Below are 72,089 nucleotides of genomic sequence, written 5' to 3'. Positions count from 1 at the left end.
CAGGACCACCCATGTGACACCCAGAGGCCACTCTGATCCCCTGCCACCACTGCCACAGAAGTCGAGGACCTGGAGTGACCCATAGGTAGGGATTAGGGGCTTGAACACTGGTCCTCATGCATTGCAATGTGTGCACTTAACCAAGTACACAGTTATCATAAACTCTCTCTTGGGCCACTCTAGGAACTTGTCCTTCCTATAATGTGGTAATGGTAATGCTCTTCACTCTCTGAAGAGCAGCTGGTCCTGAAATTAGTGCAGCCTAGAATCTTCCCAGCTATGACCATGAATGAAGGCTCAGACTGATAGGGACTCAGAGGTTACACAGGCTCCTGTACTAAATATAAAAATATATATTTATACATACATATATATGGAGTCAGGTTGATGGGGTTAACGGTAATTTAATTCATAGATTTTCTTCAAGTTTGCGAGTTAGTCTTTGCCCAAATTCAGCTTTCTAGTTTTCTTCTCAACTCTGACACCATCTTTCTAGACAATATTTTCATTCACCTTTATGGTAGCTATAAAACTGAAGCAAAAGTTATTAAAGGCAATGGCCCCTAGGAACATACTTAAAGTAGACTTCAATACTTCTTTCCTCCCTAAAGTCCATATTCCCATCGTCTTTATTCCTAATATTTAGTTCCTGTTTATTAAATATTTTGTCCTGGTTTATATCTTACTGCATTTCAGCCACCAAGTTGCAGATGGCACCATGACTCCATTCTGACTTTCCTGGGCAGACGACCTCACCAATATTCCCTGCAACCCCACCTCCCCAGAGCCCTATCCCATTAGGGAAAGATAGAAACAGGCTGAGAGACTTGAGTTATAGATCAACCTGCCAATACCTGTGTTCAGCAGAAAAGCAACACCAGAGGCAGAACTCCCACCTTATGCACCCCCAAAATAATCTTGCTCCATACTCCCAGCAGGAGAGAAATGATAGGGGGAAGATGATCAGACAGTTTTAAACTCTAACTCCATCAGAACTGGGAGACAGAGAAGAGGAAGAAAAGGAGGACATTATGAAGTAGTAGTTGGTATAGGTGTGACTTAGAAAGAAAGTGAAAACAGGACCAAAGGGGAAAAGTGGGCCAATATATACAAATATAGACAGATAACTATAGAAATAATAGCCAAGTCATATCTGCAACCTTGGGAGAACTACTGTAGTTTCCAATGGAAGGAATGGGGATATACAATTCTGGTGGTAAGAACAGTGAGGAATTCTACTCCTGTTAGCTTGTAATTTTATAAATCAATATTAAGTCACTAATAAAATAAGAGATGTGAATCTCTCATATGCCTGGAATCAGAGAGAATCTTGTATTGGTAAATAGTAAAGGAGATATCTGATGGAATCATTTTTACAGCAATATATTTTTTAATTTCCACCAGGGTTATCAGTGTGGGTTGGTAACTGCATCAACAAATTCACCACTCCTGGTCCCCATATCCACTCCCTTTTTGTTCTCTGTATTTGATAGAGCAGAGAAAAATTGAGAAGGGAGGGGGATATAGAGAAGGGGAGAGACAGAGAGAATCACACCTGCAGTTCTTTCTCCCTACATCAATATATTTATAGAGCCTCTTCCATTCATTTAAAAAAAGTTATCACCCCCATTTATGAATAAAAGGATGCACACAAAGCAATAATAAGTAGATCAGAGCCTCATTGTATTATTTAAGGGGACACAGGAAAGTAACCTCAGTATCTTCACCACTGTCTATTCAATTTAGGGACCCTTGTACGAATTACTTTCTGTATGCTTATTATAGCAAATAATTTGATATTAAATGGAATAAAAATGTGGAATTTCTCAGCAGAGTATGTTGTGTATTGCCAACTAAATTAAAGCCCAGAGAGAAATGTTGATGTTTATCTGTTCCTAGCTACCCAAACAAAACTAGCATTTATAATGCTGACATGTTTACAAGTTGTTCTATTTTCATATACTATGCTTTACAAAGATAATCCACACCTTCTGAACAATAACATCACTTGATAACATACAAAGTAAACTCTTAGTATGGCATTAGCTTCCATCAGTGGAATAATCATCATTTGAATGCTCAGTGTCATTGATAAGCAAATGTCTATGCTTCTAATGAAATTAAAAGAAGCCAAGAACATGTCTGTAGAGCATAAGAGTGTCACAATATGTTATGATAATGTGTATTTTCATTGTCTCAATTTTGGACTCCATTCAAGAATTTCCCTGGATATTTTTTCTTATTTCTTCTTCATTGTAACATGGCTTTAAATTTCAGATTTTACAGGGAAAACAGTTTACAGACTACAGCACCCTAGTTCAAATTTTCCTTTTAGAAAGGTAAATAAAGGAAGTACCATACATTGTATGCAATTCCCTTTGGGAAAAAAAAAGTCTCCACAGAGGACCCTTGGAACCCAGAGGCATAAACATTGTGACACACACAGAATCATGACATGATGTGACAGAAGAGGAAAGTTATCCAAGCTTAGAGATCTGAGGTTGTTTGATCCAAAAGACTATAGAAATCTTGTTGACAAATTCTATGTCCTTGTGGATGATAAAACTTAAATGTAAAGCAGAAATGCATGATTTTTTGTCTTTTTTTAATGATCATTTTATTGGGGGGGGTTTAATGTTTTACAATACTATTGTTGACACATACATGGGCATAATTTCTTGTCTTCCCATAATAGGTGTCTACAGAACACTCTCATTCTCACTTTCAGTCCTTTTCTACTATCATGCACTAAGACTCCAGCCTCCTTCCTACCCTTCCTTTTCTCTTTCCCCAAAGTCCTTTGCTTAGCTGCAATATACCATACTCAGTCCAAGTTTTTTTTCCAGTCCAAGTTGTACATGTTTTTTTTACCCTTCTTCTCCTTGTTTGTTAAGTTGTACCTATAAGTGAAATTATCCAGAATTTGTTCTCTTTTTGACTTATCTCACTTAACATGATTTCTTCAAGTTCCATCCAAGATGAGACATGTTCTGTACTCTCCTAAGTAGGACAGCTCAGCTAGATTGTTAGTGTGTTTTTTTAGGTCTGCATCATTAAGCATGATAAAATAGACTTTTTCAATGTTGGGGAAAGTAAGACACACAGAAGTTACTTGCTCAAAATAGCATAGCTTGAATGGTGAACTGGGGGATTTGAATTCAGGCAGCAGAACCCTTAGTTTTAGACAGTATAGTCTCACTGTAGAGCCACATAGCAGAAATAAACAGTTTTTTATAATCTTTTGGTGTGGCAGATTAGTTTAGCCCTAGAAAATAAGGCCTTGGAGGAATCATCAGAGTGTTTATTATTATGTTTATGGAATCACCATATTTTGGGAATTTAGGGCTGAGAGAATTGTATCAGGAAGGGTTAAGCATTCTTAGCTTCCTGGGACATCTTTCAGAATACAGAGGAAACATAGCTCCTTATAATTATGTAAACAGAGGAGAATAAAAAAAAAGAAGTTCTGGGAGATTTAAAAATATGTATCTTCAAAGTCAAAATTTGATCTGAGGAGAATTAGACCCTAGTATTTTCAGGTTTGTATCACCAAGACCACAGGTAGCACAGGGTGGGAGGTTACACAGCCACAGGGCAGTTAAGGCTGAGTAGAGCCACTCTAGCCCCTGTACTGTGGTGCCAGCTCACCTGAATTAAAGGTACAGAATGAATAGATGCCACAGGGACCCTGCTGGAGGGAATCAGGGATGTGTGTATATGTGTGTGTGTGTGTGTGTGTGTGTATGTGTGTGTGTATGAGGGAGAGAGAGAGAGAGAGAAAGAGAGAGAGACTTACGTGGAATAGTAGAGTTAATTGAAATATAATATGAACTACATTTGATAGACTGGTTATCTCTTCGGAAAGTCAAATATTTAGACTTAGTGGAAAGTCTTGGGTTCAATAGGAAGAAGTATACTAGATGTGGATTCAATGCTATGATTTTGAGGTACACTCCTAGAGATATATGTCCTATGAGTTAGGCCTTAACTTTATATATGGCTTTAAACTCTAAGCATATTCCTTTAAAACACTTGACAAGAATCTGTCACCTTCACTTGCAGCCTCAACTCAGAAAACTGATAAAATTGGGTCTATCTCTTTATTGAAAAGGACGGATTTTGTGTGTGATTTTTCAGTCTTTATACTTCTGTGTTTATTTATTTATTTATATTTATTTATTTATTTATTAGATAGAGACAGAATGAAATTGAGAAGGGAAGGGAAGATAGAGAGGGAGAGATAGACATCTGCAGTACTTCATCATTCATGAAGCTTTCCCCATGCAGGTGGGGACCAAGGCCTCAAACCGGGTCCTTGTGCACTGTAATGTGTGCACTTAACGAGGTGCGCCACCACCTGGTCCCATACTTCTGTGTTTGACAACATGTATGGTAATTAGATTTTATTTTTATTATTATTATTTTTGGTCACCACTGAAGTTTAAATACTCTAGGATGAGTCTTTTCTCTAGAAAGACAGAAATGGAGTTAGAGAGACAGGAAGACACCACAGCAGTAAAACACAGCTCAGTGTGTTTTACTATGATAAAGCAAACACTATCCATAGAGCTATCTTGCCAGCCCTTCATTTAACTTAATATTTCAATTTTTTTTCTGGATGAAATCAAAATTTATTTCAATTCCCTGAGTAAAATGGCTTGTTCTCCCTAATGTGATAGGACTCATCCAATACACTGAAAATCTAGAAAAAACAGAAAGGCTGAAGATTGGAAAATTTACTCTTTCTGCCTTACTATCTCCTTCTCCTCCTTCCCCTTTTCTTTCCTTCTCCTTCTTCTCCTTCATTTTTAAAAAATGTAAAATGAACAGAATTAAATTAGTTAAATCCAGTGCTTTTGTAAATTCTTTTTGATGAGCCTATACCCAATACGACAGTTACCTAACAGTCAGAATCAGGACAAGTGAGCAGAGAACCTTCAAGTTCTAAGTCATTTTCCTTCCTAAGTAGTGACTTAAGAAATTTTCCTAATATCAGCACTGTAGTTTAAACTATAGAGAAACTAGAGTTTGTGGGACAGGCTAATTGACGTTCTCATGGTTTAAATATTGAAATAAAGGATCATATCTTTGTTGCATTGATCAGTACTCCTGCCAAACATATTTGGTGACTAACTCCAGGAACTACTTAAACATAAATGATTTCCTCTTGAAAACAATTATATTTGATTATAAAGGTTAAATACTATTGCATAAAACTCCACATATGCCCACAGAGTCACTGCTGTGACCACATATTCCCAGATTGTGTCAAACACCAAAAGATGATGCACAGGGAACCACAGGAATGGTTTCATTTGCCTTCCTCCCAAACCTATCCCATCCAGTTGTTATTATTCACAAAGGTGAAAATAATGAAGATAGTTACTCTAATTTGTTCTTTTTTTATTAGTTGCACACAGACATCAAGGCTACCATTATGAAGTGTTCCAATGGTTAATTTGGGTGTTTAATATGATGTGACAAATGCATTAACCTTGAGGAAAAAAGTAATGACTAAAGCAAATTGTGTAATTTCCATCTTCATCATTATAATGCTGTTTTGAGGGGAAATAACTGCCTAAACATTTCACTCCAGGAGCAATGAAGGAATAACATGAAGATTATGAATGCTGTGCTTAATTTGGAAGTCAAAATGCCTCTTCTGAACATACAGCTTTCCATTCCTAGACTGTGGTCCTCAGGAAATAGCAGAGGCCACCACCTAGGACAAACAGTAATGTGGGAGTCAGGGTGAAGATAGCATACAGTGAACAGAGATATTACTCTAGGTCCACATTCAAGTACAAACTACACAAAGAAAGATCTGAAAACTTTCAGGGAAAACTGCATGCCTTGATCAAGACAGGAAGCAAAGGAATCATTCTTTTTCTATACCTTTTGGTCTCAGCTGACTTCATGTTCAGAAGATGAAATAATCCAGTGTAGGTTCTGAAACACATATGTAAATCTCTGAATCCTTCTCTCATCCAATGGTGGCATCTCCATATGTTTTTTGTGGATCTGGAGGTCAAGGTGGGTAGAGGTGGCAGTTGGGAGACCTTGAAGAAGGAAATGGAGCAGGCATGCTTCTTAGTGCCCCCATGATCAGGAAACACATTGTGATTGGTGGAGATTCCAGGGACAGCCAGGGAAAGGACCTTATTAGGGTGACTCTAGATGGCCATTTATTCACTGTGAGCCCATCAGAAAGGCTAAATGAGAAGCACCTCAGATATCTCTGATGGTTCACTGAGCTTCGGTTGTGCTGCAGTAATAGGGAGCTGTGACACTACAGGTTGAAGTCTGCAAAATATTGCTTGTTTATTTCCAGAAAGAGGTTAAGACTAAACCTTCTCTCAAGTTCTGTCCATAGTATTCCCTCTGCACTCTATGATGCATATCTCAGCATCATGCTTAGCGATGAACTGGTTTAGACACAGAAATAGCTTAGTACTTTGTTAGGTCTAGTAAAGCCTTGCACATGTGAATATTTCAAAAATTTTCTCTTAAATGAAAGGTCAAATAAGCTAGTTAGTAAACATGGAAGACCCTTCTAATAATGCAATGTTTCATTGTTATTTATCTATTTTTTTTCCTTCTTTATCACTGACATGGCTTCACTGCTCTGGGCTGATTTTTTCAGATAGAGAGAGACAGAAATAAAGAGACAGGAAAAGAGCAAAACAGTATAACATCAAAGCTTTCCCCAGTATGTGTGTGGTGGTAGTGGTGGTCTCAGGCTTGGTTTGCATACATGACAAAGCAGGTGTCCACCCAGCTGAGCTATCTCACCAGCCCATTATAGTTTCTTTTTCTAGTCAATCTATAGCATAATGTTGTTTTTTTTATTATTTGAGTTTAATGAGTTTGAAACAGAAATACGGGAAAGGGTGACAACTTTGAACTAAAGTCTCTGTATCACAAGTATTGAATTTTCAGAGCTTTTTTATTCTAGTGAGATACTGAATGTACACCTATATAAAGAAGATCAAACCTGTCTTTTTATCTGAGTTAAAAAGCAAACAACAATGGGGAAAATGTGCCTATATGTTTAAACTTTCAGTAATGAGAAACACTATGCTTCTTAATAAAATCTGAGAATTAATATGTTCATAACCTTAATAAGTCAAAATTGCTTGCAAAAGTTGGTTTTGATGTAGGCATTTCAAAACTACCCTACTTATCAGAAGTAAACATTTATTTTTTATGAAGAGCACTATATTAAGTCAGAATGAATGCATTGATAACTCCTAGAGTAAAGGTAAGTTTTGAATATATTATCAGTACAAAAGCAAAAAATCATAACTTATATTTCCTTTCTCTCTCTCCCCTTTTTCTTCCCCCCTCCAGGGTTATCACTGGGGCTTCGTGCCTGCACTATGAATCCATTGCTCCTGGTGATCATTTTCTCCATTTTGCTGTAATAAAAGGCCTAGTAAAGGCCTTTTTGCTGTTGTTGTTGTTGGGTAGCACAGAAAGAAACTGAGAGAAGAGGACAAGATAGATGAGGGGGAGAGAAAGACACCTGCAGACCTACTTCACTGTTTGTGAAGCGACCCCCTTGTAGGTGGGGAACCAGGAACTTGAAGCAGGTCCTTGCACTTTAGGCTATGTGAGCTTAAAAGTGTGCTGACATACCTCCTATTACACATCCCTCAGTCACTCCAAAGTTAGCCTTGTCAGACAAAGTAAGGACTACAAAACCTGAATAAGGGCAAGAGAATGACATACTTTAATGAAGACTCTTTAGTCACTAGCAGGCCACCCCATCAGCTGGGGCCCTATTCAGGGAGTCCAAGATTCCCAAACAGACATGATGGTCCTAGACCTCTAATAGATCACTCTCACCACTGTCACTGGTCATCTCCATCAGGAAAAACTTAATGGACCCTTTTGTGGGCCCCTGTAGGACCTTACTCTCAATGTGGATCAACAATGGTAGGAATGTTCCACTCTCCAAAGGGAGGTTGGATAACATGCTCTACCTATCAGTCAGGGATGATGGGTCCTGAAATTAGTGCAGCCTGGAATGTTCCTAGCCATGACTACATAATGCGAGCTCAGACCTAGAGGAATGCAGAGGTTACATAGTCTCCTATGCTGAATATGGGCCCCAGATCAAATCGATGGGGTTTATAGTTAACAATATTTATATACTTTCCCCATATTTGGTAGCTACTCTCTTCCCTAATTTGGGTTTCTAGACCATTTTCCAACTATGACACCATCTTCCCAGACAATAACCTGGGTCCACCTGTATATTAAATGCCAGGCTCAGGCAAAAACTAATAATGTCATAGGACTCTTGGAATATAACTAAAATAGACATACTAGCTTTTTCTAAAATGGAGACTTCCAAGTCTTCATCTGTAATAGTCTAGCCTTTAGGTTCATGACTAGTCAACAATTTGTTCTGCTTTATATCTTAATTATTTTTCAGCCACCAGGTTCCAGATGCTGACCATTACCAGACTAATGTGTCCTGGAGCCCCACCTCCTCAGACCCCTGCCTCACTAGGGAAAGAGAGAGAGAGAGAGGCTGGGAGTATGGATCTACCTGCCAATGCCCATGCTCAGCAGGGAAGCAATTACAGAATATAGACCTTCCACTTTCTGCACCTCATAATGATACTGGGTTCATACTTCCAGAGGGATAAAGAAATCTATCAAATGAAGATATTGGATATGCAGTTCTGGTGGTGGGAATTGTGAGGACCTGTACCTCTCTTAACCTATGGTCTTGTCAATATTTCTACCTTATAAATAAAAATTAAAAAAAAATAATGGCAAGCCATCACCCAACCCCCCATAAGCTGTATTTTAAGGGATTGGATTTAACGGGAAAAATTCATTTCAAACTTTCACAATGAGAAGTATAAAAGAAGCTTATTTCATAAGCACTATAATCTAAGTTATTGTCAAGGAACCAGTATAGAATAATATCATTTACTTGATAAAAGATGAAATAGCTCTACTGTGTGAAATCAGCTGTCTTGATTCTTTGAGTGACTGAGATGTAAATGGGATAATTCCTTTGATTTTTCTGCTACAATTCATTAGTATGTCATTATTATTATTATTGTTATTACTATTTTTACCTGGGTCCCCAGTCACTCTGTGCTAAATCTCTAGTACTCTCCAGAACTCTTTTTTAAGAAGCCCAGACTGGGGGCTGGGTAGTGGTGCATCTGACTGAGCACACATATTACCATGATCAAGAACCCTGGCTCAAGTCCCTGGTCCCCACCTACAGGTGGGATGCTTCCAGATCTGTGAAGCAGTACTGCAAGTGTTTCTTTTGTCTCTTTCCTATCTTCCCCTTCCCTCTCAGTTTCTCTCTCTCTTATCAAAGAAAGGAAAATGAAAAAAAAAAAGGTTACAGGTAACAGTAGATTCTTCCTGCAGACTCTGAACCTCAGTTATAATCTTGGTGACAATAAAAGTTTTTTGAAAGAGGAAACCCCTTTCTTAATTGTTTGTGGCTAAAGTGGGGGCTCCTAGGTCCAGAAGGGCTTAAGAGAAGACATTCAAGATGGAAGCTGTCATGTTATTACAAACAGGACATCGATGAGTTCAACTGATGAACATTGACAAATGTCAATGGAGAGTTTGTAAAAAAAGTGGACACCAACCAACAAATGCAGGGCAAGTAGATGGAGCTAATTCTTATCAGAGTTGTGAAAAGATAAGTGAAAAGTCATATTAAATTTTTGACTTAAGAGTAAAGAAAAACAGGGAAAAAATTCATTAAACACAATGAATGCATAGAGAATTGACATTAAAGATGTTTTTAAACCTTGCAAATCAAGAGATAGGACTAACTCACAGAAGTATTTATGGACCTCATATAAAATATGCACCATTAGATAGTTCAGGAAATACACAGTGTAGTAGAGCTTATTATATTGATAAAACTAGCAAGATTGATAGAGTCAAGTTTTTTTTTCTTTTAAACTAGAGAGAAAAAGTCTTATAGTTTGAGAAAGTAATACAACCACATGAGGTAGTGGGAGAAACTTGGTAACACTTAACAAAATTGAAAGATCACATAGAATATGACCAGAAATTTCTCCTCTGGATTTATATATCTTCACTGAAAATATCTTTACATATACATATGAGGAAGTGCATGATGAGTAAAATGTATAAAATTTTTGAGACATTCTATCTATTCTTCTTTGAGAGTTTAAATAAATCAAGACACAATCACACAAATAAAATAACTGGAGTAGATATACCACATTTCAACAAAAACCTGACTGGGCGACAGGAGGCTCATTCTATTTTCTTTCTGGAACCTTTTTTTTTTTCAAGGAGAAAATCTATATATTGTTGTGGATACTAACAAACATGTTGAATAATAGAACATGCATGAAAAAGAAACAGAGATCAACTTGAAGACTGTGATTCACTTTGACAGATTAAGGTGGGAAGGGTACAGTAGCAGGAGATCACAGTCGTATCTGGATCTGTAGTTTGATTTATTTAATAAAGAAATGAGAGATTAGCAGTGGAATCTGTAAACATTTGTGAAATATGGTTGGTATAGGCGTCCGATTTTGTTTTGCTAGCTATATTGCTCAGTGTATTTGACGTCTTTGTTATTGCATTACATATAATTAAACTGGTAGCATTAATACAAACCGTAGCCTCAGATGTTTATAATTCCCATGTGATTTCTTTTTTTTGTTTTTTTATTTTTTAATTTTTTTATTTAAGAAAGGAGACATTAATAAAAGCATAGAATAAGAGGGGTACAGTTCCACAATTCCCATAACCCGATCTCCATATCCCATCCCCTCCCCTGATAGCTTTCCCATTCTCTGTCTCTCTGGGAGTATGGATCCAGGGTCGCTGTGGGTTGCAGAGGGTGGAAGGTCTGGCTCTGTAATTGCTTCCCCGCTGAACATGGGCATTGACTGGTCGATCCATACTCCCAGCCTGTCTCTCTCTTTCCCTAGTTGGGTGGGGCTCTGGGGAAGTGGAGCTCCAGTACACATTGATGGGGTCGTCTGTCCAGGGAAGTCTGGTCACCATCTTGTTGGCATCTGGATCCTGGTGGCTGAAAAGAGAGTTAACATACAAAGCCAAACAAACTGTTGAACAATCATGGACCTAAAGACTGGAATAGTGCTCAAAAGCCTAGACCAGGGAGAACAGAAGCAACCGGTAGGACAGCTATATACAAGATGCTGGGTATTATACCCCAAACCCTAACAAAGGGACTTTCCAAAGTTAACCCAATCACCAAATAATGTGATAACAGTAACTATCCATTGTCTTCTTGAACCCTAAGACAACAGGAACCTCACATTTCCACTATAGAGTCTATATTTCCCCCAGTCCTGGAACCTTAGGGTGGGGCCCACTTTCCTACATGCTGTTCTCAATTCAAATCAAATAATATTGCATCCGCGGATTGCAACCTAATCAACGCAACGAGTGCCACCACAACATGCTTCACTTCAGACTGTGTCCAGAGACTTCAGGTGTCGAATGACAACCCTTTACTGCTGTTTTATAGGTAATGAGGCATTTACTGGGTCAGAGAGGTAGTGCAACAGTAGAGGATAGAATTTGTAGTTGGGATCCCAGAATTGATTCTCAGCAGCACATATGCCATAGTGATGATTTGATTCTCTTTTAACTTCTCTCTCTTTAATGAGCAAATGCATTTGGGGGGGGGGAGAAAGAGAAATATAACAAGTGGCAGTTTCCTTTATGCATACTATTATTTACATAATAGTTCTGCATTCACCAGTTTGTATTTCTTCCCATCTGCTGCCACCTGCCACGGGAAGTCACTGACTGTCTTTCAAAATCATGGATAAATTAAAAGGTGAGGAAGTGATCACAGGAAAGGGTTTCTAGTCCTGAAGCTCGCAGGTATCTGTCACACAGGTGACTTTGGCAATTCCATCAAAAGAGAAGGGAACACCATCAGTTTTAATTGGCAGTGAGTCCCCAGACTGCCCATCTAGCCTAGCTGCCAGAATCTCCCCACATCAGCACAGACTCTGCTCAGGACTCAGGAGGTTTGTTTCTATCCCTGGCTGTCTATCATCTTTGCAGTGGTGCATCTGCACAGATGGTGGTCTTGACCCTAGACAAGAGAAGCAATTCTTCTTAAACTTGGCTCCTTTACATAATTTTTGACACTGTGCCATGTGCATCTGAATTTCTCCTTTGGGACCTTTACAACTCCACCCTGGATGGCTTTTCCATATGCTTTTTATTTTGTTTGTTTTGTTTTAATGAAATTATTCTCCCTTTGCTTTGGGGAAGACAAACAAGAAAATTTTCAGTTGTTTCTTTGTATTTTCTCTCATCTACACCCACTGCCAACTATTGAAAATCACTATTAACATAAGAGATGTCTGTAAATGGTTTTAGAGTGTTGAAGACCACCAGATGAATCAAAATTGATTTGTATGGTAACCTGCATTTACTTATCTTGGAAACTTGTATTTGATTATATTTTAAAATGAGTCAATATTTAAAAATAAAAATAGCAGGAGTTCAACAGTTTTAATGTGGAATAGCTATCTTTTTCAATAGCAAAAATCCAGAGAAACTGATTTTGCAATTTTAAGTGTCCTTAGAAATGGCCCCTCAAATAAGGTCTTTGAAGCCTCTCCCTTTGAGGAAAACTCAAAACTCCAAACTTTCTGTAACCTTATCTACAATCTATGTGCATATGAGAACTAATTATTATTAATTATTGTTATTTGCCTCCAGTCACTGGGGCTTAGTGCCAGAACTAAGATTCTCTATTTTTCCCTGACAGAACAGAGAGAAATTGAGAAAAATTCAAGGATTCCCTGACTAGGATCTCAGATGGTGAGGTGGTATGATATTGACTAAAGGGGCCATTATTAAGTGAGCCTGTCCCATACTCTTATCCAACTCTTGTAGTCCATTCTTTCTCTGATGATCTTACAGTTTCTCCAAGTTGTTTAACCATTGAATGTCATTTATTCAGCCCAACCAGAGTTAGTTTTTTTTTTTTTTTTGTCTCTGTCTTCTTTGGGACTTTCTGTTAGATTGCTAAGCTAATTTGGTCTAAGTCTAATCAATTAGAGAATTTATTGTGCTTTCTTTAGGCACTAAAACTAGGATTCCAGGTTTATTAGGTCTAAGTCTAATCATCAAAGACTATTGAATACTATTACTTTGAGTTTTGCTTATGGCTACATATATACCCAGTACCTTATATGCTACCCTATACCTAGTATCTGTAACTTTGTTAGATGGTGTGCTGTCTAAAGTGGATGTAGATAGTCCCATGTGTTAGGAAAGATCTCACCAAGTTTGAAGCATTTTGAAGAGTTTGAAGAGGTTGACATTTCAGGCTCCATATTTCTGGTTGCAGTCCACCATAAATATTCAGTAGTGGGGGAATCTGGTGGTAGCGCAGCGGGTTAAGCGCAGGTGGTGCAAAGCACAAGGATTGGTGTAAGGAGACAGTTTTAGCCCCTAGATCCCCACCTGTGGTAGTGGGGGGTTCACTTCACAGGCAGTGAAGCATGTCTGCAGGTGTCTATCTTTTCTCCCCCTCTCTGTCCCCCTTCCTCTCTCCAGTTCTCTCTGTCCTATCCAACAATGATGACAACAATAATAACTACTACAATAGAACAACAAGGGCAACAAAAGAGAATAAATAAATAAATATTTTTTTAAAAAAAGGAAAAAAATCAGTAGCAGCATAATGTGGGTTGGCAGCACTAGTAGTGATTAAGCTGAGGTCACCATAGGTGGTATGATGATAAGGAATCAGAGAGAAGAAATATCAAGAAGTATGGGTATAGTCCTAGAGGTTCTGGGACTAGGAGAAATGAGGATATTAAAGAGAATGTAAAGGGTTTCTTATTAAGACTTAGTCTTAGAGAGAGCTTGGAATATTAATTATGAATTATAATTAAAACAAGGTTAGTTGGGGGGTTTGTTTTTTATGCTAATCCATTGGTTAGAATCTATAGTAATATACTAGAACTTACTTTGCTTTGTGTCCTTTAGTGGTATATGACTATCTTTGTATTTTAGATAATGACTGGACCAAATAGTCTTGATCTGTCTGGCCTAAAGTTGTAGTTCACTTAGATGTTTAAAAAACTATTTATGGAGATGCATATTTTCAGAGCTCCTTGAACAGTTTAAGCCCAGTTTCAGAGTTTCATCATTTTACAAATCTGAGGTATTGATTACTTAGGTAAAGCAAATATCTGTACTTAGAGCTATGAGCTAGTCAGTTAAAGAACTTGAAGCATTATATCTATTTCCCTCTATCATGTCATCAAAAGTCTGTTCCCACCTCCATCCCACACATCCCTTGTTAACCACTACAGTTTTCCACAGTCTAAAAATCTCTGTTTCCTGCTTTGTTCTGTGGTTACCATAAGTGTAATAACTAACATTGTGTATCTTGAAAGATAATTTTGCAGGATACAAAATTCCTGACTGGAATTCCCTCTCCTTTAGAACTTTGAATATGTCATTCCACTCTCTCCTTGCCTCTAGGGTTTGTAAAGAGAAATCTGATAGCTCTGCTTTGTATGTATTTTTTTTCCTTTTCCGAGCAGCCCACATTTTTTCCCCCTTAACCACTGAGTTTTTATAGTTTTACAATAATGTGTTTTGGAATTGGTCTTTTTGTATTTATAAATCTGGGTGAGCATTCTGCCTCTTGAATGAGCATTGTTCTGAGGGTTTTCTAAGTGAGGGAAATTCTCAGCTAAAATTGCTCTGAAAATAGACTCTGAACCTTTGGCCGTATCTTCTTCCTCAGATATACCTATCACTCTTACATTCAATCTTTTGATGGAGTCTGAAATTTCACAGAGAGTTGCTTCAGTCTTTCTGAACCATTCCTCTCCCACATCTTTGAATTTAAATAGTGGACTAGCTAGCCATTTCTTCTAAATTGGAAATTATTTCTTCTGAATGTGTAACTCTACTTCCTAAGCCTTCTACCTGGGCATGGATTGCAATTAGAGTGTCTTTTGCTACCTGAAGTTCTGTTTAAAAAGTTTGTTTTTTTTTTGCTTCCTAGTTGCTTAGTCAGTCCTGATTGAAGTTCTTTCAAGCTTTGGAGATTCTTAGCGAACTCTGTTCTGAGTTCCTCTCGTGTGTGTTTTAATTCCATAATAAAATGCTCTTTCAAGTCTTTCTTAGATTCCTGGAGAGTCCTGATAATGAACTTTTTGTAGTCTGTCCCTGAGAGTCTCTCTAAATCTGTAATTCCTTGGATTTCTTCTGTTTCATTTCTGTAAGGCTGATATGGCACAGATAGCTGTTTAGTTGTTTCTCTACTTGTGCATTTATTGTGCTGGTTATTGATGGCCAGAAGGTGGTGCTATTGTGATCTCTAGGTTCTCTTGTTTGTATGATCCACAGTGGGTGGGATGGGATGAAGGGGGTTATTGCTTTGGGCTGTCTTGTGGTCACATATGCTCTGTTTTGTGTGTATGTGTGTGTGTTCTTGCCTAAAATTCAGAAGGCTAACGACCCCCTGAGTCAAATACTGAGAGGTTTTAATCTTTCTCTTTTCTTCTGGCACTAGCAATGACCTTCACTGCTTGTTGCACTTAAAGCAAAATTGCCCAAATAGCACAGCTCAGCTCAGTGATGCCCAGAGCTCTGATTGACTGTGTTGTTCCTTAAACCAGCACCCATTTTTGCCCCAACTGCACACAATCACTCACCTGAGGTTGCAGATCTTTCATCTGTAGTTTATGACTTCAGTTGGGTCTTTTGTTGTATTTATTTACTGTTTTGTGGGGAGAGACAATTCAATCCCAGTTATTCCATGGCCATGTCTCTCAGAAGTCCTGTGCATACAAACTCTTGAATGAGAAATGTCATGTAACAAATGAAATTAAGGTTATATGTTAACAAAAAACAACTTTTCAAGTTCAACGGAGGCTCTTGAGTATTAAAGTCAAAGTCACAGCAGGAAAACACAGTTTCTAGACTGAGAAGGATAGTTCTTGTAAGATTTGTAAAAATGGGGGTCACCGCAGCAGGCACATCTCTTGGCTAAACGCTTGTCTGCAGCACCCTCTGCTTCCTTCGTGGGCAACGACATCCAGCGGCTGGGACATTCATCATGTCTGTTCTCAAGATTCATGCCAGAGAGATCTTTGACTCCAGGGGGAACCCCACTGTGGAGGTTGATCTCTACACCAACAAAGGTCTCTTCAGAGCTGCTGTGCCCAGTGGTGCCTCAACTGGCATCTATGAGGCACTTGAGCTTTGGGACAATGACAAGACCGGCTATATGGGGAAAGGTGTCTCACAGGCTGTTGAGCACATCAATAACACTATTGCGCCTGCCCTGGTTAGCAAGAAGCTGAACGTTGTGGAGCAGGAGAAGATTGACAAGCTGTTGATAGAGATGGATGGGACAGAGAATAAATCTAAATTTGGGGCAAATGCCATTTTGGGTGTGTCCCTGGCAGTCTGCAAGGCTGGTGCTGTTGAGAAGGGAGTGCCCCTGTATCACCACGTCGCTGATTTGGCTGGCAACCCTGAAGTCATTCTTCCAGTTCCCGCTTTCAGTGTTATCAACGGAGGTTCTCATGCTGGCAACAAGTTGGCCATGCAGGAGTTTATGATCCTCCCTGCTGGGGCAGCAAACTTCAAGGAAGCCATGCGCACTGGAGCCGAGGTTTACCACAACCTGAAGAATGTCATCAAGGAGAAATATGGAAAGGATGCCACCAACGTGGGGGATGAAGGAGGATTTGCTCCCAACATCCTGGAAAATAAAGAAGCCCTGGAGCTGCTGAAAAACGCCATCGCAAAGGCTGGCTACACCTACAAGGTTGTCATCGGCATGGATGTGGCTGCTTCTGAGTTCTTCCGGTCAGGAAAGTATGACCTGGACTTCAAGTCACCCGATGATCCCAGCAGGTACATCTCAGCCAGTGAGCTGGGCAACCTGTACAAGTCTTTCATCAGTGACTACCCAGTGGTGTCTATTGAAGATCCCTTCGACCAGGATGACTGGGAAGCTTGGCGGGACTTCACTGCCACTGCAGGCATCCAGGTGGTAGGGGATGACCTCACAGTGACCAACCCGAAGCGGATTGCCAAGGCTGTAGAAGAGAAGTCCTGCAACTGCCTGCTGCTGAAAGTGAACCAGATTGGCTCTGTGACTGAATCTCTGCAGGCGTGCAAACTGGCCCAGTCCAATGGGTGGGGAGTCATGGTATCTCATCGCTCTGGGGAGACTGAGGACACCTTCATTGCCGACCTGGTGGTGGGGCTCTGCACTGGGCAGATCAAGACCGGCGCACCTTGCCGATCTGAGCGCTTGGCCAAGTACAATCAGATCCTCAGGATTGAAGAGGAACTGGGCAGCAAGGCTAAGTTTGCCAGCAGGAACTTCAGAAACCCCCTTGCCAAGTAAGCTCAGGGCCAGCAGGCCCCAAGCTCCTCAGACACTCATCAGCTTTTTAGACCTCTGCTCCTGATGTCAATGGGCAGCTCAAGGCCCTCAGCCAATCCTGCCAGGAACCTCTGCCCTCCGATCCCTTTGTTTTCACTGCTTCCTTAGAACTTCTGCAGAAGCCAAGCTTGACCACCTGGACCCTTTGGAAATCCAACTGTAATCATGTGGTTGACCCAAATCATTGTTTCTCTCACTTGACTTCCCACCAAGTGTCTGGAACCACATACCTCCATATTGTGATCTCCGAGGTGTCCACAGACAAGATCCCCAGTGATGGTGTGTGCAAAATAAAAAAACCTCAGTGACCTGTAGGAAAACTGTGTGTATTTTATAAAAATCATCTGAATGTCCACAGGGCTTTGTGACTTAGAGGCATTGTGTCGTGATTAAAAGGGATGTTGGCATAAACCCTTGGTAAGGGCAGTTAGGCAGCGGCCAGACATGTCAACAGCAATCAAGTCAGAGCCAGAAGACTATGTGTGTGCCACTGACTGGTGCCCCACATTTTACTATGTAATACTCAAAAGCCTCACGTAGCGGCTGTGCAACTAAAACACTGAAAGAACGAGATTGCTCACTGGGAAAGTGGCTGCTTTGCTGTACAAACAACTCAAATTGGAAGCTAACCTCCACTGTGTTGGGAAGCTTTTCCTTCTCTGTATCTGAAACAGTGAAGCCCCAGCAATATCCAAAAAGCAAAAATGAAGCACCATACTATGTAAATCATTGTATTTTTCTATCCCTTGAAGTCTATCATTAATACTTTGTTTTCCTTCCTGCTTGTTTTGCTCACCATCAAAGTAGAGGTCTCCTTGTGGATGTTCTTGTTCAAGCTTATCTGTCTAAGTGATAAGCAAAATAGTAGAAGATAAATTATATAGAAGTACTTATCATAAAAAAAGATTTATAAAAATGAATTTGAGATTAAAATGAACATTTTTAGCTTAATCATTATCTGGTCCAGATTAATATGAACAAGTGCACTGTAAATTTATTTTTCTACAGAACATGAACACTTGCTGCTATAGCATCTAATTAATAGACAAAAGGACTTCATTGTTGTGATGATTGCCAATTTCTGTAAAAAGGGACATAAAATAAAAAGAAAGCTGAATTGAACTTTCAAGCAACACAAAGAGCCCCAGGCTCTGCTTCAGGCTTCAGGCCTAGGCTCTGCCCTTTATAACTATTTTTTTGAAAAATCATCCTTTTGAATATCAGTTTGATTATCTACATCAATTGTGTGCCTAGGCATTTATATAATACTTAATGTCAGTTGCATTGAACCATATGGAATTAACTTTTTTTTCTCTTTTCTTTCTACTATTGCTGTGATAAAATGCAACAAATTTCTAGTTATTTTCCTCTGATGATAAATTACTGAGAATGGCTTCCCTCTCTCTGGTCTCTCTCTCTTTGTCTCTTAGTTAATTAGGATTTTACTTTTTTAATTTGATGATTTTATCATGCAAATGTAGTAAATGCCTCAATATCTCTGTCCCACAAACATAGTTAGTACTTCCATGGAAAATATTTAGAGAGAATACACATAAATAAGACATCTACGTTACAATGTATTTCAATTTTTATTTTATGGCTTGTTATGTTCCTGAAATAAATTACTCAATTATGTCTGCTTACATTATACTTGAAGCTTTCTATGCTGATAACATTGTCTTAGTTTATTTCTGAGACACACTGAAGAAAACTATGTGATCCTTTCCTAGGGTGGTTTCACATGAAGAGACAATACAAGAAAAGCTTAATTTGATACTAGGTTGAATGCACTCTCTGGTTATCACTCACTATACCCAAGAATTTAAGTTCTCCTATAGTTTCCTCTACCACTGTGGGCATATTATTAATATGAAAAACTCTCCTCTGTATTCACTCAGGAATGCACTGATTTCTGAACTCCCCCATACCTTTCAAGCACTGAACATCTACCCATTCTCAGTCTTCATAGTTTCTGAAGAGCCAAGGGGGCTGCCCCTAAGGTAAGGCTCAGATTCTTGCCTATTGCAGGTACTCCCTATGTGGTCATATGACTAGTGGGTGGGGAAGGGAGGAGAGACAAACTTAAGTTTTGCTGGTGGGTTGGTCAGTTAATCTCATAGTCCCTCACCTCCTGTGACTCTTCAGCAATCCTGATCCATGTAAGTTTCTGGGGTGAAGCTCTGTATAAAATCATCATAAAACTTGATGATTTGGAATATTCACTTATTAAGAAATAAAACTTTTCATTGTTTTCAACACTGGTGGAAAAATTTAGGTTATGAGCATTTAACATATACATATAAACTCAAGCTCATCAATTAACATAAAGACATACCCAACAAATACCAAACTGAACATAAGTAAATAAATGCAGTGTTAGAATGAACTTGGGCAGTATATATATGTAATAAAAAGTTCCCTATAACTCATTTTCAACATAAGGTTCTTTATTGAAGAATTCTCCTAAATGCTGAAGAATTCTCTTTAATTGTAAAACAATTATTTCCAACTTTTTGCAAAAGAGATTTAATGTTGATTTTGCTTTTTATCCTTAGAAAAGTCATTACTCATATTTTCACTTGGTAGCCAGTTGACTATTTGGTGGATGTAAGAAATGAAAACTGACTTCTAAATAAAAATATCAGTGTCTGAAGTTTGAGATCAAGAGAAAGCACCCCTGCTATGGAGTGTAGAACTCCCACCCCCCACAAGCCTGATAGTCACATGCATGTAAGGACAATGAATCCAGAAATGACTGCCATCATGGGGAGAAACCAGCTTGTGCCTAGAATAGAATCTATTCTGTCAAGCATCTAGGCAGTTTTGTCCTGTACCCAAAGACAGCATTTTTATTTATTCACAAATTTAGTTCTTTTTGGCCTGCAGCAAACAATGTTAGCTTGAGGCTAACAGGATAGAATGTAACTCTATAATTTTACTAAAGAGTTGGAAAATAAACATCCAGAAAGCAGGAAAAAAGAATGAGAAAATTGAGTGGAGAAGAGAGCTTATAACTAGCCTCACATATCATCTAGTTTATTATATGATGTTAACATACAGTGGCTCACCATCCTACACCAAGCTGAAAATAGAAAGAATGAATTTTGAGTTATGAATAAGGAAAACAACTTTAAATTATGGGTTTTTAAAAAACAGGAGAAAAGCTGCTGTCAAAGGAGCTCATAAATCGCTTTTCATGGAGGTATTTTGCAATTAGTATATGATTTATCAAACAATCCTGTAAATGCATTCATATGTGTCACATGTAGACATTTAATATATAATGTAGTTTATTTAACAACATCGAATAAATAAAGTAATTAATCATTCAAAAATTGATCATGTTTGAGCAGTTTGCCTTTGTCACCATAAAATAAGTAGTCTACATAGGTTTTTCTCCACAAACTCTGTGCATCACAATCTCCTGAAATGTTATTTCTTTTTATTTGATTTGATGCCCTTTATTTACAATTTTTGACAAATACAAACATTTTTCATTATGTGTGTTTGCATTTGGATACATTATTTAAAGCATACCACATTAGCATTTCCCCTGAATTTTCAAGCATTGTCACGAATACATCATTCTTCTTACATCAAACAAAGCAATCTTGGTCTGTTCTTTAGTTTCTTGTCAGCTAATAAAAAGTAAATACATGTGGCACAGACCTTTATAAAATCATTGTACTTATTTTCTTCAGTGAAATACAGGCATATAATTTATTCTTGCTTTTCTGGTTTTTATTAGCAAAAAAATCTCTAGGAGAGACTGATAGTTAGTATTCATATCAGCATTACTCCATTCTTTAAAAGCAAGGTGTCTTCATCCCTTTGAAACAAGGCTAAGGAGGGCTTGGTGCTGAGTTCTGACAGCAGGTGTATAAGGAATATGTGAGGCTCCTTGAGCATAGCACAGCCTTGAGTAGAGATGTGTTACTCTTTCTGTTTACTAATTTACACTTGGTAATTATGTCATATAAATAAAATACAAATACTTTCTGTGTCAAATTACATAATAGTTTACAACACTCATTTTCAAAGTATTGCTTATTTTAATTGTGATCACATAAGGTTGAGTAGATCTACTTAGAAATCAGTATTATCTTTGGATCTCATCACTCCTTCCAATTGGGACATCTTCCTCCATAATGGTCCTGCTCATTTTCATGTAATAAACATCTGACCCTGTCTTAATCTTTCTAAGGCAGCCTACTAATGCCAGAGTCAGTTTATTAGCCAACAGTCAATATTCTGAAGATTCTCGGGGCTCTGGGAAGACATAGGTTTCCTAACCAACCCCCCACCTGAGCCCAGGAGAGACTAACATCTAACCTCTTCTGTTAACTTTGCAGCAGCAAAAGAGGGACAATATTTCAACACTATCATTAACTTCCAATAAAATGATTTTAAAAACCCTATAATTAACATGGAACTATGACTCATTTCTATAAAATGCCCAAACTTGGAAGCAACCTAGGTGTCCAACAACAGATGAGTGGCTAAGAAAGTTGTAGTATATATACACAAAGGAACACTAGTCAGCTATTAGAAATGGTGAAACTACGTTCTTTACCTCATCTTCAATGGAGATTGAAAGGAATATGTTAAGTGAGATAAGCCAGAAAGAGATGGATGAATGTGGGATGATTTCATTCATGAGCAGAACTTAAGAAACAAGAACAGAAAGGGGAAACACAAAGTAAAAGTTGAATTGGTTTGGTGTATTGTGCCAAAGCAAGAGACTCTGGGGAAGGAGGACAAAGAGAAGGGTGGGGATAGAGGAATTTCAAGTTCTAGTACAAGATGAAGGCCACATCTGGGGGCAGGGGATGAGAGTGTTTTGCAGACACCTATCATGGTGAGATGAGAAATTGTACCCATGTGCCAACAGTTGTACTGTAAACTATTAACCTCCCAATAAAAAAATGAAGAACAAAGACTACAACTGGCCAGAGTTTTCCAAGCATTTTAACATAGATTACCATGCTTATATATCACAATAGTTTTCCTTTATAGATTTATTTATTTAACAGACACATTCAAGAGAATCACTTTGGCACATGCAATGCTGGGGATTTAACTCAGGACCTCATGCTCTAAAGTTCAACACTTTATCTACTGTAGCACTTCCTGAGCCACTTACAACTATTCTGTAGCAGAGAACAATTGTTAAAATCACTGCTACACAAGGAAGTCAAGTCTCAGATGGAGAAGCAGATCCAGAAATATGCAGTTACTGCAGTGGTGATTTGGACTTTAACATTTGTTTCTGCTTCATTTATTTATAACATGATGTTCCATCAACACATAGCAAGTTCTAAGAGTCTGCTATCACCTTTAAAAGCTTAATCAATTTGGCTGAATTTTTTTTCCTTCTGTAAGGTTACATATGTATGTAATTTCAAAAAAAGTGTGTAAATGCATCCAGTTTGGTGGTTATCTGATATGTACTTCTTGGATCTCAGTATGAAAGTAAAATCTAATCAAATAGATTATTGCTTATATAGTTCTCTATTGTCATTCATCTGCAAACCACATACATTTTTTCTTTGGATGAGTCTATTGATTTTACCTGACATGAAGCAATTGTTCAGCCTATTAGCAACGTCATTTATTCTTCCTTTGCTGGTACTGGGAGATTAGCAGTCTCCTATCGCACATACTTTAGAATGAAGCACACACCAAAGGCAGGAACGGTTTCAGCATTGAGTGTCTTTTCCCAGTATGAGTTTCCCTCATTTGTTTTAACTACACAGCTAGCAGTTAGCTGATGTTTTATTCATGCTGCCTTTATAGCTGCTCAGACTCAACAGTCCTCATGGTTGGCACAGTTCAGGACTCACCATGGGACGTTAGGTTGCTTTCAGATAATTGTAGAGGTCTTTAAAATAGTGTGTTCCAGAAGGTTTTATTTTTAACTTCATGCACTCCACCTTCAATTATTAATAATTTGCTCATGACCAAATCTGGATGATTCTAGAAGCATTCTTTCTTACTTATAGTAAATTATTCATAAAGGCACTTTGGAATTTGATTAGGATAGTCAAAGGCTTCCCCATCAGAAAATATATAGTGTTATTATATATGAATTAAAAAAAAATTTCAGTAAATTCATTTTTTGAGGCAAATCTTACCCTGATACCAACAGAGAAAGACAGCTAAAGAAAAAAAAAAAACACTGGATAATATTATTGATGAATATAGATGTGAAAGTACTCAATACTTTATTAGTGGATCATACACCATGCCCAAGTGAATTTTGCCTTTTCCCTTTCTTTCCTTCTTTCTTTCTTTCTTTCTTTCTTTCTTTCTTTCTTTCTTTCTTTCTTTCTTTCTTTCAGAGCACTGCTCAGGTCTGATTTATGGTCGTGTGGGACTATCTTTATTTTCTACAAGGATGTTTCAACAAATGAAAATCAATGTAATGCACTGAAAAAGTAAAACAAAAGTCATGTAATGAGCTAAAAAATCCAAAGTATTTGATAAAATACAACAACCTTTCATGATAAAAAAAAGTTTTCAGGAAAGTAGGAAAAAAGGAGGGGCAGAAGAGAACTTTGGGGTCCTGTGCATAATGTAATTGTGTTCATGTGTCAATGACTGCACTGTAAATCATTACTCCCACTCCAATAAAAATGAAAAAAAAGAAAATTATAACTCAAAAGAAAGTAGAAAAAACAGGGTAATCATTTCTCTCGTCACAATGAAGACCACATTGAAATGACTACATAAAATATATTGTACAATGCTTTTCTTTGTAATCAGGAAAAAGACAACGTCTTCTCACCATGAAATGTTTGTCAGAGTAACTCAGCAAGCAGAAGAAATGAACATTTTAATAACAAAGTATGAGTAAAATTATCTCTCTACAGATGGTATTACATTAAGATAATATACTATGTAGCAAGTAAGCAGATTTAGTGATATTTACAATAGCCAAGATAAATGCATTCCCAGTTACACATAAATAGACAGAGAGGCCAGGTGGTGGTGCACCTGGTTGAGTGCACATGTGCGAAAGGACCCTGGTTTGAGACCTCGGTCTCCACATGCAGGGGGAAGGCTTCACGAGTGGTGAAGTAGGGCTGCAGGTGTCTCTCTGTCTCTCTCCCTCTCTATCTCCCTCTTCCCTCTTGATTTATGGCTGTCTCTATCCAATAAATAAATAAAGATAAAAAGTTTAAAAAATAGATAAGTAGATGTCTGTGGAATATTACTTAATCATCAAAAGAAAGAAATCTGCAGTATGCATACACATTGAGGACGTGATATTGAGTGAAATAATCCAGTTTCAGGGGATCAAGACCATTTATATGAGGTGTCTAAAAGTGGTCAAATTCATAGAATCTGAGGGTAGAATTGTAGGTGCTAGAAGTTGGTGGAGGGGAAATTGGGAGTTAATAATCAAAGGCAAATATTTTTAGATATGAAATAGGACTAAATTTGGAAATCTAATGTATAATGTTGTTAGATAAAAGTATTCTAAGCACACACACAAATCTGATTAGAAGATAGATCACATATCAAATAGTCTTACTACAATAAAAAATTTAAAATAAGAGCCAGGTGGTACCACACTCAATAGAACACACACATTACTGTGCACAAAAACCCAGGTTCTAGCCCCTCTTTCCTTTCTTACCTGTAGGCAGGAAGTTTCTTGAGTGGTGAAGCAGTGCTGTAGTATCTCTCTTCTTCTTCCTCTATTTCTCCTTCTTCTTTCTCCTCCTCCTCCTCCTCCTCCTCCTCCTTCTTCTTCTTCCTCTCTCTCTCTCTCTCTCTCTCTTTCTCTCTCTCTCTCTTCTACCCTCTCTTCTCTCTCTCTTCTACCCTCTCTTCTACCCTCAAATTAAGGAAATGAAAAACTATCCACTAGGAGCATTGGATCCATTGTGTAGGTACTGGGCCCTAGTGATAACCCTGGTGACATATATATATATTCAAAGCATTTTGTTCACTTTCTTGGTTACATTCCAGAAGATACTTTCCTTGTCTACCAATATAATGAAGAAAAGACTTTTAAGTACCCTTCTGAGATTGTCTCCCCTCTGTTTTGGCTCTCACTACTAATTGATGGCAGAATGTCAAAAGCTTCACCAAGCCTCAAGGATACTTTTGAATTCACCAATGTAGTAAAATATTTATGACTCCTGGGTTAAAGACTACCCAGTTGAACAATGAAAATGTAGAGATGGCTAGATTAGATAGCTGGCATCCATGTCACACTTGGTATACATTTAATAGACAAGCAGTAGATTGAACATCTTAGCCATAAAAACAATTCATTTACAAACATAAAGAGCAAAGAACAGTTGTTAAATTCAGTAACCAAAAAAAAAAAAAAAAGAAATTCCAATGCTACATGAAAAGTCAGTGTAGAGGGAAGAATGCTGTAAACAAAAGCAGTGTATTTTTTATTTGAAAGGTTAGCACTGAGGTCCCAGGGAGATAATTCAATTTTAGAATCATCATAAAACTTCAGTCACCTATTGTCATTGTTTTACTATGTTTTGGAAGACACTCTATTCAGAGCCCTTGATTGTATTTTATTCAGTTGTATTTTATTCTGTTCTTCTCAAACTTCAATTCCGTTTTTTTTTTTATTCCTCAGCTTTAACTTTCCCTCCCAACCCTACACACTACACTATATTCTTTTTTAAAAAATCATTTCATTGTGTGGTGTTAACAGTTTATAGTAAAACTGTTGACATGTAGCTACAATTTCTCATTCCTCTGCCATAGGTTTTCTGCAAAACACTCACCTCAAACTTAGTTCTCCCTCCACTATTATGCACAAGACTCCAAAGCCCTCCCTCTCCCACCAAACCCCTTTTTGTGCTCTCACTCTAGAGTCCTTTGCTTTAATGCAATACCTCAAACCCAGTCCACATTTTATTTCATCGCAGACTATTCACTGCACTTCTTGGCATGTCCTCTCCAAAACATTGATTATACATATAGGTTTTTTTTCTTTTTCATGCACATAGTTTTTCTCCTCTTCTTGAAGAAACCTTCTTCATCCAAGCATTATATATATATAAAAAAAAACACTTTTTAAAAAAATACTACAAAGTACAAAATGGTTCACCTATCTGAAACTATAGAAACCAACAAGACTGCTCTTCAGCCTTTTGAAGGATCAATTCATTCATTTTTTACCACTGAAAGGTAAAATTCTACTTAAAATATTGCAAAATATTGAAATGCAGACAATGTCTTCCCACAAAGCAACCTGCTTCTTCATGTCTCCTGATTGCTTTTTAAGAACCTCGAAATATTAAGTGGGACTGGAAGAGGACCAGGATCTCTTATCTCTCTTCATGTTTTCTCCCATTCTCCTTCTATCAGAGGAAGATGGTCACCCACCCTGTTCTAACTTCTCCCTAAGAAATTTAGCCTTTTGATGTTTTGTTTCAATCTTTGTCCCTGTTTTCTATGCTGTGATGTAAAGTTTGATTTGGGGAGTTAGTTATTCAAACAGGCCATTGATTCACATCAGGACAATAAAACACATAGATGTTCTTCATTTCAAATTTAGAATAGTGATTTCTTACTTTACACAATTGGATAAACAAATCCTGCAGTCCAGCTTGTCAATCACAATAAGTGTGGTTGCCAGAAAAGGAACTTCAGTGCCCTTTTGGTAATAAAAATATCTGGGACTTTTTTCTTATTTTCTTTTTTTTTTTTTATTTAAGAAAGGATTAATTAACAAAACCATAGGATAGGAGGGGTACAATTCCATACAATTGCCACCACCCAACCTCCATTTCCCACCCCCTCCCCTGATAGCTTTCCCATTCTCTATCCCTCTGGGAGCATGGACCCAGGGTCATTGTGGGTTGCAGAAGGTAGAAGGTCTGGCTTCTGTAATTGCTTCCCCGCTGAACATGGGCGTTGACTGGTAGGTCCATACTCCCAGTCTGCCTCTCTCTTTCCCTAGTAGGGTGGGTCTCTGGGGAAGCAGTGCTCCAGGACACATTGGTGGGGTCTTCAGTCTAGGGAAGCCTGGCCGGCATCCTGATGACATCTGGAACCTGGTGACTGAAAAGAGAGTTAACATACGAAGCCAAACAAACTTTCTGACTTAGCTCACTTAACATAATTCCTTCTAGCTCTGTCCAAGATGGGTCAGCGAAGGTGGGTTCATTGTTCTTGATAGCTGCATAGTATTCCATTGTGTATATATACCACGGCTTTCTCAGCCACTCATCTGGTGTTGGGCACCTGGGTTGCTTCCAGGTTTTAGCTATTATGAATTGTGCTGCTATGAACATAGGAGTACACACTTCTTTTTGGTTGGGTGTTATGGAGTCCTTGGGGTATAACCACAGGAGAGGAATTACTGGATCATAATGGAAGGTCCATGTCTAGCCTTCTGAGAGTTTTCCAGACTGCTCTCCACAGAGGCTGTACCAATTTACATTCCCACCAGCAATGTAGAAGGGTTCCTCTGTCCCCACATCTCTCCAGCATTTGTTGCTGCTGTCCTTTTTGATGTATGCCATTCTTACAGGAGTGAGGTGGTATCTTAGTGTTGTCTTAATTTGCATTTCTCTGACAATCAGTGACCTAGAGCAATTTTTCCATATGTTTGTTAGCCTTTTGGATCTCCTCTGAGGTGAATGTTTTGTTCATATTCTCTGCCCATTTTTGGATGGGGTCATTTGCTTTTTTGGTGCTAAGTTTGCTGAGCTCTTTATATATTTTGGTGATTAGTTTCTTGTCTGATGTATTGCATGTGAAGATCTTCTCCCATTCTGTGAGGGGTCTCTCTGTTTGTTTAATAGTTTCTTTGGATGTGCAGAAGCTTTTCAATTTGATGTAGTCCCATTGGTTTGTTTCTGCTTTAGTCTTCCTTACAATTGGGTTTGATTCATCAAAGATGTCCTTGATGTGTAGGTGAGAAAGTGTTTTACCAATGTTTTCCTCTAAGTATTTGATTGTTTCTGGTCTGACATCTAGGTCTTTGATCCATTTGGAGTTGATTTTTGTTTCTGGTGAGATAAAGTCATTCACTTTCATTCTTCTGCATGTTACAACCCAGTTTTCCCAGCACCATTTATTAAAGAGAGCCTCCTTTTTCCATTTAATACTTAGGGCCCCCTTATAAGAGATTAGATGTCCCTAGGTGTGGGGATTTATTTCTGGGCTTTCAATTCTGTTCCACTGGTCTGTGTGCCTATTTTTGTTCCAGTACCATGCTGTTTTGATGATGATGGCTTTATAATATAGTTTAAGGTCTGTTTCTTTTCCTTAAGATGGTTTTGGCAATTCTAGGTGTTTTCAGGTTCCAGATAAATGACTGTAGTGTTTGTTCTATTCTCTAAAAGAAGCTTGGTGGAACTTTGATGGGTATTGAATTAAATTTGTATTTGGCTCTGGGGAGAATATTCATTTTGATGGTATTTATTCTTCCAATCCATGAGCATGGGATATCTTTCCATTTCGTGGTATCAGTTTCTGTTTCCTTGAGTACTGACTCAGTTTTCAGCATACTAGTCTTTCACTTCTTTGGTCAACTTTATTCCTAGGTATTTGATTGATTTTGCTGAAACAGTAAATGGGAGTGATTTCTGGATGTCTTCTTCTTCTTCAGATTTAGTGTTTGCATAAAGAAATGCCACTGATTTTTGTACATTGATTTTGTAGCCTGATACCTTGCTATATTGCCTAATAACTTCCAGTAGTTTTCTGCTGGATTCTTTAGGTTTTTATATGTATACTATCATATCATCTGCAAATAGTGAGAGCTTGACTTCTTCCCTTCCAATCTGTATCCCTTTCTCTTGCCTGATTGCTATGGCAAGAACTTCCAATACTATGTTGAAGAGTAATGGTGATAGGGGACAGCCCTGTCTAGTCCCCGATATGAGGGGGAATGCTTTCAGCTTCTGTCCACTGAGTATGATGTTAGCTGTAGGTTTGCTATATATAGATTCCACTATCTAGAGGAATTTCCCATCTATTCCCATTTTTGTAGAGTTTTGAGCATGAATGGGTGTTGGATTTTGTCAAAGGCTTTCTCTGCATCTATTGAAATAATCATGTGGTTTTTGGCTTTGCTTTTATTGATGTGGTGAATGACATTGATTGACTTATGGATGTTGAACCAGCCTTGCATTCCTGGGATGAATCCCACTTGGTCATGATGAACAATCTTTTTGTTATGTTGCTGTATCCAGTTGGCCAAGATCTTGTTTAATATTTTGGCATCTATGTTCATCAGAGATATTGGTCTGTAGTTTTCCTTTTTTGTTCTCTCCCTATAAGCTTTTGGTATCAGGGTGAAGTTGGCTTCATAGAAGGTGGAAGAGAGTATTCCTGTTTCTTCAATCTATGGAAAAGCTTCAGAAGTATGGGTACTAACTGTTTCCTGAAAGTTTTGTAGAATTCATTTTTGAAGCCATCTGGTCCAGGACTTTTGTTGTTGGGGAGGTTTTTAATAACGGTTTCAATTTCTTTGTCTGTGATTGGTGCATTTAGATTTTGTAGTTCTTCTTGGTTCAGTTTTGGATGGGCATATGCTTCTAGGAATTGTTCCATTTCTTCCAGATTCTCTAGCTTGGTGGTGTATAGTTCTTTATAGAAGTTTGGCAGGATACTCTGGATTTCTGTGGTGTCAGTTGTGATATCTCCTCCATCGTTTACAATTCTATTTGAGTCCTCTCTTTTTTTGTTTGGTGAGTCTGGCAAGAAGTTTGTCAATTTTGTTTAATCTTTCAAAGAACCAACATTTGGCTTCATTGATCTTTTGTATGGTTCTTTTATTTTCAATGTTGTTTATTTCTGCTCTAACTTTAGTGATTTCTGTCCTTCTAGATGCTTTAGGGTTCCTTTGTTCCTCTTCCTCTAAGTCCTTGAGGTGTGCAGTAAGGTCGTTCATTTGAGCTTCTTCTTGGTGTTTAATATGTGATTGTATGGCTATAAGTTTCCCACTCAGTACTGCTTTAGCTGTGTCCCAAATATTTTGATAGGTTGTGTCTTCATTTTCATTTGTTTCCAGGAACATTTGAATTTCCTGCTTGAGTGAATCTCTGACCCAGAGGTTCTTAAGGAGTATGTTGTTTAGTTTCCAAATTCTGTGACTTTTAATAGTTGTCTGTTTGTTGTTAAATGTTTTAATCCACTGTGGTCTGATAAGATACTTGGGATGATTTCAATGCTCTTGAATTTATTGATGCTGTCTTTGTGGCCTAACATGTGGTTTATCCTTGAGTATGTGTTATGTGGATTTGAAAAGAAGGTGTATTCTAGTTTTTTGGGGTGAAGGACTCTGCAAATGTCCAAGAGGTCTAGTCTGTTAATCTCTTCATTCAATTCTCTTGTATCTTTGTTGGTTCTCTGCTTTGTTGATCTGTCTAAGTGTGAGAGTGGGGTATTGAAGTCTCCCACTATTATTGTATTACTATTGATGTATTTTTGAAATTCTTTCAGTAAGTGCTTGACGTATTTAGATGGTCCCTCATTGGGTGAATAGATGTTAATGATTGTAAGTCTTCTTGTCTGATTGATCCTCTAATCATTATGTAATGTCCTTGCCTATCTTTTATTACTTTAAAATTTAATTTAAATTTATTTAATTTAAAATCTATCATGTCTGAGATGAGAATGGCTGTTCCTGCCCTTTTTTGTGGTCTGTTAGCCTGTATGATAGTCTTCCATCCTTTCACTTTAAGTCTGTGTTTGTCTTGTTGTGACAGATGGGATTCTTGCAAGCAGCATATGGTTGGATTATGTTTTCTGATCCATCCCCCCACTCTGTACCTTTTGATGGGTGAGTTTAAGCCATTGACATTTATTGTCTAAGAAGGTTTTGATCCCTCCATCTAGTTTGAATGAAAGTCTAGCAGGATATATTATCCTTGGTTGAAACCCTTTTTCATTCAGGGCTCTATAGATATCTTGCCATTCTCTTCTAGCTTTTAGAGTTTGAGTGGAGAAGTCTGCAGATAATCTTATTGGTTTTCCCTTGTATGTGACTTTTTGTTTCTCTCTTGCAGCCTTTAGGATCCTTTCTTTATCCTTACTACTTCTCATTGTGACTATGATGTGTCTTGGTGTCTTCATGTCTGGGTTGATTCTGTTTGGTACTCTCTGGACCTCTTGAATCTTGATGTCCTTTCTGTTATTCAGGTCTGGGAAGTTTTCTTCTATTATTTCCTCTAGAATGTTTGCTTCCCATTCCTCTCTTTCTTCCTCTGGCAGGCCAATTATGCGAATGTTACTTCTTTTGAGATCATCCCATATGTCTCTGTTGTTTTTTTCAGTGTCTCTCAATCTCTTTTTTAAGCTCTTTCACCTCTTTCTTAGTTTTCTCTAACTCATCCTCTGTCTGACTAATTCTGTTAGTCTGCTTCCCCTTGCCACAGCTTCTTTCTTCATTACAGCTTTTTCAGCTTTCAGTTCTCTAATTGCCTCAAGATAATCAGTATTTTCCTTGGGGGTCTCAACTGTTGTTTCCCTGATACTTCCATTCCTTTCCTCCAATGTTGTTTTCATTTCTGTGATTAATAAGTTTATTATTGCTTGTATACTTTTCTTATCTATGGTTACTTCTGGCTGATTTGTAGTTTCTTCTGGGCTCTTGTCTTCATTCATTAGAGTAGCAGTTTTATTTGTTTTTGATCTACCCATTTTTTTGATTTATGTGTTTCTTTTTTTATGCTCTGTTGTTCCTCAGTTGTTGTGTTTTGAGCACAAGCAATACTGTACTAAATACCTTTATGACAATTGCACTCACCAACCTCAGGAATTACAGTAGCAACTGAAGCAAGTATTGAAGCAGTTTAATCACTATCAGTTAGCCAAACAATTTCTCCAGTCCATGAAAAAATAATAACCAAATCCCAGTGAAGAAGAAAGAGAAAAGAAAGAAGGGATAGCAAGAATAGACAGTTATGCAAATCTACTATCCACTATATATTCTAGGGGTAACAAGAGGGGAAAGGGAACTAGAGCAGAGATACACACATAGAGTCCAGTCTGAGTCAGATTTCTTCCCCAAAATAATTCACAAATTCAGAAAGGCAAAGAAGAAGGAAGGAAGAAGTGTATGACAAGATAAAAAAAAAAAAAAGAAAAAAAAGAAAAAGAGACAAGTGAGAGAAAAGGGAAAAGATAAGAAAAAGAGCTGTAATTAAAGAGCAGTGAAAAGAAAAAAAATCCCTCAGGACTAGACAAGGATGGCTGAAATAGACATTTATGCAAATCTACTATCCACTGTATATTCTATGGGTGGCTAAAGGAGGAAGGGAAGTTGAGCAGAGACACTTGCAGTGAGAGTCCACACTGAGTCAGAATTCTTCCCCCAAATAATTCCCAAATGTGTATCAGTGAATTCAAAAAAGCACACTATTTGGTGGTGTGGTGGCTGGGGCCTGTGGCTTTGGAAGCTGTAGGATTAAGGAAGAAAGGATGACAAGAATGAGAAAAAGAAGAAGAGAAAAAAGAAAAAGATAAGAAAAAGAACAGTCATAAAAGAGCAGTGAAAGGAAAGATTTTTTAAAATTTATTTTTAATTATTTAATTAGCTATACGGGGTGAAGTGGGGGGGTTGGCTACTTAGAAAGAAAAAAAAGGCCAGAGGTTTCAGAATGGTATAGACTTAGAATGAATGATACTCCCTGGTGGGACAGGAATTTGGTAAAGACAGAAGCTCAGCAAGGGAGCCTGCTAGGAACTGGTCCCCAGGGACTGGTTATGGGGGGGTGGGGACGGGGAGGAGGTGTGCTTTATAATTAAACGGAAGAAAAAATTTCCCCCTTTTTTTCTACTCTGTTTCTTAACCCAAATTAAGTTATAGTCACCTCCTTGGTGTCAACGCTAGGACCCCTTTTTGACTGGCCTACTAAAGGCAGAAAATCCTACCGTTTCCAGAAGGTGTGGTCAGAGCTCAAGCCACTAGCAGCTTCTCAGTCCGACATCTTCTGGGAACTCTCCCTTTTTTTTTTTTTTTCTTATTTTCTACGTCTGACTAGACTATAAGATCCAGGAGACAGATGCTTTGTTTGGTTTACTTAAACCATGCTTGGTCAAAAGAAAAGATTTGGAGACATCAGAATGAATGAAGGCAGTGAATGGAATTATTTGATCTTTGACAGTGGACATCCTTGGGCTATGACAGGAGAGCAAATAGTCTGAGTTCTATGTTATGCTGCAGCTAGGTGCAACTGCTTCTGTGACTAAACAGCCATTTTCTCCCCCAGGTCATTACAGCTTAAAGGAGACCCACCTGGAGAGAGAACCCAAGTGAAACTTCCATTTATACCAGAGATTAGAACTGGAGAGAGATGCTATAAGAGTAAAAGGCTGAGTGAGCTTTCCAGGTTGGATGGTCAGCTCACAAGTCAGCTGACAGAGAGGCTTCTTATGAAGGGAAAACACATGAGTCTTGTTTTCTTATTTACAAATTCTCCTGATTACAGAAGAGTGCACTGTTTTGCAGTACATATTGATTTTACAGGCTTAGTTCTCTTTCAATTAAGGTACTTTCTTATTCTCACACAGTTGATATGTTATTTTTCCTGTCAGGCCTGAAAAATTCTTAAAAGAGCTGAGGATTCTCATAATTGGCTGACCATGTGGATTCAGTTGAATTTATGGGATCTAGTTACGGAGATTCTTAAAAGAGCTGAAGATTCTCATAATTGGCTGACCATGTGGATTCAGTTGAATATACGGGATCTAGTTCCAGAGATTCAGGTAGAGACTTATTAGCATCTGGCTAGGACACGTTATAATGCTCAATGATCTGAGTTCAAGCCTCTGGTTTTCACATGCAGGGCGGAAACTTCATGAGTAGTGAAACAGAGGTGCAGATGTTTCTCTTTTTCTCTCTCCAGCTTGACTCTTCCTCCCAATTTCTCTTTGTCTCTATCTAGAATAAATAAATAAGAAACTTAAAGAAATTATACTATCAGAATAAGTAAGAAACTTAAAAAATTGTATTATCAACATGTAAAAATGATTACTGGAAAATCTATTCTCCTATTTATTTTAATAATATTAAACTAAATTTCTAGTCATTTTTGTTAGTAGAAGTTCACGTGTGCTGGTTAATTTGCAATGCAAATTTAAATAATATATTCCAGAAGTAAATAAGAGTAGGCAATAGGGTCGTTAAAATTTTCACTTAAGTTCATTAGGAAAGTTATTTTATTATTATATTTTGTTAAAGTTAAAATATTATATAGTATATAACATAATACAATTAAGGTTATAAAATATAATGTGATATAAGTTTCAGTTGTTCATTGTTAAAAAAAAAGTCGAGGACAAACACAGGTGATTTAGAGGCCAGAGCCTGAAGAGAAAGATAAGCTTTGGGGGAGGAAGAATGGAAAATCTACAGCATCCTGAGTTATCAGACTTTGTGACATCATCTGTAGCTAGAATGATGGAAAAACACCTTCCCTGAGAGAAAACACTAGAATACTCAATGCTGTTCCAGTCTCTGCTAAATTGGCCTCTTTAAAAAGGAAGGGAGATACTCCACTTGCGTGGAAACTATTGAATCAAGTCAATTTATTTAAACCCTAATGCCTTAATGAATTATATCTCAGACTAGTAAGGAAAGGCAAAGAAAAACTACTATTCATAAAAAGCACAGTTCAGCAAATTCACTGACATTTGTTTATTTGGAGAAGATTATGGAAATGGTTTGTTGTAAACTAAGGTTTATGCTCATGCCTCTAGCAGTACTGGGGGTCTGAAAATAAACAAAGGAACTCAATTTCACAGAAAGAAAAAACAAACCCTATACATATACAAATGTACAATAGTTGACTCAAACATATGTGGCTAGTGAATGTCTAGGCTCTTACTTCTTAGGTCTGTGTCCTTGAATGATCTCATAGATAGCTGAGGCATGTCTTTTCTTTTCTTTTCTTTTCTTTTCTTTTCTTTTCTTTTCTTTTCTTTTCTTTTCTTTTCTTTCCTTTCCTTTCCTCTCCTTTCCTTTTCCTTTCTTTTCTTTTCTTTTTATTTATTTTATCTGATATGACAGAGAGAAACTGGGAGGGGGGAAGGTAGAGAGGGAGGAAGAAAGAGAGACCCTGCACCTCAGTTTCATCCTTATTGAAGCTTCTCTGCAGGTGAGGAAGGAGGGACTTGAACCCTAATCCTTGTGTATGGAAACACATGCACTCAACTGCGGGTACCACCACTTAGTCCCAGGCATCTATTTTCAACTCAAGTCTTGGAACTCAGTGTCTAGGGGATAGCACAGGTTTGCTTCATCCTGTTTTTTTTTTTTTTTAATTTATTTAAGAAAGGATTAATGAACAAAAACATAAGGTAGGAGGGGTACAACTCCACACAATTCCCACCACCCAATCCCCATAACCCACCCCCTCCCATGATAGCTTTCCCATTCTCTAGCCCTCTGGGAGCATGGACCCAGGGTCGTTGAGGGTAGGAAACAGTCATAAATGAAGACTCAAAGACTAGGCAAATATGTAAGCCAATTTTAGCACAAGAGATTTCACTAGTTCTCTTTCCTGAACTTCATTCAATAAGAAAACACATTTACGGGAGTCGAGCTATAGCGCAGCGGGTTAAGCGCAGGTGGCGCAAAGCACAAGGACCGGCATAAGGATCCCGGTTGGAACCCCGGCTCCCCACCTGCAGGGGAGTCGCTTCACAGGCGGTGAAGCAGGTCTGCAGGTGTCTGTCTTTCTCTCCTCCTCTCTGTCATCCCCTCCTCTCTCCATTTCTCTCTGTACTATCCAACAACGACAACAACAATAATAACTACAACAATAAAACAACAAGGGCAACAAAAGGGAATAAATAAATAAAATAAATATTAAAAAAAAAGAAAACACATTTATAATTCACAACGCACACCACACCCACCAAAGATGAGTGAACTGGCTTGAAGGTGAATAGCTGGAGGGAAGAAAAAGCAAGTTTGATAATACCATTGTGATTAAATTAGCTATTCACAGGTACTACTAACCTGCATATGTACAAGGCAGGCAATTACCTGTAGCTCTAGTTTGGGACCTGAATTAAGTATCTAGAGCAATTTTTCTTTCTGTGTCCCTGGAACTGCAGTCACCAAAGCTGTCCTTCAGTAGAAAAGCTTTTCTGTTTCTTCCTCCTGGGGTCAGCGTTGCTAGGCAGCGGCACTTCTCAGCCTTCCCCTCCAGAAGCAGGGCAGCTCCTACTTCAGTCCACACCCTGTGCCAGACAGGTGTCTGCAAGTGAGTCGCTCTCCCCAGAGCATTTGCCTCCTGGATTTGGGTGAAAGTCAGTTGAAATCAGGACACACAAAACAAGTTGTAAAAACCTTGAAGGTATAAATATAGTTTTTGTGAGGCACAAATCTTGACAGAACTGGATAATCAGACTGGAACAAGAATTAAATATAGACAAAAAGAAGGTAACTAATGCCAGCTGAGCAAGTCAGTTCAACTCTAATTGTACGGTAATAGGTTTTGAAATATGGTCCTCATGGAAAAGTCTAAGAAAGGGCTTGGGTAACTCTAAGGCAGAAGAGCAATGTTTAAGAGAACAGAAATACGTTTTTAATGAGTGTGATGACTAAAGATACAAAGTGCTTTGGTGGGCTTTTTTCCCCCTTCAATTATGAGTCTTCGTTTAACCTGTCTTCCTTAATTTTCAGCAAATTGTTTGATGTCACAATTGAAAAAGAATTGTGTTGGGGGGGCAGGTGGTGGTGCACCTGGTTGAGTGCACAAATTACAATGCACAAGGACCCAGGTTCAAACCCCTGGTCCCCACCTGCAGGGGGAAAGCTTCACGAGTGTTGAAGGAGGGCTGCAGGTGTCTCTGTCTCTCTCCCTATCTCCCCATTCCTTTTAATTTGACAGTTTCTATCCAATAAAGATAATAAAATAATAATTTAAAAAAAGAATTGTGTTGGCTAAATGTATTATAATCAAAGTAAAGTAGGGCTGGGCATTGGGGTAATTAAAAACATTTACCAATTTGGTTATTGTTAAAATGTGTACCTCAGGAGAGAAATAGCACTTCTCTATTCTGTTCATTTAATACAAGTAAATATTAGAATCACATTAGTTGAATTTAAATGTTCACATAAGATATTTATGTTTCCCAGAACCTCCCTGGAAATTACAACATATTGTTTCTACTGGGTGTTTAATTTCTTGCCTACAACTCCATTGAGTCATTTGTGCATGTGTTGTAGGTTTATTGTTGTAGGTTTATTGATTATTGATTTTTATGAAAGAGAGAGCTATCAGAGCACTGTTCTGACATTTATGGCTCTGGGGGGATGAATATTGGGGCCTCGTGCATGCAAGGCCTATGATCTACTAGTTGTGCTGCTTACCAGGCCACAGGAGTTCAATTTTGATACCATTGCTGCTCAGTCAACAACGTAGACGGCAGTCAGAATTTTGAGACCACAGTAATCAACAGCAGGGACCCTGGAGTGGGATATCTAAATATTCTATTTTGCAATTTAAAGAACATTAGTTTTAGGGCCTTGCTTACACCTTTGCTTCCTCTGAGCCCTGCTTATATTAGAGGCCTGTCCCTTCTTGTCACACTTGGACTTTCACACCTGCTCTGGGTAAGGCTCACATTTTAGTACCGGAAGACTACATACCAGATGAGAAACAGACTAGGGCTATTTTTTTATTCCCTTTTTATTGCCCTTGTTGTTTTATTGTTGTAGTTATTATTGTTATTGATGTTGGCATTGTTGGATAGGACAGAGAGAAATGGAGAGAGATGGGGAAGACAGAGAGGGGAGAGAAAGATAGACACCTGCAGACCAGCTTCACCACCTGTGAAGAGACTCCTCAGCAGGTGGGGAGCCAGGGCTTGAACCGGAATCCTTGAGCCAGTCCTTGCACTTTGCACCACGTTCACTTAACCCACTATGCTATCCCCCGACTCCCAGACTAAGGGTATTATGTGGACCTCTTAGCAGACTAGTTTTCTTCAAAGATGTTTGTAGCAGACCTTCCAGGAAGAAGCCTTTCTCAGGACATTCCCTCTGGACTCAATTAAATCATTTTACCTGAAAGTTTTCTCTTCTTTTTCCCAGAGTTCATCAGGTCACTGAAATATACTTCCTGCCTCCCAGCACTGGGCTTGTGACACAGTCCTGCAGCCTGTGTTTCAGCAAAAACACTGGTGTTCAGACTGCAATAGTGATACATGTCTCATTGTAATTTCTTATGAAAAATATTTTCCGCATTCCTGATGGCTACAAGTTAGACTAGAAGACTCCCTGTTAATCATTGATAGTCCGAATGGTTGACAAAAACAAAGATGTATAGCTAATTTCCAAGCCCATGAAAAGAGAAATCACCTTTTTCTGGCCAGAACTACTGCAGAAGGTAAAGCAACCTAGTCATTCAGAACTGTGTGTGAAGTACAAAGAAGTGATGATGGAAGATGATGACTGCAGCCATGTTTAAACACACAGTTTCTTCTTGTAGAAATTTATTTTATTCAGATCACAACCAAATGGAAGAGAGATCTTTAACTTCTGAAGGAAATTCCAAATATGTTTGGAGCAAGGGTGAAGGTTTTGTTTCTGTCTACTTAGTCTCTGAAGAATGATATTTTACTATAGCTCTACTGTTATTATTTCATAGTGAGTAGAAATTGGGAAGGAGTTGGACACAGGTGAGATTTTACAGGCTTTTGTATACTTGATGCTTAAGCATAAAAGGGTGATAGTCTTAGGAGAGATCCTGACATACTGCTCCCTCTCCAGAGTTGGGCTTTTAGATTTTTATAAGGTTACAGTAAGACGGAGTTTGGGGAAGGGTTTTGTGTCTCTGGAACTTGTGGGTTGGTGCTGGAGCTCACGTGGGTGGCCTCACAACCCAAGGTAGCTGCCGTTTTCCCGTCAAGGACTCAAGGGGTCACAAGATGCAGAAGGAAACAGCCAGGAGAAATTCAGGTATGAACTTCCAATTTTATTTAGAGAAGTCCAAGGCTTACATAGCAAGGTGGAACAAAGAGCATTTTTCACATATGTCAGTAATCACAGGTTTTCAATAGGCCAGTACCCCTATGGTGGGGAGAGCTAAGGAATGACTGGAATTGATGAGATACAGAAAGGTCAGAACCATAAGGCAAGATATGTTAATTATCTAAAAGTGTTAGGAAAGACATGGTTTTTAAACCAGCAGAGTGAGATAAAGCAGAGAATGGCAGAGTATTGATGTAAGCCATGATGATCAAAGAACCGAGAAGTGGGGTGTATGGAAGTCTCATTGTTATGTTACTGGCAAGGCAGTGTGAGGAGTATTCAAGCAGGCAACCATTTGGTTTGCAGCAGAGGAATGAGTTAAGTGTTAGAAGTTGCAGGCCTCTGTGAATCTTGGGAGGCTGACAAGGGGACGTTGAGTCAGGAAAAACATTTCCCGCCAAGCTCTATCCCTGAAAGAGAGAGACTGACAGGTGGGAGTGTCTTTTCAGACCTCCATTTCAAGGATAGGGGAGTTCTCCTATGCTCTACCATGATTTCACATAATCCCACAGGTTGTGGCCTAGTTAGACCTGCTAAGTTGTTAGATATAAAATGCTAATGTGTAAGGCTTGCGTCTGGAGCTCATTGTACTGAGTAACAGAGACTCACCCTAATGCAATTTTTGCTCTCTAGTTTCTGTTTGCTGTTGGGCCCTAGTTTATCAGATAGTCAGTGAAAATGTTTCTTTCTTAGTAAGTATAAATCACATATGACAGTTCAAAGTGAAGGCCACAGAGGGAGTTTCATGACAAATTAGAGGCAGCAGTGAAGGCCCAAAATGAAGAGCGTAGCTAGTTCTGGATGGCTCAGTTAAAATGAAAATAGACTTAATATCTCAATATCTAACTTAATATTAATAACTTAATATGTAACTGCCTAGACCATAGCCTGTTGTGTTTTAACTTAAAAGGAGATTAGGAGTTGGGAGTTTTGGTGGCTGCTGAGGTGCATAAAAAGATTCACAGCGGGGGCTGGGAAGTGGTTTAAACAATACAAGGTTTATTAGGGAGAAACACATAAAAGGCAAAATAAGCAATTATCATCAAGGGTTAAATGTACACTAGGTCTATAAAGTCTGAATATAGTTATCAAAAGTTTAGTCCCATAAGATAAACAATTATAAGCTCTGGTAAAGGTTGCTCATGGCTGTAGAGGGGTCTAAAAGTTTACTGGATAGCAGAGTCACACATGTTCAGTTCCCAGGAGAAGGAGCCATGCCAGGATACCTGGCACACCTCCCAGAGATGCTTCAGACCAGGAGAAGCAGCAGTAGCCAAAGAGGCTCAAGTGCTCAAAGTCCCTTGCTTTTATACATTCCCTTTTCTGAAGCACCTCCTCAGGGTGAGGTCATTTGTATGCTAACATCCCAAACTCCTGCTGGGATCACCACAATATCCCTAAGCACAAGTATTAGCTTTTACTTAAACATTTAATATCTTAGATTTGCAAGATGATCAAACTCTAATAATGGGATTAAGTTGTTCATGGAGCTCTAAAAATATAGCTCTGTAAACATCTAAATCAACTATGGCTTTAGGACAGACAGACCAAGACCTTTTGGTGTTGTAAGTATCTAAAATACAAAAAGGTTCAGATACCACTAAAAGGTTCAAAGCATGGTGAAGTCAATAATACTAATATAGATACTAACCATTGGATTATCATAGAAAACTAACCCCCAAACTAATCTGGTTCTAATAATAGTTACTGATATTTTAACTCTGAGACTGTATTCTTGCATTCTCTTTAAGACCCTCATTTCTCCTAGTCCTGGTACCTCTAGGATATGCCCATTTGTCTTGATATTCCTTACCACCGTGGCACCTCTATCACCTTCTTTCAGGGTGTCTCCCTCCTTCTCCGTCAGGGTGTCCTCCAGGGGAAAGGTAACAGGCTGGTTCTTTATCACTCATGACAGGGGTGACACGAAGTAAAAGACACCAGGGGACTCTTAGCGTGAATCTAGAATCTGAGTCCTTGAGTCCCAGAATCCTAGAGTCCATTTATTAGCAAAGTGGACATGAGTTAAATAGAAAAGAAATGGAGGTAATTATTGTTGCAATATGACAGAAATTACAGGTTTCTTAACAGTCAGCATGTCCCTAAGGTAGGGGGTTGGTATGACAGGAATTGATGAGATACAAGACAGTTATTTTCCATAACACAAGCAACTTAATTATCCAAAGGTATTTGAGAGAAGCATAGGGGTTAAACCCGTAGGGTGAGACAGAGAGAAGATGGATATCAAAAGGCCATATAGTTTGGAATTTCTCTTGTCTGGGGTCTGAGGTGTGTGATGAAGTGTGTGATAAGGTGTGTTCTTTTGTGATCAGAAGGTGACTTTGAATGAGTGAATCTGTGGCCATGTGGCCTGCAGTTAATGGAGGGAAGTACTGGGGTAACTGTGGGCCTGAGAGTCAAGAAGGAAAGAACCAAGTCTGAGTTTCCCCCCTTATGCTCACCTCGATTGAGAGAGACTTACCAAGAGGTTATCTTCTCAGACCTCCATCCAAAGATGGGGGTGGTTCTCCCTAAGCTCTATCAGGCTCACACATGTTCCCAACAGCCTTCAACCAAATCACTACTGGTGCTGCCACCCCATAGTATGCTGCTACTGGGATCCTACTGTGGACTGTAAGAAGATAATAAGTCTGAGAAGTCAACCTCGCAGTTCTTCAAATCTGGTGAGGCCTTTCCTAACACATGGGGCTACCTACATCCATGTTAGATGGCACAGCATTTAACTAAGTAACATTTACCAGATTTTACAGTCCAAACTGGTGGAGAAACATTTGAAGATTAGAGGTCATCAAGCATTTTTTTGACCAGCCAAATTTAACTAAACTATAGAAAAGACTATGTTTTTTAGAACTTACAGACATTTTATAAATGATGTTTCCAGTCTTATTACCTTGACCTTTCCAGCTGGATTTAAGACTTCAACAACATTATGACTTAATAGGCTCAATTGGTAAAAACTTACAAGACAAAACTAATTCAAATATAAAACTGAATATGATTACAGCTATTACTGTACTTGGTAAATTTCATAACTTTTTTTTTTTTGAAACATATGGCCTTGTTTTTTGGAAGAAGGGCTATATTTTTTTTCCTTAAAAAAGTCTACTTCTTGTTTTATAGAAGATACAGTTTCTTATGGGAGAGGAAAAGAAAACCAGAGCATGTTGTCAAGATAGCTCACATGGGTAATGCACCTGTTTTGTCATGTGCTTGGTCCAAGTTTGAATCTAGTACCTACCTCACTGGAGGAAATTTTGGTGCTATGATATCTTTCTATCTATCATCTATCTATCTATCTATCTGTCTGTCTATCTATCTATCTATCTAAAGAAGTTGACTAGGAGTGCTAAATCTCTGGTCATAACAAAACAACAAATAAATAAAGAAACAGAACAACAAACAATAAAGAACTTTGGTAAATGCAAATCCTGTCTTCCACCAGTTGAGCTATTTCCCAGGCCAAAAGAACAGCTGATTTCATCGAACAAGCTTTGAAGCATAATGTAATATGACCAATGAACTCTGTCATTAAATTCATCTCTGTCCTCTTCAGAGTGAAAACTCTTCCTCCTCTCTCTCTCTCTAGCAAGCAGTAACAGAGAAATAAAACTTCTCATTTTTGTAAAAGAGATAAAACTTTTAAAAATGCATGTTTTCATATGAAATATATTCTTTTTATGTTCTTTGACAATGCAATCCTATAAAATACAACATGGAAAAGTGAGTATCAGATGTAAAATTATTCTCAGCTTTGTATAATGTACCAAACACATAACATCCCCAAATGCAAAGGAATGATAAGAAACTCTTCTTGTAGACTATTTTTTTTCTTTCTTAGAATTTGCCTCAGAAGATTTGTTTTAAGCACAGTAGAAATCAACTGACAAAAACCATTCATAGCATTATACGCTCCAAAGATGTCGTCACTGGTGAAAGCACTTGCCATGTATTCTCTGTGTTCTTTTGTCCTTCCTCTGTTTGGTGGGTCATGCCTCCTGCCTCCCCCTCATTATGTACCCTTGCCCCTTTCCCCACCCAAGCAGGGAATGTTCCTTTACACACCAATCCTTCCCTTCACACCACACTGGCTTTTACTACTCCCCTACTTGTCCCTTCCTATTTTATTATATCATTTTAGGCTTATGCCCAAAAGGTTTCTGCCCCATGATAGTCTTTTACAGACTTTGTACATCTTATGCAATTACTAGATAGAAAGATAGAAAAGATGTAGAGATATTGTGAAGAGATGGTTGAGCAGGCTGGGCTTAAACCTATGAGATGAGTCTCTCCAGGTAAGTCTCTCTCTCTAAAGAGGGGTTGAGCACAGGAGGATGCATAAATCTCACAAGGTTCGCAGCCATTTAAGCCTTCCCTCCTCCACAGAAAGTCCTACATCTTCCCACCTGAGCATGGCATTCCTCTAAAACATTTAAGCCTGCTCCATTCCATTTTTCTTTACTGTGTCCATTTAGATATAAAGGGATAGGAGGAGATGTTGCTGAGGAGTTATTCTGATGCAGTCTCTGCCCCCAGGTTTCACTATGCTGCGCGAAACCCTAGCATTGCCCCCTTCAACCAATCCTGGCCCTACACGTCACCCCTGGTTGTCGCCCAATAAAAAGCCCCCTCACCCCCCCCTCTCTGGGCTCTCAGCTCTCCCTCTCTGAGGTCTCTCTCCCTGCTCTCCCCCCATGGTCGGCCATTGCTGGCTGGCTCCACGTGGTCTGAACCAAACCCCCCCATCCTATAATAAAGATTTGTGTACCCCTTTGCTCTGGACGTCTGCTCTCTTCTCTGCGGTGCAGCCCGACACCAGACCACCACAACAACAGATGTCTTCACTGGTGAAAGCACTTGCCATGTATTCTCTGTGTTCTTTTGTCCTTCAGAAGTGTATTTTGTCTCTAGGTAATATTTGTGATAATTTTTTCCCATTGAATTAGGAGTAAACACAGACATGAAATGCACTTAATTATCCTAGTCACTTTAGTGTGACTTTGCCCTTTGAAACCTGACATGCTGATGTCACCCTGAGTTTTGGGAATGGATGTGGGCACTGAGCTGTCTCAGTGGGACAGTTCTTCTCCAGCCCTTAAAACCCCTGAGCTCATCCTTGAAAGCTCCTTTTGAGACAGCTCACAGCTGGAGAGAACACTTTGTAGATACAGAAAAAACAAATCTGCAACCAAGGGAATGAATGGAAGATTCACAGATGCAGAAATTTTGTCAGTTTTCCTAATTTTTTAATGGAAAGTGGCACTAGAAGGAATATCCCCAGGGTGAGGAGTGAGACAGACTTCCAAGTAGGTTGCTGAGTGGAAAATCCAGGCTTGGTTGCTGCATATGTATGTCAGCCATCTTAAAGGTGACAGAACCTCACCCTCAGACTCTGCCCTTCCTACATGTAGTGTTCATATGTTAAGTCACTGTGGCTAATTTCAAACTCCACATGGTTGGAAAGGGCAAACCAAGTCCATCTCTCCAGACACAGCAATCAGTTTGCTTGAAAACCACACTGGCCTGCAGCAATATTCATTAATCAGCTTTAGTCACATGTGACTTATTCATGTGGTACATTTGGATGTATTTAAAAATTAAAATTAGGGCTGGAGACAGCACAATGCTTATTATACAAAAGAGCTTTTGTGTCTGAGAATTTAAGGTTTTAGGTTCAATTCCCAGTACCAACCACCATAAGCCATAGCTGTGCAATGCTCTGGTCTTTGTCTCATTCTCATAAAAAAATTCTCATTAAAAGTAAGTTAAATATAAAAAATAAAAATTGAATTTGCTTATTGATTACATCAGAAAAAGAGAAGTGCATATGGAAACATTATTTATTATTTGGAAAGCATTCCACTTAAGAAAACTCTCTCCATTCTTTAAAAGTAAGTGAATGTCTACTAAGATTTTCATGGTACTGTACATATGCATTTAAAGCTATAGATGCATGACAGTGATTTGAAGGAGAATACCAACAAAAGAATAATCTTTTTCATATTCCAGGGCTATATATAATGTTTAAAGAAACCATAAACTATCAGATGTTAATATTCAGGAATACTGTCTATTAAAACCATCCCACCATTTTCTTCATCAGTACTAAGAAAAGGTCAAGATATATATGGGGATTAATGGTTTACAGTAAATACAATTATTGGCACATATGTAAAATTTCTCAGTCTTTTTTGCAAAACACAATCACCCCCAGACTAGATCCTCCTATACCATCATGCAGTAGGACCTGAGAGCACCCCCACTCTCCAGAGTTCTTTACTTTGATGAAATACACCAAAACCAGTCCAAATTCTGCTTTGGTTTCCCCTTTATGCTCTTATAAACCTCAACTTATGTCTATGAGTGGGATCATCCGTACTGATCTTAAGAGAGAATTTCTATGACCATCCAGAAATTTGAGAAGTAAAAACTGAGAAAGGAGAGCATATTTTAAATGAATATGGTTACACAGAGCCAGATGTTTAGAGTTCATCCACTGAAATCTAAATCAGCAAGATTAATTGGTTCTTTCTGATAAGCATGAGACATTGTGAGCTTTGCCTGTGCTACTGGGGGAAAGGCAAGGTCCACACAGACCAGACAAATGATAGACTCAACATTTTATCATTCTCCTTCTCTTTAGTATGTATTTTTAAAATTAAAAAAACCCTATTATTTACAAATGCTTTATAAGTGCTTCTCTGCCAGGAGCCATTTCTCTGCTTGATAGATGATAAGCTTTGAAACAATGGAAGCCCTCGAGACAAGTTTCATTTCCCCGCTGGGCAGGCCATTTTCCCCTCAGGTAGACCATTTATCAGAAACAGTGACACAACACATAGTTGTGGTAGCAAGCATGATTTCATCCATTGTATGTTGCAAGGAACATTCCCCTTTGAAGATTGCTCCCCCTCCTCCTCCTCCAGCACTTCTCCCCTCCTTCCCCAAAGCCTTATAATGCCTGTATTCACAATAAAATTTTGCAGCTTGATCAGAAACCTGTCTTGCTGTCATTATTCGTGTCTCGTGTCCCTATCATTTCAGGTATTATTGGGTTCCTAGCCCCTGCTCACCGCCCTGCTGGCCGGGGCATTCTGGCGCCCCACGTTGGGCACCAGATTTCGGGGTGTCTCCCTCCTTCTCCGTCAGGGTGTCCTCCAGGGGAAAGGTAACAGGCTGGTTCTTTCTCACTCACGACAGGGGTGACACGGAGTAAAAGACACCAGGGGACTCTTAGCGTGAATCTAGAATCTGAGTCCTTGAGTCCCAGAATCCTAGAGTCCGTTTATTAGCAAAGTGGACATGAGTTAAATAGAAAAGCAATGGAGGTAATTATTGTTGCAATATGACAGAAATTACAGGTTTCTTAACAGTCAGCATGCCCCTAAGGTAGGGGGTTGGTATGACAGGAATTGATGAGATACAAGACAGTTATTTTCCATAACACAAGCAACTTAATTATCCAAAGGTATTTGAGAGAAGCATAGGGGTTAAACCCATAGGGTGAGACAATGAGAAGATGGATATCAAAAGGCCATATAGTTTGGAATTTCTCTTGTCTGGGGTCTGAGGTATGTGATGAAGTGTGTGAAAAGGTGTGTTCTTTTGTGATCAGAAGGTGACTTTGAATGAGTGAATCTGTGGCCATGTGGCCTGCAGTTAATGGAGGGAAGTACTGGGGTAACTGTGGGCCTGAGAGTCAAGAAGGAAAGAACCAAGTCTGAGTTTCCCCCCTTATGCTCACCTCGGTTGAGAGAGACTTACCAAGAGGTTATCTTCTCAGACTTCCATCTAAAGATGGAGGTGGTTCTCCCTAAGCTCTAACAGGCTCACACATGTTCCCAACACTTCTCAATGAAGGAAGAAGAGCAAGATGAGGAGGAAGACTGGGCTGGATGAAAACTGAAAAAAAAGTAGAGAAGGAAGGAAGAAAGAAAATCAGCCCTGTTCTTTGAAGACAGAGGCAAAACAGAAACAGGAAAAAATATGACTTGCAACAGTGTGATAAGCATTGTGAGGCTGTGCCTCAGTCTGTATCCTATGTATTGATAATTATTAGTATGTGTCCTTATGTGACACACACACACACACACACACACACCCCAGCATGTATGTTTATGCACCCTCAGATACCAATATGTATTGAATGCATAGTCTCTATCAGTGTAATGTTGCATGTATCTGTATGTATCAGTATGAATCTATATCAGTATGTGTCTATATCTTCTAAATGGGGGTGAAAGATAAAGAAGAGAAACCACAAAAAGTAACTCCATCCTCCTCCCTGAACTGCTTCACCTGTTCTCTAGCTCCACTCTGTCACAGAAGTAAAAGCATCATATAGACCAACCATCTCTTAGCCATTTTGTCATTTTGCCTCCCATATCATTTCCCTGTCACCTAAAGTAGTACATCATAACCTCCTCTATTTGTGAAACACAAGTATTGAAACCTTGTTTTATCAGTTTTTCCTGTATGAAGGTTAAATGATATAATCTATTATTTTAATAAAATATTAAACACTTATTGATTACTTAAAATTTGCCAAGTACTTTAGCATGTCACACACACACACACACACACACACGCACACGCACACACACACACACATACAAGCTCTATAATGTGTTTATATACATTACATTGGAGCAAATGTTAGAACGTCTTTAGTACAAATTTATATGCAATGCATGGTATCCATAGTCATCATTATAGAAATTGTTCAATCTATGTAGCTGTTAAAGAAAGCAGTTGGTTTTCTGTTTCTATATTTTAAAAGTAATTACCTTTTTTATTAGGCAAAGTAAAAATCTTCAATTTGTCTCCATTAATTTTATTAGGAACTTTTATGAATTGACCTGCGCATATGTACAAAACATTGCCACCATCTGCTAGAATTCTCTGGTTATTGTTTTAAAATCTGCAAAGACAAACAAAGACTGTAGGAGCATGCCAACAGAATCAATATTTATGTTAGACAAGCACCAAATGTAATTAGCATGGAATTGTACAAAGATAAACAATGTTTTTTCCCCATGTTACAAACATTTGGACTTTCTCTTTTCTTTTATCATGCCAGTAAATGTGAGTCTCTTTCATATTTCCACATATTTGAACTATGTGTAAATTTAAAAATGAAAATCACATTATAAAAATTATATGGAGATTGTCACTGACAATTTTTAACACAACTTTAGCAAAAGGGAAATGAGAAGTCGCCATGGAGGCAACTTCAGTTGATTGCACCTACTAATAAAAATCCTACAAAATTTGGCAAGATGACGGCATCAGCTCTGAGAGACGTGGAGAGGATGTGAGCATGTGAATCAACTGTGGGAGAGTTTAATGAGATAAAATGTTTTAAAGTGGTTTTAAAATTGCACAACTTTGGAGAATACAACCATTTTTTGAAGAAATTGAACTCAGGAATACTACTTATCACTTTTGCTTTTCTCCATTGCCATATAAGCATTTCTTGGTAGAACTCAAAATGCTGATTAAATGAACAAGATGCTGTTATTTATAAGGTAGGTAAAAATACAATGATGTGTAAGACTTTCTAAGTCAAAAACTTAGAAAGAATCAAAACAGAAAAGAGGAGCTACAACAGCAAGGATAAATCTATTTAAGGGGCAAAACTGTGCATGGAGTTTCCAAACTGGCCCTCCATCTACCATACAGGTAAATGTCACATTCAACCAAGGTCAAGGAATAAAACACAAAGGAAGCAGTCATTCTCATCTTACAGATCCAACTAAAAGTCAGATCTCACCAACAAAGCATCCTGTAGAACTTTGCATACAGATTTATCTTTTCAATTCTCCCTTTCATTCCAAGAGACAACCTTATTAAATGCATTCCCTTTGTAAGTTATTTTCTTTAATTTATTTTTATTTTTATGCAATCAGATCTTCCTGGATGAAAATTTTTGCAGAGAAAGCAACTGAATTTATGTTTATTGGTCCCAATGGGGCTTTTTTTAAAGTTGTATCTTAACAAAGCTACAGGAAATTACATTTATAAAAGCAGGGGATGATGCCAAGGCTCATAATTGTTTAACTGGAGAGCATAAAATCATGTTTTCAGATTTTACATTCTTCAGATTTCAAATTATTCCTGGTTTTCACCCTAAACCAACTCATGTTCTTCCCCATGACTCTCTCTATCACACACAATAGCTCACCACACTGATACTTTTTTTAAAGATTAATTTACCTTTCTGTTCATTTAGAATGGGATTATCACAAAGATAGTATTCAAGTCTATCTTAAAAATAATTAACTCTTTAATGTCTGACTCCGGGCCTGATAAGTGTTGTCACAGTTTTATTTATAAAACAAAAATTTGTTGTAAATTCTGAGGAGGGATTTTATGATTTATAATGTTAGTGAAATATGGTTTCAGATCTCTTATAGAATCTAGTAGCTGCAATAAGAAAAATTAGTAAGGTTATTGAGACTGAAGTAGATAAGAAACATCCTTGTCTCATTAGATCAATGTAAAATGATATCTTAAAAATAATGCAAATCTATATTTCTATGTCTATTAAGAAGTTACATATTTTTCTAGATACACACTTACAAATTTAAAGATTACATTAAAATATTTTTCTTCTTGGCCTGCTGTATCTTTGTGCCAGCATGACTCTACCTCTTCCATCAGACTCTATTTTTTCCTTCATTTTAATTCTAGGTAGAGACAGAGATAGACAGATACAGAGAGAGAGAGAGAGAAAGAAAGAGAGAGAGAGGAGACATTATAGCACTAAAAAGACCCTAGTCTGGTTGCAGTGGGGCTCAAAACTGGTGCACAATAAAAATGTGCATTGCACCAGGTAAGCTAACTCCTAGGCCTATATTAAAAGAAATTAATCATGAAGTCATTATTCCCTTTTGCTCTAGCTCTAGTTTCATATCTATGAAGCATTAGCTAGATATAATTTAAAATTATTTCCTCAAGTATATATTAATCTATGTGAAATGTTACTCCCTTTATTCTCACAATAACCATACTTGTGAATGCAATTTTATTAAAACTGATTCCAGTTTTTGATTTATAAAGACTTTTCTCCCAAACACTATTATTTATCATTCATGTGGTGGCATAAATCATCTCATGGGTCAATGAAGTTTGAGATTTAACTTTATAATCTTTACTGCTCTGATAATATATAAGCTCAATTTGAAGTACTTTAAACTATTATTGAATTTCAACTAATTCCTGATATTTTTATCTAACCTATATGTTGTCAAGTCTCAACAAGTATAAGCCATAAAACATGCAAAAAGAAAATAATTTTAGTGGTAATACTGGCTAATTTGGCAATTATCACATGGCAATAGGGAGAATATATTTCATCACATTTTATTAGGTGTTCATTAAGGCTTGTGAACAGAAAATTATATTTTGCTTTGAAATGAATACATTGGGAATTACATGAAATGGACAGCAAGCTAAACATTTTTATACTCTAGATATACTTATCATGGTAAATAACAAATTCAATTTCTTTCTCTTCTTTCTTTTCTTTTTTCTTTTGACATTTCCAATAATGTTGTTGATGTGGCTTGGTGCACCGTGCGCACAATGAAGCCATTGCTCTTGGTGGCTATGTATATAATTTGTTTGTTTGTTTTTGTTTTCTTTATTTTTTAAGACAGAAATTAAGAGGGGAGAAAGACAAAGTCTTAAGGTGTGCAGTACATTGTGTGCACGTGTATCAAATGTTACTTCTGAAGATATGGGTGCCTGTGAATTCTCTTAACAGGAAGCCACATTCAGATTGTGATTTAGAGGTCCACAAAGATATCAGTCAGGGGCTAGAGAGTGAGTGAGCAAATTGGGTATGCAAAAGAACTTTCATATCTGAGACTCTGAGACCCCAGGTTCAACCCCCAGTACCACCATAAACCAGAACAGTACTCTGGTTAAAACTGGAAAAAGCGAGGGGAGGTAGCGCAGCGGGTTCAGTGCACGTGGCGAAAAGCACAAGGACCTGGATAAGGATCCCCGTTGGTGCCCCACCTGTAGGGGTGTTGCTTCACAGGTGGTGAAGTAGGTCTATAGGTGTCTTTCTCTCCCCCTCTCTGTCTTCCCTTTTTCTCTCCATTTCTCTCTGTCCTATCCAACCATGACAACATCAATAACAACAACAATAATAAAAAAAAATAATGGCAACAAAAGGGAAAATAAATATTTAAAAGAATTTTTTAAAAATCACACAAAGGACCCAAGCTAAGGGTGAGAGTGTTCTGCACACGCCTTTCACAGGTAGATAAGTTATATTCATGCACATATTCCTTAACAAGCAAAAACCATTATCAGCAACCAAAAACAACTATTAACCTCACAATAAAATGACACATAGAGAGAGAGATATCACAGAATGCTTGTGGAAGTAAATGATTAGTCTTCTTTGGAAAACATGATAGCAAAGCTTCTACAAAGCCAACCAAATGTATTGGACTATATTTCAGCCTTTCATTGTATCTGTTTCCAGAAGCCCAAAAGTAAGAAGTGTGAACAGGGCCAGCTACAAATTATCCAGTGGACATTGTGATCTAATTAAATATGACATAGCTGCTTGAATATTTCAGCCTAAAATAAATTTATGTTACCTTTGGAGTAAAAGCCCTTTAATTTGGCTCAAAGAACACTGACATGAGTCCAAAAGAAAATAACCTTTCTTGGTAATTGTGTTATCACTACAGTGTAAAAGTCAATAGAACATATATTGCTTAGAAATGTAACTTTTAATTGGCTTATCCAGGAATAGATTCAACAAGTTTGTGCATATTATGTAGTAAAAGCAACCCCCCCTTTTTTTGCTTCCAGAATTAAAATATTTGAATTGAACTGTGCAAAATTAACACGTAGTTTGTGTGTTAAGCATTAGAATATACTGAAAAGAAAAGAGCAGTTTAAATAGCAACTTGATATAAGAGCCTGGGAAGAAGATCAATGACAAGTTACTTCCATTATAAAAAAAATTCTAATGGATTCTGTTTAATTTTCCATCAGTAGTATTCTTCCTTTTTCATGTTAAAAGTTAATTTTCTAGATGCATTTAATTGCTTCGTTGTCACTCCTTTCACATCATCCAGCAAATATTGATGGAACACACTCTAGGCATTAAGCAATATCATACACATTCATCAATTGTATTTTATTGATCTCATTTCTCATCTTCTTCAGAATCAAATCACCTTATTTCAACTTTTCTTTTTCTTTTATTTTATTATAAAATATCTTTTTAAAATATATTTATTTGATAGCAATAGCCAGAAATCGAGAGGAAGGGGAAATATAGAGAGGGAAAGAAACAGAGAGACACCTGCAGCACTGCTTCACCACTTGTAAAATTTTCCCCTTCCAGATGGGGACTAGAGGCTTGAACCTGGGTCCTTGCGCACTATGACGTGTGTGCTCAACCAGATGCTCCACCACCTGGCCCCAACATTTCTTTTTAAAATATAAGATAATTCAAGGACCAGCTTAAGGATCCCAGTTCAAGCCCCCGGCTACCCACCTGCAGGGAAGTTGCTTCACAGGCAGTGAAGCAGGTCTGCAGGTGTCTATCTTTCTCTCCCCCTCTCTGTCTTTCCCTCCTCTCTCCATTTCTCTCTGTCCTATCTAACAATGACATCAATAACAACAACAATAATAACTACAACAACAATGAAAAACAACAAGGGCAACAAAAGGGAAAATAAATAAACATAAAAAATACAAAATAATTTTGAAAGGTTTGCAAAGATCTAAAACATATAATAATATATTTAGAGTCCATGATTTACTTTTTTAAAAAATCAAATCTTTGAAAACCACTTTGAATTATATAGTCCCAGATGTTTTGCAGGGTTCTGAGTCTCCTGCACACCAAATGTATCTTAATATTTGATCCAGTAACTTATTGCACTGTGCTCTGAGTATGAAAAATAAGATGTTCTTAGCTATATTTACTATATTGAAGTACAGTTGATCTTACACAAGTGAAAGATATCAGATAAAAGTAAAGGAGGAAGACTACTAACTGTAGAGTAGCTGCTAGCTGCTGAGTATATATATATTTTTTTGAAAGAGAACATACCCACAGTTTTGGTTGAGAGGTGTGCTTATTATGAAATGTTCTTCTCATAGGTCTTTCATGATTTTGTTTCTTTAAGTGCAAAATGAAGATATTTATTTCTACTTTAGGCCTGTATTTATGATCACACAAATGCATTAAAGTGAAGTTTTTATATATATATATCAAAGCTTATTTTAATTATATTTTTTCAAAAAAATTTATTAGTGATTAGTGATTTATTATAAGATAATGGATGTATACTTCCACACTATGTCCACCACCAGAGTTCTGTGCTCCCACCCCCCCTCCAGTGAAAACTACTATAGTTCTTTCAATATATAGGGGAAAATATATTTATATAAATTTTTTTTCTTTGCTCATTTCTGTTTGCATCTATTCTATGGCTCTGCCTTCACTTACTTTCTGGGCTGCACTGGTACCCATTACAACTTCTGAGTGTCCTTCCTTTTTGTTCCCTCTTTTTCTTCTCAGATAAGAGAAACAGCACTACCCGACTTCCTATGGTGTTCATCAGATTCTTTTATTTATTTATTTATTTATTTATTTATTTATTTATTACCTTTTGTTGCCCTTCTGGGATGCATTGGATCGACCTTCCCGTGGTGCATCTCGTGAGTACCCATTCATTGGGGAAACTGACGATCCTTCCTAGCCGACTGAATCCACATGGATCCCAGTCACTTTCAAAGCCAGCAACAAGCAGCTCCTGACAGCTTTCAAGCTGTTGGTCCTGCTCTTCGAGTCCTCCAACTTAATGTTGAGGGGCTGTCCTTTGCCAAACGCGTTCTTATTGGTGAATTGGTGATACAGCATCAGGCAGATGTTATCTGCCTACAAGAAACACATATAGCAGTCGATGAAGCTGCTCGATTCACCATCAGTGGATTCGATTTAATATGCTATAATCTCCATCCTAAACACGGCTGAGCCATCTACGCCAAATCGTGCCTTGCGGACGTTTACCATACGGCCTCTTCGACCTTCTATGACTCCATTACTATTGGAACTATTCAGCTCATCAACGTATATAAGCCTCCCAGTGCCTCATGGGATAATGAGGTCCTGCCTAGCCCAAATCACCCAGCCGTTTACGTTGGAGACTTTAATAGTCATCACCAAGACTGGGGATTTCCTCCACTCGTGCTGACGGCTCTATCTTAGCCAACTGGGCTTCAGCGAATGACCTCTCCCTATTATACGATCCCAAACAGCCAGGCTTTTTCACAGTGCTAGATGGAATAAAGACTCATCACCTGACCTGTGCTGGATTAGCACAGTCAACGGCCAAGCCTTTCCCGCTATGAGACAAGTTCTCAAGATCTTCCCGCACAGTCATCACCGCCCAGCTATCATCCACATTGGTCTCCAGCTCCCACTGATTCTGTGCTCGGAGAAACTAAGATGGAACTTTCGGAAAGCAAACTGGCATCTCTTCAGTGATCTTACCAACAAATCTATTCCTGCAATTCCAATTAACTCTATCCCCTCTGAAGATTCCTACAGGCGCTTCCGCCAAGCCATCTTCAAAGCAGCTTCCCAAGCCATTCCTCATGGGAGACGTGCTAACTATACACCTTGTCTTGATGCTGAATGCGAGCAACTACTAAAGCAGTATGATGAGTCGGGCGACCCAGATGTGGCTGACCATCTCATTGCCTCCCTGGATGCAGCGCGCCAAGCCCGCTGGCAATAACTCACGGAAAGTCTGAACTTCACCCACTCAAGTAGGAAGACCTGGAAGCTTCTTCACAGACTGGGTGCCTGTAGCCAACCCCCTGCCGTCTCCCATCCTCCCGTATCTCCAAACTCAGTGGCTAGTCACCTAACTCAAGTTGGACGTGCTAAGATCGACCCAGTCTGGAAAAGAGAAATTTCCCATGAGTGGGCATCCCACTTCCTGTTATCTTGTCCATCTCCAAAACTCTCTCCCTTTACACTGTCTGAACTGGAAGACGCTTTGAAGAGGGTTAAACTGGGAACAGCTGCTGGCTATAATAACATCACCCCAGAACTCATTCTTAACCTGGGCCCCGCGGCAAAGAAGTGGCTTGCTTCATTCCTGTCCCACATCTTGGAATCTGAGTCTATGCCCAAAGTTTGGCGTCCTGCGAAGATTATAGCGGTTTTGAAACCAAAGAAAGACCCAACACTGGCCGCCAGCTATAGACCAATTTCTCTCCTCTCTGTGTGTTACAAACTCCTTGAGAGGCTGCTTCTGTCACGTATTTCTCATCTTACAGAGAAATTCCTAACACCTGCCCAAGCTGGCTTCCGTCCAGGAAGATCTACCTGCAAACAAGCCCTGGCCCTCTCAACTTACATTGAAAATGGATTCCAGAAGAATTTAAAGACGGGTGCTGTCTTTGTTGATCTCACAGCAGCCTATGACACGGTCTGGCACTGTGGTCTCCTAGTCAAGATCTCAAGATGCCTGCCTCGATGGGTGGCCAACACTATATCGTTTCTTCTCCAAAACAGAAGATTCCGGGTGCATCTGGGTGACAAGTCTAGCAGATGGAGACTTGTCTCAAGTGGCCTCCCCCAGGGCTCTGTTCTGGCTCCTACGCTATTTAATATTTACATCAATGACCTCCCAGAAACTTCTTCAAGGAAGTTCATCTACTCCGATGACATCTGCTGTGCAACTCAGGCATCAAAGTTCAACATCCTTGAGGAAACACTCACGAAAGACATGTCTCTGATATCTGATTACTGTGAAAAATGGCGACTAATCCCTAGCACTGCAAAAACGGTATCATCTGTTTTCCATCTACACCATGCCTCGGCCTCGTGTGAGCTTAATGTGCAGCTTGGCGATAGGAGAATCCGGCATGAAGCCCAGCCAGTCTATCTTGGCGTTACTCTTGATCGCATTCTGTCATTTCACGAACATCTCATAAAAACTGCAGCAAAGGTGGGTGCGAGGAATAACATCATTGCAAGACTGGCCAGCTCCTCATGGGGCGAGAGCGCTTCCACACTACAATCATCATCTCTGGCATTATGCTATTCCACTGCAGAATACTGTGCCCCAGTATGGTTCCGTAGCCCCCATGTCCACTTGGTCGATTCCAAATTATATTCCTCCATGAGGATAATTTCTGGAACCATCCGTTCCACCCCGGTTCCATGGCTGCCAGTTCTTAGCCACATCGCCCCGCCAGATATTCGTTGGGATGCAGCATCATCTAAGTTCATTTCCCACGTCTACGCTAGACTGGACCTGCCAATATACGCGAATATCTTCGCCCACCCTGTCCAATGCTTGACGTCTCATCACCCAATCTGGTCCCCTACGCCTACACTGAACTTCTCTGTTCCAGACTCTTGGAAACAGAGTTGGCAGTCAGCTGAGGTAAAGAACAGACACCTCATCACAGACCCCTATAAGTGTCAACCCGGCTTTGACCTAGCACGTTATGATTGGGCCCTCCTCATTCACTATCGAACAGGCCATGGCCAGTGCGCCGCTATGTTCCATCGCTGGGGAGCCAGAGACGACCCGAACTGCCCCTGCGGCTACAGACAGACTATGACCCACATAGTCAACGACTGCCACCTCTCTAGATTCAAAGGAGGTCTCAAAACTTTACATCAGGCTCAACCTGACGCTGTTGACTGGCTACGGAAGAGGGCAAATGCTAGAAGAAGAAGTTGCCCTTCTTTTATTGTTGTACTTATTGTTGTTGTTGGATAGGACAGAGAAATGGAGAGAGGAGGGGAAGACAGAGAGGGGGAGAGAAAGATAGACACCTGCAAACCTGCTTCACCACCTGTGAAGCAACTCCCCTACAGGTGGGGAACCGAACCAGGATCCTTATGCTTGTCCTTGCACTTTGTGCCACATGTGCTTAACCTGCTGCACTATTGCCTGACTCTGGTTTATCAGATTCTTTTTCTTCTCAGTGATGATTTTAAAAACAAAGGTTCCTGGTTACAAATGCCCCACATACTGGAGCCCTATAGTCATCTACCTCTAACATTTACCCCTCTGTGAGTATGGACCAAAATTATTTTGGGGGTGCAGAAGGAAGGAGTTCCGGCTTCCATAGTTACTTCGCTGCTGGACAAACACTATTTAAAAATTGTCTGATGCTGCCCAGTTATAAAATACCACACTGAAAATAATAAATACCTACAAATTCTAAGAAGAGGGAATGGTCCATTAATGTTTAACTTGAATTGCCTTGTAATTGTCCTCCTTGGTGACAGCAGCTCATGGTCTATTGGATCTCACAGCTTTTCAAGGGGCTGTGATATTAGAAATTAATTTGACTGTCACAACCAGACACTTATAAGCACCAAGGTCAGAGTATAGGTAATAACTGAAAGAAATAAAGAAAGTGAAGAAATTGGTAGAGTTAAGTTATTATAGATCATTTATGCTCCCTGAAAAACTGTTTGTATTACCCTCATTTAAAATTGACAATTTGTATGCTGTGATGTATTTTCAGAATTCATAATTAAAAAATAAAAGCTTCATAAGAGGCTCAGCTTGGCATGGGTTTAAGGCAATCAAAGGTTTATTACATGGTGGTAAAATAATATGGAACAGTATATTTTAGGCATAGCAAGATAGGAAATTATTGGCATAGATAAGAGTAGATTGGGCCTGTTAATCCATAAGTTAATTACCAGATTTTAGCTTCATGTGTACAAGTTCAGGGAGGAGCGACCATTGTGGGCACTGCAAGCATGCAGGAAAGCAGGGAGCCAGAAGATGGGAGCACAGGAACAGACTGCCCGCCTAGTATGTCCTTAATTCCAGTCCTGACACCAGCCATATGCTAATCAAGCCCCAAAGTTCTATTCACAGGCTCTGTCACAACATAGTGACATAATTCACAGAAGATGACAGGGATGAGTCAGGACTACTCTGTTGTCCTAGAGTGTGTTCACATCTATTAGTGGCTGTTATATCTTCTGTTGTATTGATCCCCTTGTCCTTGTTATCCTATAATATCCCTCTTTGTCTTATGTTGGTTTTGTTTGCTTGTTTGTTTGGTTTTTGGCTAGGCATCTATTTTATCTGATAATAACATCATTTTTCCCACCTTTTCAAGTTTTCCATTAATTTAGAAAACCAGTTTTCATTCCTTTAAGTCTATATTTGTCTTTATAACATAAATGGGTGCATATAGGCTGTTTTTTAAATTTTAACCCATCAGTCTACTTGGTGCCTTTAGATTGGGGAGTTCAGATTATTTACATTGAGTGTGAATATAAATTATATTTGTGTATTTTTGCATCATGATCATATTTTTATGGTTGTGTGCCAGACTGTTTCAAATTTAGGAACTTTGAACCAAAGTGTAGATGCTTGCTGTTCTGCAGGTGAGGTCCACATGATACGGCTGTGTTCACCACATGGGGGTCTCATGAAACTGAAATCAAGGGGTGGGCTGGACAGAGGACTTGTCTGAGGGCTACCTTCAGCTCTGGTGCCCATGTTCCCTGTTATCTTAAAAGTCAACTGCCTACAAACAACTATATGCCACCAAGCTAGAGAATTTAGGAGAAATGGAAGAATTCCTGCAAACATATACCCTTCTAAAACTGATCCAGGAAAAACTAAAAAACCTAAATGCACCACTCACAGACATAGAAATTGAAACAGTTATTAAGAATCTTCCCCAAAAGAAAAGTCCAGGACTAGATGGCTTTACAATGGAATTCTACAAAACCTTCAGGAAACAGTAAATACCTATACTTTTAAAGATCTTTCAAAAGATCGAAGAAACAGGAACACTCCCTGCCACCTTCTATGAAACCGACTTCACCATGACAACAAAAGCAGATAGGAACACAACAAAAAAGGAAACCTACAGACGAATATCTCTGATGAACATAGATGCTAAAATATTGAACAAGATTCTGGCCAACCAGATACAGCAGTATATCAAAAAGATTGTTCATCATGACCAAGTGAGATTTATCCCAGGAATACAAGGCTGGTTCAATATATGTAAGTAAATCAACATCATCCAAATGCTGAAGAGGTTGTGGGGACAAAGAAACCCTTCTGCACTGTTGGTGGGAATGTAAATTGGTACAGCCTCTGTGGAGAGCAGTCTGGAAAACTCTCAGAAGACTAGACATGGACCTTCCATATGATGCAGTAATTCATCTCCTGGGGATATACCCCAAGGACTCCATAACACCCAGCCAAAATGATGTGTGTACACCTATGTTCATAGCAGCACAATTCACAATAGCTAAATTCTGGAAGCAACCCAGGTGCCCAACAATAGATGAGTGGCTGAGAAAGCTGTGGTATATATACACAATGGAATACTATTCAGCTATTAAGAACAATGAACCCACATTTTCTGACCCATCTTGGATGGAGCTAGAAGAAATTATGTTAAGTGAGATAAATTAAAAAGACAAATACAAGTATGGCATGACCCACTCATAAACAGAAGTTAAGAAAGAAGAACAGAAACGTAAACTCAAAAAATCAGGATTTGACTGAATTTGGAATAGTGCGACAAAGTAAAAATCTCTGGGTGGAGGGTGAGGGTGGATGCTAAGCTTTACTGTCTGGGTGGAGACTGGGATGCGACACAGTCTTTTGGTGATGGGAATGGTGTTTATGCACACTCGTATTAACTTGTAGTCATATAAATCACTATTTAATTAATATGAGAGGGGAAAATTGATTGAATGTCTCAAACTTTATAATGAACAGACCATAGGCTGAATCTTTGAAATGTTAACTCTCTTAAAAGCTTGGACTAGGGAGAACAGAAGCAACCAGTGGCATTACCCTGTAAGAGACAACTACATACAAATATCAAAGGACATACTTACCTGGCAGGGGAGATACCATGATCACGAAGGTGGTTTTCCCAGGGCGAGGCTTATCCATTGCACTCCAGATGTGCTGACCCCTGCGATTTCCCCAAATGTGGGAAACTTGACTGCATAATTTGTGGTAGTAGGGGGCTGCGTTCGCGCTCTCCCCTGATTTATAAAATAAAAAAACTAAAAATAAAAAAATAAAAAAAACAAATATCAAAGGACATAAATTATGGTGATGTTGTGTATGATACAGCAAGTACTAACAATTTGGGTTTTCAAAGTCAACCCCGTTGTCAAATAGTGTGACTATAGCAATAACTATCTATTGTCTTCTTAAACCTTAAGATAGCAGGAACCTCCCATTCCCTGTATAAAGGCCAAATTTCCCCCAGTCCTGGAACCTCTAGGGTGGAGCTCACTTTCCAGCATGTTCCTCTCAATTCATACCAACTGATACTGCACCTGCTGATCCCAAGCTATTTAATGCAGTGATTACCACCTTGGCATGCTTCACTTCAGAATGTGTCCAGAGATGTCAGGCCTTTAGCCTCATAACTCGGGTGATACCTTTCCTTTCATAGGATTCTCTAATTCCATTTTGGGTAGTCCACTTCCTAATAAAACCTCAACTTCTAAATATAGACCAGGTCCCGTGAGATATAGCAGATGTACACATATATCCATAAACTAGGGCAAAATATATACATTAAAGCAAAAGTGCACAATAGTTTGCAGTGAGTTAATAAATGAAGCAAGTAGAAAGAACTAAAAAGACACCTTAAAGTACCTAATGAAATAATTTCTACTAAGACCTAGATAATCTCCTCACCTACTTGCTATTATACAGTTCCCTCGGTCACTCCAAAGTTAACTTTATCAAAGTAAGGACTACAAAAGCTGAATAAGGGCAAGTGACTGGCATACTTAATGACGACTCTTTGGTCACTATCAGGCCACCCCATCAGCTGGGGCCCTAGTTGGGGGGTCCTGAGATTCCCACACAGACATGATGAGCCTAGACATCAAGTAGATCCCTATCTCCATTATTACTGGTCATCTCCATCAGGAACAACATAATGCAGCCCTTTGGGAGCCCCCATAGAACCTTGCTCTCAATGTGGATCAACAATGGTAGAGAATATTCCATTCTCCGAAGGAGGTTGTATAACATACTCTACCACGTGAAGAAGATGGGTCCTGAAAGTGGTGCAACTCTGGATGTTCCTACTGATCACCACAGAATGCAAGTTTGAGCCTACAGGGCTGTAGAGGTTACATATGCTGCTATGCTGAATATGGGCCCCAGATCAAATCAACGGGGTTTATATGTTAACTCTTTTTCAGTCACCAGGTTACAGATGCTACCATGATACCAACCTGACTACCCTGGACAGATGACCCCACCAAGGCATCCTGGAGCTCTGCTTCCTCTGAGCCCCCCCCCCCCCCACTAGAGAAAGAGAGACAGGCTGGGAGTATGGATTGATTTGGTAATAATGCCCATGTTCATTCAGGAAGCAATTTCAGAAGCCAGACCTTCCACCTTCTGCAACCATAATGACTATGGGTCCATGCTCCCAGAGGGTTAAAGAATAAGCAAGCTATCAGGAGAACTGATGGGATATGGAGCTCTGGTGGTGGGAATTGTACCTCTCTTATCCTATGGTCTTGTCAGTGTTTCCATTTTATAAATAAATTAATTAAAATAAAAAAATGTCAACTGCAAGGAATCTCTCTTGTGTTCCAAATCCTTTGAATTTCAGACTCAGAAGATATACAGCAAGGTGAAGTGTGAGCCCTTTGGACAATCTACTTATGAAGTCCATGACATAAATTATAACTAGGTTCACACTTGTCTGGGTAAATTCCACATGCCACCATATACACGGGCCTTTTTTTTTTTTTCTCAGAGACAAAAGTTTTCCACTTATATTGAAAGATACACATACATCATCAGGGCTGGAGATACACATACATCATCAGGGCTCCATCTTATAATTCCATCTCGGGCTGAAGGGCTTCAATTTACATTTCTCTATCTTCCAGAAATTTTTTGGCAGATGTCATCTCCAGCATCACACAGACACCAGAGAGTTCTAAAGACTAACTAGGCTCACAATCCCATAAAGTTAAATCTCTGTGACATTCCCTTGCTCAGATTAAATACTGGAAGAAATGCAGGCTCTGTGCTATCCTTCTTAGTCATCTTACTACTTCCCATTTTGTATTTTCTCATTAAGTGAGTGTAAGAACAGACAAAAGATGCTAAAAAAATAATAGAGATACCATCCAGAGACCAAAATCCCAGTGTTACAGTGCTCACCAACTGTCACTAACTTATGTTCATGGCCAAATCACTCAACCCAGGAAACCACAGATTCATGAGATACTAGAGAAATTATTTTAATAACATCCACTTAACCCAGAATTCTTTTCTATGATTTATGATTTCAGAATGCTTGCAACTGCCCAAGATTTATGAATATGAGTTATGATTTATAATCTTTTTACAAAGTCTGAATGCTAGAGAGATGCTTGTGGTTATTCTATTTCATATATCTCTTCAACAATGCTAGAAAGCAGTATTGTGCTTTTGTAAAGTAGATAAAGAAGTACAAAAAATTAAAATTAAAATTAAAAAAAGAAGCGCCCATACATTCACACTGGATTTGCTAATTATGTCTTAACTAGATTTCATGATGCAAAACTACTTAAGGAGACAAACAAAAAATTTCTTCACCTTTTCTTTCTCCTTCTTCTTTCTCTATACTGCTTCCCTTATTTGTCACCACCTCCTTCTCTTTGTGCCATCCTGAAATTAGTGAAGCCTGGAATGTTCCTCGCCATGACCACAGAATGCAAGCTCAGACCTATAGGGATGCAGAGGTTACATAGGCTCCAGTGCTGAATATGAGCACCAGATCAAACTGGTGGGGTTTATAGTTAGCAATATTTATATACTCTCCCCATATTTGGGAGTTACTCTCTACCTTGATTCAGCTTTCTAGTCTTTTTTTCAGCTATGACACTATCTCCCCAGACAATACATTGTGTCTACCTGCATGTTAGCTGTCAGGCTCGGGCAAAAACTAGTAAAGTCATGGGCACTCTGGTATATACCTAAAATAGACCTACTAGCTTTTTCCAAAACTAAGACCCCAAATCTTCAACTGCAATATTCTTGCCTTTAGGTTCATGATTAGTCAACAATTTGTTCTGCATTATATCATAACTTTTTTTCAGCCACCAGGTTCCAGACGCTACCATGATGCCAACCTGACTTCCTTGGGCAGAGGATCCCACCATCTTGGAGCCCCACCTCCCCAGATCCCTGCCCCACTAGGGAAAGTGAGAGACAGGCTGGGAGTATGGACTGATCTGCCAAAGCCCATGTTCAGGGGAGAAGCAATTACAGAATCCAGACCTTCCACCATCTACACCACACAATGATCCTGGGTCCACGCTCCCAGAGAGATAAAGAACAGGGAAGATATCAAGGGAGCAGATTGGATCTGGAGCTCTAGGGGTAGGCATTATGTGGAAATGTACCCCTCTTATCCTATGGTCTTGTCAACATTTCCATTTTATAAGTAAAAAATTAAAGAAAAAATAAAAGATTATCAGTTCTCATAAAATTAGGAACAATTTGGGGAGTTGGCTGGTGGCACAACGGGTTAAGCACACATGGCACGAAGCACAAGGACAGGCTTAAGGATCCCGGTTGGTGCCCCCGGCTCCTCACCTGCAGGGGAGTCACTTCACAAGCTGTGAAGCAGGTCTGTAGGTGTCTGTCTTTCTCTCCCCCGATCTATCTTTCCCTCCTCTCTCCATTTCTCTCTGTCCTATCCAACAACAATAATGATAATAACCACAATGTTAAACAACAAGGGCAACAAAAGGGAAAACAAAGATAAAAAATAAAAAGAAAGAAACTTTAAAAAAAATAGAAATAATTTAACACAGCACATTTCTTTCTGTCCTATCCAACAACAACAACAATGATAACAATAATAAGAACAAGGACAACAAAAAAGGAAAAAAATGGCCTCCAGGAGCAGTAGATTCTTAGTGAAGGCACCTCCCCAGCGATAACCCCAGAGGGGGAAAATGTATCTGGAATTATTGAACTACTGGTAAAATAAAAAATATTTTACACACTAAAATACTTGTAAATTACTAAAAGTGTACTCGTAAGAAAAATGTAGTCTACAGTTTCAATCAATTTTCTGCCATGATTAGGTCATATTAAATTTTCATGGTATAAATTAATCATTGCAATCACATAAAGAAATGTTATGTATGCCATGAATCTAGGAAGCAAACTCAGAAATCCTCCATGATGTTATAAGGTTTGACTGCACTGTTCATAAAATCATTAAATGTAAGTTCAATACATGACAACTCTGATTTCATAGTCACAGTTCTATTTCTAAGTAGTTGTTCCTTTTAAGTCTATGCTGATGATTCATGAAAATACTCTAGGTTATATTTACATATCATTGTATCTATGGATAAATGAATTCATAAAATGAGAAAGATGCTGAATTTTATAAAAACCATTTACTGGCATGCCTAAATTAAAGTAAATTAAATTAAATTTTTCTATATTTAAATTTGAAATCCGTATTTTCTCAGGAAATACCATTTCTCTAGGGTATGTTTCATTACCAGGAATGAAAGAACCAGAAAGCAAGAAACCCAATCTGATGATGAATTTTTCTTGAATCTAAAAGTTTGCCATCAGTGTATTCTTAGTTTTGCTTTTCTCTCAGCACAAAAGTAGAGTAACTTCTGTTTCAGAAATCTCCTCATGTGTCCAATTTTCCAATTTTTGTGGATATGAGTTGGCACACAATGTACTTGACCAAGCATATATATTGTCTTGGATCAATGCTAAGTGCTGTGGTATTGATGAGTTCTTGGAAGTTTCAGCAACCTACTTCAATTGAAATGACAGTGACTGTACTTGGGAGAAAAATAAAGGAGATGTCACCTCACTGGGATTTTGAATGGATCACAAGAAAAAAAAATGATGATTTTCTTAAGATATAATAGAGAGAGGTAGAGAAACAGACAGATAAATATATAAAGGTAAAATAATATCCCATGTTGTTTCAATGACAATCATGCAATTATTTCAAAATTTCCCTCCTATAATCTATTTCTTTTTTTTAATATTTTTCATTTTTATATTTATTTATTTATTTTACCTCTTGTTGCCCTGTTTTGTTGTCTATTTTGTTGCCCTTTTGTTTTTATTGTGTAGTTATTATTGCTGTTGTTGTTGATGTCATTGTTGCATAGGACAGAAAGAAATGGAGAGAGGAGGGGAAGACAGAGAGAGGGAGAGAAAGATAGACACCTGCAGACCTGCTTCACCACTTGTCTCGAACCGGGATCCTTACGCTGGTCCTTGGGCTTCACGCTACGTGCGCTTAACCCACTACACTACCGCCTGACTCCCTTATAATCTATTTCTTTGCAAGAAGATACGGCATTTTTGATGACCTTGAGGCTCTGCATCTGTATTTAACTATGTTTCATGTTTACTTTTTTATTTATAAATGGAAATATTGACAAGATCATAGGATAAGAGAGGTACAACTCCACACAATTCCCACCATCAGAGTTTCATATCCAATCCCCTCCCTTGATAGCTTTCCTGTTCTTTATCCCTCTGAAAGTATGGACCCAGGATCATTAGGGGGTGCAGAAAGTGGGAGGTCTGGCTTCTGTAATGGCTTCCCCACTGAACATGGGCGTTGACAGGTCATGCTTCTATAATCATTTTGCATATTTTAGTAAAGTATTACCAGGTGTTACCATGCTCTTCTTGACTTACAGAAACTATCCTTTTTAAACAAACCAGTACATAATAACTTCTTGGCATTATCTAGATTGTTGATGTTTATGGAGTCAGTCACAATTGTTACACATCGAATTCTGCTGCTTTATATGTAACTTACCTTTCCAGAGGACATTGAACTCTTTCAGAAAAAAAAAGTACTCCAGTAAATGGTGTGCTAATGAACATCCTGTGTTTACCTTTTGGGCAAACTCATGAGGTTTATCTTTGGGACAGAAACCTAGTACAAGACTTTTCAGAATGTGAGTATACACATTTCAGTGTACACATTTGGCATTTAGTGAAGCACTGCACATTTCATTCTCACATGACTATACAGACACCATTCTAAGCTATAGAGTATAAAAAGTCTTGCATCTTAAGCATCTTATTTTTAAATTATTTTTTATCAGAATAATACTCAGTTCTAGTTAATGGTGGGGATTATACCTAGGAACCATTGGTACCTAAAGCTTGGAACTCTTATGCATAACCATTATACTTACCTCCCCAGGCCCAGCATTTTATTTTTGTAGATTAAAATTAGATCAATGGGAGAAAATAATTCCAGTCTATGATAATGTATTTTTGTTCACTCCTAGCACCTAATTTTTCTAATATAATATATATGGAGACTTTTCTCACCTACAGTTGAAATAATGGTACATATGATTCAGGTTGTTTTAAAAAAATGCAGTGAACTTAGCACCTGCTACTGAGTGTATACTTGGTGATGACTCCCTCTTCTCTCACTTTCCACCTGAATGCTTCCCTAATAATCATGAAGAATGACTGCTAGTCAGCTTGGGAAACACATCTAATTATCAGGCTACATTATTGCTTTTTAAATATATATGCTCAATATTTGTGTAGGTAATTATATGTTTATGCTATTTAGTTCATTACCAGTTCAGTTCTTCTCAGCCAGCCATTGTGCATCATTATAAAGTGCATTAGTAATAGAATAAATGCCTTTGGTTACTTAGGCAGAGAATTTGAAAAATCACCTGTGTTCACAATGTATATGAGATGCTGGCTTCCACTCAGAGCTTCTTCTTGCTTTTTTTTTGGTTTTGAGAAAATGAAATGAAGTGATTTACACACACACACACACACACACACACACACACACACACACACACACACACACCTTAGTATTAACTGAACTAAAGTGGTATTTCCCACTGACTTAGTATACATGGCATATAAGATAGATTTTTTATAAAGCACTATGCTTCACAATAAAGCTTATCTTTCACATAGCCTTTATATTAAGTGAGCTGAATTTTGCAAAGTGTTAAAATGTTCCCCACTAGAGTTCATTGTCCCTGAAAAGAAAATAATGTGTCACAGACATCAGGGCCAGGTGTACTTGAAATGACTCATAAATAGAGGAGACTCTCCACTTAGAAAAAACCAGTAGGGAATAATATTTCTGTGCTACATCTTATCTAAAATACATCTTTAAATTTTTTTTGAACTTGAGGTATTTGGACTTAGAATGAAATAAACTAGATTTAAAAACTTACAAGTGGGTTCTTGAAGAGGAAGTATGTTCTAGATTTTTTACTTAAGTGGTTGTGGAAATATAATAGCTCTGTTTTAAACCCAGTTATTAAATTATATAAGCGATATTGAAATAAAGATACGTTGGTGTTTGCTCTTACATAACAAGGAAAATTTTCTGCTTGGTGTGAACAAGACACTGACAAAGCAGGAGGTCAGGGAAATCAGCGAGTCTAGATTATAACTTACTTCTAAGGAATGTCTTGGCTTTGTGCCTCCTCCCAGACAAGCTGCAGTAAACAACTGTTTCATCATCCTGCTAGAGATTAGAAACATGGAAGACAAAATGTGGAGAGCTCCAACTCCTTGATGCTCATTTATCGCAAACCCTGGGGAGATTTTGCCCCAATTATGGTATAATTTCCAGTTTTCTAAATGAGTTCAGCATTCCTGCTCAGGCCAATTCTCTGACAAAATGCAATTCATAGAGGTTGGGTCTGTCTCTGTATCGATTCCTTAATTTGAAAAACAGTCTCACACTGAAGCCCTGTACAAAGGAGAAAATGAAGGAATTATAGATACCTTGTCTGCCTGCAGTAAGGCCAAGAACTTGTCTGTGACTCTGGATTTTTGCAAGATAAACTCTTTAATCCTTCTGGACAGTAAAACGTACTTTTAAAAACCAAGTGATATTACCTTCCATGTAGAGAAGATTATATCCGGGTAAATATACACAATTCTACTTCAAGAGTGGTGTTTCATAACTCATCCCTCTAGTATATATTTACTGAGCACACACTATGAATCTGACACTCTGCTAATTGTTTGAGGCACAGAATGGAGAGAGGAGACACATCTGCAGCACTATTTTACCACCTGTGAAGCTTCCTCCTGTGGTCAAGGACCCAGGGCTTGAACTCAGGTTTTTGTGCATGGTAACACGTTAACTCAACCCCCTCACAGGTAATTTTACATTTATTTGTTCACATATATATTATATATTTATTCATTTTAAAGAGACAGGCAGAAAGATAGAGGGAGAGGGAGCGATGAAGAGGAAGAGAGATTAGATAGATAGTTTGATAGATGATAGATAGATAGATAAATAGATAGATAGATAGGGATAGAGAATACAGCTCCGAAGCTTCCTTCAATGAGGGTCAGACTTGAACTTGGGTTTCATGCAAGGCAAAGCGGCACACTATCCAAGTGAGCTATTTTTGTCAGCCCTCAGAGGTAAGTATTTTAAAAATCAGTAGTAGAAAACTACAGCCACATTGCCTTTGGAAAGTGGAAAGATGCTATACTGTGCTCTAACCTCCACAGGATCCTTCTCCCATCAGTTCACCTGTGAATCTTCCCCCCTTCACCTTTTCTACTGTGCCATTCTCTCTGGGTACCACAAACTTATGGCAGATTGATGGAGAAGCTCGGCTTAGTGGGTCTCTGTTAACTTAGGATCTTTCAGCAGTATCCAAGATGTTTCTATTCACTACCCATCTTTCTTAGCATTAGAGTCATTTGTGTATCACTCCCATAGTGAGGGAACTCTGAGACCTGCAGACATTCATCTTCACAGTTCCAGTTCTATCCTCTTTTAAGCTATATTGAGTTACAGTACGTAAATATGGAGTAGATTCTTTTAGGAAGATGATTAATTCCTGCAACAAAGTGTCCACAGCTTTTTAGAGCAATGCAATTATCAAAAGGCTGATTCAATTGAAAGGCTGATTCAATTTTGAATATCCAGAGAAAGAAAGAGATTTTTCTTTTAATGTTGCCTGTTTACAGCCACATTAAATAGGACCAATACTAATTGTGAAGTTTAAATTCAGACCACAAATATATAGTTTGTGTCTTCAATAGATAACTGGTAGTTTTCTCTGGGATCATTTGACAATAAAATGAATTTTGTTGCTATTGACAAGGCAAGAGGGAATGTGATGTCAACAAGAACAAAAAACAACAACTTTGGAATGGAACATAATTGAAGGCATTAGAGATTCCCAATTTGACAAATTGCATTTTAATGGAGACAGCATATGAGAAAAACATGTTGATAATTATTTCTGATCATATGCTACCCAGTTGCTAGCATCTGTAAATCTTTAGCACCACTATCATTCAATTGTCCAGGGAGAACTGAAATAATCTGTCACGTATTTTACAGTGAACTGCTGAGTTTTGTTCTTGTGTGGTAGATTTTTTTATCCCCACTGATAGGGAGAAAATTGATCACTTGATCCAAAATCATATATTTTCCTAGTGTAATTATGATTTCTAATGTTCAATTATTTAAACAATAGACATTGAGTGTCTTGGTATTTTGGAGGCTATTTTTACTCCTAGATCAAAGTGTTCACCAGTTGCATCCTTATGAGGCTACCTAGAGGAACTTGCCTAGGTCTCTCAGCTGAGGAATTTGCTGGTAATCTGTACTATTGTAGTTTGTACACAATGATTCCAGTCTCTGCTTCGGACTTTACGTACTATTTGTTTTCTCTGTGTGAGTCTCTGAGACAAAGTTTCCTTTCTAACAGAGTAAAATTGGAAAACTTCAGTAGAATTTCATCTTAATGTGTCTTGTCTCTCCAATGACCCTGTTTTTGAATAAGGTTATGTCCTGAGGTCCTGCAAGGATTAGAGCTTCAGCATAAAAATTTTGAGAGATCACAATCCAGCACCTCACAGCCATGGAAGTTAGTTCAAAAATGATTCTGTTTCACTGTTTCTAGTAAAAGTATCATTTAATTGTCTGAAAAATGTATTCACCAATAAAGAATGCATACTCTGCTAATGAATTTTTCTTTCAGGAAAAATTATTTCTCTGTATGATTGATAATTCATTATTTTTTATGATTTTAATTTCCTTATTGGGAAATTAATGGATTTCAGTCAACAGTAAAATAAAAAAAATAGTATATACGTGTGTAACATTTCTCAGTTTTCCATGTAACAATTCAAACCTCAGTAGGTCCTTCTCTGTCTACCAGGACCTGAACCCCACCCTCCACCACCACCCCAGAGTCTTTTACTTTGGTGCAATATACTAACCCCAGTCTAAGTTGTGTTTTCCTTTCTGTTCATATTTTTCAAAATTTTTTCTATAAAATATCTTCCTTCTCTTTCTGGCTGATCTCACTTAACAAAATTCATTCAAGCTCCATCCAAGATGAGGTAAAGATGAATTCACTATTTTTAATAGCTTAGTAGTATTCCATTATGTATATAGACCACAATATACTCAGCCATTCATCTGCTGTTGAACACCTGGGTGGCTTCCAGATTTTGGTGATTACAAATTGTGCTGCTATGAACATAGGTATACAAAAATCTTCTGGGGTGGGTGTGTTTGGTTCCTTAGGATATATCCCCAGGAGAGGAATTACAGGGTCATAGGGTAGGTCCACTTCTAGCTTTCTGAGAGTTTTCCAGAATGCTCTCCAAAGGGATAGGATGAATGTACATTCCAACCAGCAGTGCAGGAGGGTCCCTTTGTCCCCACAACCTCTCTACTATTTGTGGCTGCTACCTTTCTGATGTATGACATTCCCACAGTATTGAAGTGTTATCTCATTGGTGTCTTTATTTGCATTTCTCTGACAATCAATGACAGGGCATTTGTTCATATATTTGTTGGCCTTTTGGATTTCTTCTTCAGTGAATATTCCTTCCAATCTGTGTACCTTTAATTCCTTGCTCTTGCCTGATTGCTATGGCAAGAACTTCCAACACTATGTTGAATAGTAATGGTGATAGTGGGCAACCCTGTCTAGTATCTGATCTGAGGGGAAATGCTTCCAGTTTTTCACCATTGAGTATGATGTTGGCTGTAGGTCTGCTATATATGGACTCCACTATCTTAAGGAATGTTCCATTTATTACCAATTTTTGTAGTGTTTTGATCATGAAGAAGGATGTTGGATTTTGTGAAAGGCTTTTTCTGTACCTATTGATATAGTCATGTGGTTTTTGGCCCTGCTTTTATTGATGTGGTGGATCACATTGATTGATTTGCATATATTAAACCAATTTTGCAATCCTGGAATAAACCCATTTAGTCATGATGAACAATCTTTTCAATATGCTGCTGTATCCAGTTGGCTAAAACTTTGATCAATATTTTAGCATCTATGTTCATCAGAGTTACAGTCAGCTGAGGTAAAGAACAAACACCTCATCACAGACCCCTGCAAGCATCAACCCGGCTTTGACCTAGCACGTTATGATTGGGCCCTCCTCAATCGCTATCGAACAGGCCATGGCCGGTGCGCCGCTATGTTCCATCGCTGGGGAGCCAGAGACGACCCGAACTGCCCCTGCGGCTCCAGACAGACTATGACCCACATAGTCAACAACTGCCACCTCTCCAGATTCAAAGGAGGTCTCGAAACTT

The 72,089-nt window shown here is 38.5% G+C and overlaps 1 protein-coding gene and 1 non-coding gene across 2 annotated transcripts; both read left to right on the top strand.

Annotated features, from left to right (window-relative positions):
- Window positions 1-16,027: 16,027 nt before the first annotated feature.
- On the top strand, window positions 16,028-17,769 carry LOC103120630 (alpha-enolase-like). Its single transcript, XM_007531072.3, has one exon. It carries the CDS (start codon window positions 16,106-16,108, stop codon window positions 17,408-17,410), a length of 1,305 nt encoding a protein of 434 aa, XP_007531134.1. The 5' UTR covers window positions 16,028-16,105; the 3' UTR covers window positions 17,411-17,769.
- A 42,574-nt stretch (window positions 17,770-60,343) lies between these two features.
- LOC132537082 (U1 spliceosomal RNA) lies at window positions 60,344-60,507 on the top strand. Its single transcript, XR_009548572.1, has one exon. It is a non-coding gene; the product is annotated as a U1 spliceosomal RNA (small nuclear RNA).
- The last annotated feature ends 11,582 nt before the right edge of the window (window positions 60,508-72,089 follow it).

This window comes from Erinaceus europaeus, chromosome 2 (genome assembly GCF_950295315.1).
Source record: "Erinaceus europaeus chromosome 2, mEriEur2.1, whole genome shotgun sequence".
Lineage (NCBI taxonomy): Eukaryota > Metazoa > Chordata > Mammalia > Eulipotyphla > Erinaceidae > Erinaceus > Erinaceus europaeus.
This window is presented reverse-complemented; position numbering and strand designations above follow the sequence as displayed.

Bases quoted from the DNA above. Each gene is read 5' to 3' on its own strand.
- LOC103120630 (XM_007531072.3), top strand. From the start codon at position 16,106: ATGTCTGTTCTCAAGATTCATGCCAGAGAGATCTTTGACTCCAGGGGG.